General features: G+C 37.0%; 1 protein-coding gene across 1 annotated transcript; it reads left to right on the top strand.

The window, feature by feature from the left end:
• Nucleotides 1-27,933: 27,933 nt before the first annotated feature.
• On the top strand, nucleotides 27,934-71,559 carry CLPTM1L (CLPTM1 like). The gene is made up of 17 exons (XM_069076454.1): nucleotides 27,934-28,485; nucleotides 29,448-29,548; nucleotides 31,680-31,869; nucleotides 34,864-35,009; nucleotides 35,921-35,999; nucleotides 39,813-39,930; nucleotides 40,631-40,725; nucleotides 43,283-43,367; nucleotides 46,020-46,123; nucleotides 47,947-48,012; nucleotides 49,409-49,459; nucleotides 50,418-50,500; nucleotides 53,265-53,299; nucleotides 54,773-54,828; nucleotides 62,531-62,575; nucleotides 65,605-65,720; nucleotides 68,453-71,559. Exons 1-17 carry the CDS (start codon nucleotides 28,324-28,326, stop codon nucleotides 68,535-68,537), a joined length of 1,617 nt encoding a protein of 538 aa, XP_068932555.1. The 5' UTR covers nucleotides 27,934-28,323; the 3' UTR covers nucleotides 68,538-71,559.
• The last annotated feature ends 530 nt before the right edge of the window (nucleotides 71,560-72,089 follow it).

Genomic DNA, 72,089 nt, shown 5'->3' with positions numbered 1-72,089 from the left:
CTGTGTGAACATGAGGAAGTTAATTAACCTCCCCTGAGTCCCAGTTTCCTCATCTCTAAAATGGGGGTGATAGTGGTACAGTGAATAGAGCTCCAGCCCTGGAGTCAGGAGGACTTGAGTTCAAATGCAACCTCAGACACTTGACACACTTACTAACTGTGTGACCTTGGGAAAGTCACTTAACCCCAATTGCCTTGCCTTTCCCCCTCCAAAAAATAAATAAAATGGGGATGATGAGATTCACAGTCTTTTTCACAAAGGTCCTTATAAAGAAAAGTATTTAAATAATTATGAATATATCCATTATGAATATTATATTATGATATATAATAATATATTATTATAATAAATTAATAATATAGAAATTATATAAGTTAATATAATAATACATATTATATTAATATTATCCATTATGAAAATATCCATAAATAATAGCTTTTGTTTTTATTAGAAGAATGCCTCTGCACACATCACCAATAAAATATAGCTCTATCCGCTGAGAATAAGGGAACTGAAATGAGGAGAGAGAGATGGGGTTTGCCATAGTGAAGGCAGCAGTTGCTTTGTGGTTTATGATTTTCATGCTAACGAAAAGTCTGTGGTTCAGTTTCCTCATAGAGACTTCGTGCCTTCACTTTAATAGGCCCAGAGAAAAAAGCAATTTTTGCTCACTATCTCACAGGCTTTTTCTAATAGCCCGAAAATATTTCTCTCCTTTGACCAGGCTGAATAGCAGGAGCAGTCAGCAGAGGAAGGACTTTTTTCATTTGTGCACAGGATAGAAGAGCAAGCCAGAACACCCAGAAATCATTCCGTATAGTTGTACACCTCAATCTGTTCTCACACACAATACCGCATCTCCCATCTTTGCAGATCTTAAAGTTCTATATTAAAATAGATAGCTAGGTGGTTTAGTGGATAGATGTTGGACTGGGAATTAGGGAGACCTCAGTTCAAATACTCCCTCAGACAATGACTAACTGTGTGACCTTAGGCAAGTCACTTAAATCTTTCTCAGCTTCAGTTTCCTCAAATGTAAAATGAGTACAATAACATCACCTGCTTCACAGGGTTCTTCTGAGGAATGAATGATATAATATGTAAAAGAGCTTTGTGAAACTTAAAGCAATAGGGGGCAACTAGGTGGCATAGTGAATGGAGCACTGGCCCTGGAGTCAGGACAACCTGAGTTCAAATCCAGCCTCAGACACCTAACACAAAAACTAGCCATGTAACCTTGGGCAAGTCACTTAACCCCAATTGCCCCTCCAAAAAGCAAAAAAAAAAAAAAAACTTAAAGCAATATATAAACGTTACCATCTCTGTGCCTCTTCCCTGGCCATCCCTCATACCTAAGATGCCTTCCTCCTTACCTCAACCTCATAGAGTCCCTCTCTTTCTTTAAGCTGCAGCTCAGATGCTATCTACAGCATGAAGATTTTCTTGACCCCTGCCCCCAATATTTGCATTCTCCTTCCCAAACTACCTGGTTTTTAACTGCTTTGTATATAGTTGCATCCATTTTATATTTATGATGCATAAGCACATACACATATTTGTATGTGTAGTTATGTTTGTTGTTGTTGAGTCATTTTCGGTTTATATTCAACTCTTTGTGACCTCCTTTGTGGTTGTCTTGTCATAGATGCTGAAATGGTTTGCCATTTCCTTCTCCAGTTCATTTTATAGATGAGGAAACTGAAGGGAACAGGGTTAAGGGACTTGCCCAGGGTCATACAATTAGTGTCTAAGGCCAGATTTGACATTAGGAAGATGAATCTTCCTCATTCCAGGTCTGGCATTCTAGCCACTATGCCACCTACCTGCCCACATATACTTATATATACTTGTTTTCTACCTCATGAGAATATATATTTTGTACAAATAGGGATTGTTTCATTATTTGCACTTGTATTGCCAGTGTCTGGCACCATAACTTGAACATAGCAGGTTTTTAATAAATGATTGCTTGTTTGACTGATTAAGGTTTTATCTCTCTTTCACTTCTGCCAGCTTCCAACTTAAGGAAGTAAAGCCAGTAGCCAGGAACATCCTCCCCCTAATATGCCAAGCAGAACTTCATGCTTAATATTAGTTTGGTTCCGAGGAATTTTCATAGTCTGGTGTCTTCTCTCCCCCAGCACCTGGACAATGTACCTCCTTGATCAGGACAACACTCTTTGAAAGTCTAGATACTTAACAGTGCTGCCCAATTTTCCCTTCCAATAACCTTCAAGCCTGTGAGTTTTTCTGGTCCCTAGTGGGTGGAATTATACTAATTACTCAGAGCTACTTCCTGTGCCATCCAGGTGAGTGGAAGAGCCAAGCACCCTCCTGCCGCTGCTAAGCACCAGGGAGGAGAAAACTGTACTATTAATGCTCTATTTGTTGCTAGCTTTCAGTTTTTTAGAAGTATCTGCACATTCATAACCTCCTTTTATCCTCACAGCAACCCTCTCAACCACCAGATGGTGGTGGCGGCGGCTGTGATGTTACACGTTTTATAGATGAGAAAACTAGAACCCAGAAAGTTGAAGTAACCTCCCTAATTTGGTGCAGTTGGTGAATAGTGTCAGAACTAGAAACCAGCTTTCCTGACTCAGTTTCAGTACAACCCAAAACACATGAAACAAAGCAGAAAAATTATAATTTGAAGGTAAAAACTGTCCAAAATTGCACATAATATTTCAACTTGAGGTCAAAAATAAGTTTTGGAAGCTATTCTATTTAAGTGTGACAGGGGCTGCATCCCACTGAGCATACACTTAGCTGCCCTGCCTGTATGTGTTGTTAAGTGCTGAAAAGACATGACACTTCTATATGATAAAGAAGACCTTAGGTGGTCCCTTGATCTTCCTCCATTCTTTTGATAGGAACAGGTGGGAAGGAGGTTGCTGCATCAGTTAAAAAGGAGAACTATCCTCTCCTCTCTCTCTCTCTCTCTCTCTCTCTCTCTCTCTCTCTCTCTCTCTCTCTCTCTCTCTCTCGCTCTCTCTCTCTCTCTCTCTCTCTCTCTCTCTCTCTCTCTCTCTCTCTCTTCCCTCCTCTCCCTTTACCTCTTCTCCCTATTTCCTCTCTTCCCCAGTTCTCTAGTATGCCTAATATTACAGTTCCTCAATAGACTTTCCATGAGAAGATGGGGCAGGGTCAGCATCCTTTCTCATACTCTAACAATATAGTAACTGTGGGAATATGGCAGCTAAAACTAGGACTGAATTAAATGAGGGGGACCCCTGATTGCCTCTTTGACTTTTTGGTTCTTTCTTTGATGGTAGGTGGCTGAATGACTAAACACCAACGATTTTGAAATACGTCCAGCCTTTGAAGCAACTTTGTGAATTTTACAGGTCCAGAGATTCTAGATCAGACCCATACAACTTATAAAGTTCTTTGGGCTGCAGATAGGTTAAGCTAGAAACAGACTGACCATTGTTGGTTGCTACTGGTCACATGACAAACAGGAGACTGCACAATGGCAACCCTACATTTTTCACTGGCCTCCTGAAATCCTTTGGAGGACTACAAGCAGCACCGGGTCATATATTCTACAGGCCTGTTCTAGATCATTTGGTAAGTGCTCCTAAGTAGTAGTTTCTGCATTAAAAAGGATGATCATTGAAAAGCAAAGAAATTCAGATCATGGCCAGGCTTCTAGAAGACATGGATCTGGAGGATGGTTTGGACAAGGCAGAGCCAAGGCAAAATGTATAGTCTCATAACCTGCTGTATGTTGGGAAGTTTAAGAGCTTCCTTCTAAAGTACAAGAGTAGCTGTGAGTTACTGTTTTCTGTTTTACGTCTTTAGTCATAGAGTGCTTATAAAGTTGTGTTAAGCATTTTTTTCCATTTGGAGGAAATAAATAGCAGTGTCATATCTGATTTATATCATACATTGAATACAATATTTCTATATCTTTATATTCCCTTCATTGGGGAGATCTTAGGTATCAGCCAAATCTAAGTTTTAAGTAATTTTCCTTGAGGCTATGGGAAGAGAGAGGGGGAGAAAGGGGCAGGGAGAGAGAGAGACAGAGACAGAGAGAGAGAGACAGAGAGAGAGAGAGTCTCTTTAGGTTGTCATGATTCCAGATTCCCCATAGGTGCTGGGATCTTTTCCTCTTTCCTCTTTCCAAGAAGGAATGCAGTTTGCCCAAGAGGAAAGGGGAAAACATATTAGTAATGCTGATAACTAGCAGAGTGGGTTGGCCTCTTCATATGATTTGAACAATCCCATCTAGTTGCTAGTTATAGAGGATTAGTTCCAAAATGAGTGGGAACCACCACTCTTCTCAGGCTGGAGGTATCAGAGGAAAAAGATATCAAAGTTGGTAGTCAAAACATTTGAGCCTCAAACTAGTGATGAAGTATGAAGTTGATGAATGTGAAGGGTACTGCTTTTGGAACTTGGTTTTAGGAGACCAGAATTATGGGCAAAGGATAATAACCTCAGTCAGTCAATCAATAGTCAATGGGTCAGTCAACAAGCATTTATTAGACACTTACTATGTACCCAGCATTGTACTAAGTGCTAGGAATATCATTTCAAGCAAAAAGATATTCAATCGAATATAAGCTAATGGGAAAGACAACACATAAAAGGAAACTTAAAGGTGAATGGTAAGGGAAGAATAAAAGGATGGGGATAATGGAGAAGTCCAAGAGTGTAGCCTGGTAAGAAATGAAGAGATGGCTAGCCTGGGCACCCTCCTGAAATGCAGGTTCTGGGAGGAGCTGTGCAAACAGAGAAAGGAGCCCTAAGGGCAGAAGGTACTTCCAAAGGGTGAGTTCCGGGCTGAAATGATCTTCTGAAACATGATGGAAAAGTCCAGAGGGAAATGAAGCCTGGTGGAAAAAGAAGATGAAACAGAGGAAACTCTTAGTCTTGAGACGAATTCTTTGAAGACTTTCTGTCCCATTAAATGTCAGTAGTTCCTTGGGTGATTGTCTCTATTCTCTGGTCTCTTTGAGATATTCCCAGTGGTAGATTACAACTCCTCTCCATGACCCTCACCGAGTTATCTGACACACTATATCATGAGGACTCTGAGAGGGACACTCCAAACAAAGGATTTTCTATCAGGGATCTGGGTTTGAATCTATGCTCTGTCATCTGCCAAACACGGAAAACTCTTAAAATTTATCTCTGTGATGATTCAGGTTTCCCCAAATGCCATAGAAAGTTCTGATTCAATGGAGAGTTTGAGGTTTCTACTAGCTAAAAACCTCTGTGAAAAGATCCCTGTCTGGGTCTCCCTTCTGAGAGCAAAAGGAACTGGAAAGTGTTGAGATTCCTCCTGACACCTGCTGGGGGCCACTGGAACTGCATACGAATTCTTCCAAAAGGTTTTCCCTGATCTCTGTCTCAAAATCTGAGGTATCAGAGGATCATGGAACTAGTGTTATAACGGACTGTGACACGAACTAGTTCAATGCCCTCATATTACAAACAAAGAAACTAAAGCCCTGTGGTGTGATGTGACTTGCCTAAGGTCACAAAGCTTGTAAGTTGCAGAGGTCAGATTCAAACCTACTTCCTCCAAATCCAAGATCTGAAAAGTTTTTCTGAGTTTTTCTCTTATGGAATATATCAGACAACTAGGTGAGGATCATTTCAAAAGGTTATGGCAGGGGCGGCCAGGTGGCTCAGAGAGTAAGAGCACCGGCTCCAGTGTCAGGATGATCTGGGGATCAAATCCGGGCTCGGTTTCAGGTACTTAACACCACACCCAGAAATAACTGGCCGTGTAACCTTGAGCAAGTTACTTAACCCCGATTGCTTTAAAAAAAAAAAAAAAAGGTTATGGGATGGGGGCGGCTAGGTGGCACAGTGAATAGAGGAGTCAGGAGGATCTGAGTTCAAATTCGACCTCAGACACTTCACACTTACTAGCTATGTGACCTTGGGCAAGTCACTTAACACCAATTGCCCTCCAAAAAGCAAAAAAAAAAGGGGGGGGGTATGGGAGACTATGTTTGGCTTTCTGCTGTGGAATATAACATACAAACTCAATTTCATTTATTAATGGACATTTATAGTTTATGCTCAAGATATTACCTACTTCAATAAAGTCTTATTTATTTGATGTGCAAATAGAGAATTATTAATTAATTTGCCAACTATTCTTCCCCATAATCACAAGAAATAAATATTTTTTGTCTTGTCATAATATATTTATTTTTTTAACAAAATAAATAAAAGTACAACAAAACACAGACAACATTACATTTTAAAACTAAGTCAATATGCTGCCTGCAAGGATCTTTATGTATGGATTAGAAGTCCCATTTCTATTTAATTTTGGCACCACTGCAATAAAAATGTCAATTGAAAAAGAGTAAAAAGATTCTTCTGCTGTAGTGTGGGCTAGTGGAGATAATATAAATTTGTTGTGAATCCATTCAACATGGTTGTCTGAATTCTTCCTATTATGACTTCTATACCCTGCCCCATGTCAGAATTCACTAATCTGTCCTCCTTTGAGGTTCACTCTATCTGAAGACATCATTAATTCAGATCTCAGTGAATAATTATCTACTGGTCCTCAAGTCATTCTTCCTATTTTCTCAAAGGAGATTAACACCCAACTTACAATCTTGCTCTCCACCTCAAAACCTTAACTTATAAAAAGGGGGTTTTCACATATATGTAGATGCTCCTTTAAGCACCCTGGTCCCTTAGCTTCTCAATCTCCTCAGCTCCCATGACTTATTTTTTCAGACTCCTCAGTCACACATACAATTACTTTCACCATCATCCATGAGTGTTCGTTCCACTTGTATGATTCAGGATTCTGGAATTCCTCAACTACCTGCCCATTTCATCTATATCTATATATAATTTACCCTTACTTTGAACTCCAATACCCCACCTCTCAATGCTTCGTCAAGCCATGCTCTCCTTTTTTAAAAAAAATTTTATTATAGACTCAAGCATCAAAACACAAATACAGAATAGAGAAGAGATACAAAAATATATAATAAACTTAAATATTGGAACTTAAATACAAAGTTAGAAAGGAAAAAAAAGCATGTCATGTGCATAGCAGAACATAAGAGAGGATTCAAAATATGTAACAATAAATTTTCATTTCAAGAAAGCCTCTATGGGGGTGGCTAGGTGGCTCAGTGAATAGAGAATTCAAATAAAAAAAATAGAATTCCCTGGAATCAGGAAGACCTGAGTTCAAATCCAGCCTCAGACCCTTGACATACTTACTAGCTGTATGACCTCGGGCAAGTTACTTAACCCCAATTGCCCTACCTTCCTCCCTCCAAAAAGCAAAAAATAGAATAAAATATATTTTAAAGAAAAGGAAAGTAGGTTACCAGAACTACCAGCCCTCCTTACCCATCTAATTCCTGAGTATCAATTCTTCCTCTTGCACCTCATTTGTATAAAATAATTATTCTTTTTAGCTGTTCCTAAATGGCTTTACTTTTTTAATCCATATCATACTCAGGTGTACCCCAATCTTTATTATGCACTACCCAATTATTAGTTAGAATCTTAGACATACATAAGAGATATCTCTTATAACTATAGTTCCAGGAAGGGGCATATGTTAAGAGTATATGAAATTACCTGTGATTCTGGTGGGATACTAAAGCTATATTCCCTAAGTACACAATATTGTAAAACTCTTTCATAAACCATAGAGAAAAAAATCAGTTTGGAACCAAGCATGGAGGAATCATGAAGCAGGAGGAATTAATTGCCCCTTCACACCTAGGGAATGTGTGCTTCCTGAAATTAAGAGAAAAAGAAAATCAAATTTATTTTTATTATTAAAATTATAAAAAGAAAAAGTAGATTGAAGTTCTAACTAGTGGGTACAATTATTGCTTTGAAACTGACAATCCTTAGCTCTTAAAAGCTAGCATTTACAACAAATCTAAGATAATGACAGCAGAAAAGACTGAATTCTGTTCAATGTCAATTCTATAAAATATTGGAGTATATTGAATTGACTAATACAACTGCTCATACTTAGAGAATGATTGATTTTCCATCTTCCAAACTAATGCCACGATTTTGAATATATTAATTTTATTTATAGCCTTTGTGTTTGTATACATTTTCTCATTTGCTATTGATTCTAGAGCAAAGTAGAGAAAAAAGATCACTGAAATAACTGAAATAATAAAAGAGCATTCTGCAACTCAAACGAGTGAAAAGAAAAAGCATAACAATATGGAACCAAGGAAATGCATCTATTTGACCTTTTAAAAAGCTACTATGGGAAAATAAATAAATAAATAATAAAAATAAAAAGTAAAAAAAATAACTGTATGAATAGAGCACCAGCCCTGGAGTCAGGAGGACCTGAGTTCAAATCTGGGCTCAGACGCTTAACACAAAAACTAGCCATGTGACTTTGGCAGAGTCACTTAACCCCAATTGCCCTCCAAAAAAGCAAAAAAAAAAAAAAGCTACTATGGGGTAATGATGGTCTCTTTGGACTCTCCTGCTACCTTGGAGCTTCCCAGAATGCTATGGATTTTATTGAAGGAAGTGGCAGCTGGGAAGAATACCCTCTGAAAGGAAGCCTGGGGAGGCTGTCCACTCATGGCCTGGGCTAAAAACTCCTGGCACCTTCGGGCCCAGAGACTGAGACAGTCAGAGATTACTCTGTTTAGTTCTGGTCCTTTGGCTGGCTGGTGCCAAACTCACTAAACTTGGAACCTAAGCCTTGAACTTCACTTCTCATTATCTACCTCTTGGATCTTGTTGATATTCATGGCTTTGGTCCTGTTTCCTCTGAAAGGTTCCTTATGCCTGGTTTTTATCCTGACCTGCTTGAACTATGTTCCTCATGCCCTGTCAACACAAGAATGTCTAGGCTATTTAATCCTCCTGTTCATCAAATAAGATTCAACATCATAGACCTGACTCAATCGGAGCTCCTGCAACCATGTTCCTGGCCTTGCTCTGGGGCAGCATTTGGGGAACCGTGCCTTTTTTGTCAGATTCTAGGCAAATTTCTGGATACGGGGGAATAGGTAAGCATGTAATTGTCCTTCACAATTACTGAAAATTTTGTGTGTTGTAAAAGTCTCATAGGAAGGGCAAAATTTCTGGGGGTGGGGAGACAGCCCCAACTTTGGCAAAACATTGGAATTTTGAAAGACTGTATAATGTCCCTGTGGGGAGGTGGTACTCACTGGATCTGGAGTCATCTTAATTAATTTGTAGTGCATTTCCCTTTGGGGCAAGCCTAAACCACAGGGTGGCAGCAGGGGCCTACAGGAAGGTAGAATTCACCAGACTGTGGACTTCTGTGAGTCCACTGAGTTTCCACATTCCTCTAAGTGAAATAAATGTTATTCTGTATTTACTATCTATCTGTTAGCCTGGGTGCTTTCATAGAGAGATGAGGTCCATCTTATCTTTCCTATGGAGGCCTAGATAAAAATCATGTTCTGCTGTCCATAGGAAAAATTCTGGTTTGGCAAAAAATAAGTCAAATGTTGAGGTTCTTAAAGAAAACCCAGGTGGGATCATGAGGCAAAGAGTGATTGGTGTGGAATTCATGAGGATTGAATCCAATCTATGTGAACTCAGAGACACAGGGTACACATGTATTTTCCCTATACCTATGTGTCTGCTACTACGCAAGTCAAGGAAACTGACAAGATTATTTAAGAATATTTTTTTAATGCTTTGGTGGTAAATGATTTCTTGCACTTGACTTTGAACAGAGAGGTGGTATGGAATAGTGGTCTGCCTTCTTACCACCTTTGAGGAATTTGTTACCAGTCTGGGAAGGCTGGTTGAGCCCTGCCTCTCCCAAGAGGCTACAGTGACCTTAGCACTGTGGTCTGGGCAATATAAAAAATTAAGAGCAGTGATTACCACTCTCTATCAAAAGAGGCAATTATGCTAACGGTTATAGACCTCAGGCTGAAATTGGGGCTAAAAGCATAAACACCGAAAAGAAGATGTTTAATAATTTGCGGCAGCAACAGAGAATCGATTTTCTCCTGCCAAGTAAAGAGCAGTTTCCATTAGTTTGTTGACTTTTGCATGTTGTTTAGCTTTCCAATTGCTTCAAAATAGGTTTCCTGAGGTAACTACAAAACGCTTAATATCGACATTAAGTCATATTTAAATGTTAGTACTGCCCACTAACAACCTGGATGGTTTGGGGTTTTTTTTGCAAAGCAATGAAATGATTAGGGTTCTGAGTTGCCTGAAACCTTCATTTGTTCTGATTTCTCCTCCAGTTGGAAATTTAAATATCAGTGAAGAAATGGAACTAATACACTGTCAACTTCTGACAGACTTGACATGTGGAATTTTTTTAGCACTAAGAACTGAACAGATCTAAACTTGAAATACTTTGGAGAAAATTCAGCACATACTGGCACTTCCTGACCCCATCAACATCCCCTCCCTCTCCCTCCAATTGTATGTAAATATACCATATACACATATACATAAATTTATACATATGTACACACACACCATGTACAAACACAGTCACTAGAGCTAATATACTATGATATTCATCACCTATAAAATTTTCATGTTTTTCAGTTCTTACTTTGAGGATATTCCAAACCTCACCTATTCAAATAGGTCAAATTCAGATATTTAGTCCTTATTTATGGTTGAACTGTTTCAGGGGTGGGGAACCTGCAGCCTCATGTGGCCACATGTGGCCCTCTCGATCCTCAAGTGTGGCTCTTTGACTAAATCCAAACTTCATAAAACAAATCCCCTTAAATAAAAGGATTTGTTCTGTGAAGTTTGGATTTAGTCAAATGGATGCCCTTGAGGACCTAAAGGGCCACATGTGGCCTCAAGGCTTCGGGTTCCCCTCCCCTGAACTATTTCTTTCCTTTGTGACCATCTCTGGTTGTTAAAATAATTCAAAATCAGAAATATAGGCCCTGAAAATGAGGGAAGATATAAAAAATGTTACTATTTCCTTTCACAGATATATTCCCAAAGTCTTGGGAATTTAACATCTTGGTAGTACTGTATTTTTTGACAGCATATACAGTAAGTCACTCAAACAAGTTTCTCCTTCAATACTAGGGTGTAGCTATCAAAAAAAAAAGAGAATATACATTGAGCATTTTGGAGAAATTATAGCTCAGAAGCAACCATGCAAATATTTGTTCATCAAAAAATGCAAAGTTATATCAGTCAGATAACAACTTGAGACAGAAAACACTTAAATAATCCTAACTAACCACACTGCAGAGTCTTTGAGAGGGGGAGAGGTACAGGGCTAGAGCAAAGGGGAGGGAGAAAACACACACACATAGAAGAGTGGATAAAAGAGGAGTGCTGCTATTTTTAGAAAAATGGTGATAGGATAGAACAATAATGATACCTTGCTCAGTTACCAATGGACTTTTCTTGGAGGAAAATGGGTTGAAGCACATTGCAATTCCTGGTAGGTTAAAGGAACAAATAGGGGAAAGGTACCAAAAAGAAAAGGGACAAATATCAATCCCTACTTCCACTTGTTTTTATAATGACTTTACTTCTTCCAGGAGTCATGATCTCTCTTTCTTAGAAAAAGAAAGGAATTTGGGAGGCAGATCATTAGATCTGGCTTCCAGGGCAAGAAATCCTAACTTCTTCCCTTTAAGAAGTGCAAGTTAGGGGGCAGCTAGGTGGCGCAGTGAGTAAAGGGCTGGCCCCATAGTCAGGAGAACCCCAGTTTCGTTCTGGCCTCAGACACTTAACACCCCCCCCACACACACACACACACAAACTAGCCATGTAACCTTGGGCAAGTTACTTAACCCCAATTGCCCTCCAAAAAAAAAAAAAGAAAGAAATGCAAGTTAGAATAGGAATGACCTAAGAGGAAATGCCTTCAACCTTTTCTGGTTTTGGGTGAAGTCTGAGTTCTTTCTGAAATCTTTCATTGTAGTAGATCTTTATTTCTCCTTTTCCCCTTATTTATATGCATTTTAAGGTTCTTCAGAACCAACTAGGGGCATTGAGAGAGAAGAGAAGGAATGAGAAGAGAGCTAATCTTCATTTAGTTAATGGGTAGTTGGATAGATAAATAAAATCAAGTACTGGTAAGCCGTGCAGGTACAATTACAAGGAAGAAGATAGTCCCTGTCTTCAAGGGGCTTACATTCTAATGGGAGAAAACATTTGGTGAATTAGAAAGGAAGTGGGGCATGGATTGAAGATAATGGCCAGAAAGTAGTGAGGAAGAAGTCTGCTTGGAGGAAAGGTAAGGTGAAAACTCACATATTTCAGAGATCAGAATGGATTCAGGGGCAGGGGAGTACAAAGTCACTGATGGAAATGGAGATTGTGGCCAAAGTGGAAGTTTCATGTTTGGAAGTAACACAAAGGACTTAATAGCCAGATCCAACAGCATCCTTATGTAATGCTGATCCCCCTGAGGGAGATCAGTGGAATCTCAGAAATGTCCTTCCCCTAAAAGTAACCACCTCTTCAGATTCTCACCCTACTCCTAAATATCCTTTTTTTTTTCTTTTTTGAGGGTAGTTGTGCTTAAGTGACTTGCCCAAGTTCACACGGCTAGTTTTTGTGCTAAGTGTCTGAGGCCACATTTGAACTCAGGTCTTCTTAACTCCAGGGCTGGTGCTCTACTCACTGCGCCACCTAGCCACCTGCTCCTAAATATCCTGATGGGATCAATCTGGTGGTCTGTTGAACACCTCAGGACTTTTATTATGTCTTCTATCGGTGACATTTTTATATATTTTTTTCATAAATACCATATTTTAATTTTTTCTTTCTAAAATATTTATTTATTTTTAGTTTTCAACATTCATTCCACAAGATTTTGAGCCCAGAATTTTCTCCCCACCTCTCTCCTGGAATGTATTCTGATTACCCCTTCCTCCAGTTTGCCCTCCCTTCTATCATGCCCCCTCTCTTATCCCTTTTCCTCTTATTTTCTTGTAGGGCAAGATAGATTTCTCTACCCCATTGCCTGTATATCTTGTTTCCCAGTTGCATGTAAAAACAATTTTTTACATTTTTTTTTAAACTTTGAGTTACAAATTCTCTCCCTTCTTCCCACCCCCCCACCTTCATTGAGAAGGCAAGCAATTTAATATAGGTTATACATGTGTAGCTATTCAAAATATTTCCATAATAATCATGCTGTGAAAGACTAACTGTATTTCCCTCTATCCTATCCCACCCCCATTTATTCTATTTTCTACTTTCACCCTGTCCCTTTTCAAAAGTGCTTGCTTCTAACTACCCCCACCCCCAATCTGTCATCCCTTCTATCATCCCTCCCAAGTATTTCCCCCCTTACTTTCCTGTAGAGTAAGATACCCAATTGAGTGTGTATGTTATTCCTTCCTTAAGCTAAATCCAATGAGAGTAAAGTTCACTCATTCCTTTTCACCTCTCCCCTCTTTCACTCCATTGTGAAACCTTTTTATTGCCTCTTTTGTGAGATAATTTACCCCATTCTATCTCTCCCTTTCTCCTTCTCCCAATATATTCTTTTCTCACCCCTAATTTTATTTTTTAGGTATCATCCCTTCATATTCAACTCACCCTGTACCTGCCATCTGTCTGTCTATCTATCTATCTATCTATCTATCTATCTATCTATCTATCTATCTATCTATCATCTATCAATCTATTTCTTGAAACTACCTTAATACTGGGAAATCTCTCGTGAATTACAAATATTATCTTTCCATGTAGGAATGTAAACAGTTCAACTTTAATAAGCCTCTTCTGATTTCTCTTTCCTGTTTACCTTTTCATGCTTCTCTTGAGTCTTGTATTTGAAAGTCAAATTTTCTATTCAGCTCTGGTCTTCAGCAAGAATGCTTGAAAGTTCTTTATTTCACTGAATATACATTTTTTCCCCTGAAGTATTACCCTCAGTTTTTCTGGGTAGATAATTCTTGGTTTTAATCCTAGCTCCTCTGACCTCCAGAGGAGGTCATATTCCAAGTCCTTCAATCCCTTAATGCATAAACTGGTAGGTCTTGTGTTATTCTGATTGTATTTCCAAAATACTCTAATTGCTTCTTTCTGACTGCTTGCAATGTTTTCTCCTTGACCTGGTAATTTTGGAATTTGGCTACAATATTCCTAGTTTTCCTTTTGGGATCTCTTTCAAGAGGCAATTGGTAGATTCTTAAGATTTCTATTTTTCCCTCTGGTTCTAGAATATCAGGGCAGTTTTCCTTGAGAATTTCTTGACAGATGATGTCTAGGTTCTTTTTTCAATCATGGTTTTCAAGTAGTCCAATAATTTTAAAATTATCTCTTCTAGATCTATTTTCCAGATCAATGGTTTTTTCAATGAGATATTTCACATTGTCTTCTATTTTTTCATTCTTTTGGTTCTGTTCTATAATTTCTTGATTTCTCATAGTCATTAGCTTCCATTTCCTCCACTCTAATTTTGAAGGAATTATTTTCTTCAGTGAGCTTTTGGACCTCCTTTTCTATTTGTCCAATTCTGATTTTTGAGGCATTCTTCTCTTCATTGGCTTTTTGGACCTGTTTTTCCATTTGGGTTAGTCTATTTTTTAAAGTATTTGGGGGGGGGTCTTCTTGAACAGACTGTTGACTCATTTTTTATGATTTTCTTGCATCACTCTCATTTCTCTTCCCAATTTTTCCTTTATATCTCTTACTTGATTTTCAAAATCCTTTTTGAGCTCTTCCATGACCTATGACCAATTCATATTTTTCCTGGAGGATTCAGATGTAGGAGCTTTGACTGGGTTAAATGCTTTTTTGTCTTCTTTTGGCTGTATGTTTTGATCTTCTTTGTCACCAAAGTAAGATTCTGTAGTCTGACTTTTTTTACACTGTCTATTCATCTTCCCAGCTAAATACTTGACTTTCTAACTCCCTGTCAAGGCAGGACTCTGCTTCCAGTGGAGGTGGGGGTGGAGGTGGGTATACTGTCCCAGGCTTCAGGAGTTTTATATCAGCTGCTTGATCCCCCACTGTCTGTGGGCCCAGAGCTCTGGAAATAGCTGCTGCTACTGCTGCTGCTGCTGTCTCCGCCGGACTGCACATTTCTCTTTCACCCAGCTCCTGCAGAGTTCCGCCACTGATCGTCCATGCTGTTCTCAGTGTTTGTGTATTGAGAAGTCTGGAAATCACCACTATTGCCAGTGATTTAGTCCCCTGAGGCCTGCTCTGACCTTGTCTGTGCCAGCACAGCCCACGTCGGACTGTCAATCTTCCAGGCTATTGGGCTAGAGATGTGTTTCACTGTCGTTTTGTGGGTCCTGAAGTTCTATAATTTGTTTAAAGTCATTTTTTTACGGGTAATTAGAGGGGTTTGGGAGCAAGCTCAAGCAAGTCCCTGCTTTTACTCTGCCATCTTGGCTCTACCCCTATAAGCCTCTATTAGCAATCTAGAAAGCAGCTAGAGCACACTGGAGGACATGATAGCGTAATGGAAAGAGTGCAGACCCGGGAGTCAGGCAACAAGTATCCTAGAATTCCTACCATACTTGGAATTTATGATGTGATATTGGGCAAGTCATTTACTCTATCTGAGAGTCAGTTTCTTTACTGGTACAAAGAAAGGTTAGGACTAAATGACCTGAAAGGTCCCTACCAGTTCTGATATTCTAGAATGGCAACAGGCTCACCCCTTGGTGAGCTTGGACTAGTCCAAGGTTTAATATCCTGGAGTGGATCTTAGAAGTGGAAAGGATCTCAGTCATTCATTAGCCAGGCCAATGCCTCCATTTTATAAAAGAGGAGACTAAGGCCTGCAATGGTTAAGTGACTTAGCCAAGGTCACAGAGGGAGCTAGTAAAAAGGCTGGAGTTCAAACGCAAGTCCTCTGTTTTCAAGTCCACTGTTATTTCTAATATACTAAGTAATTTTGGAATTGGATATATCTTGGGACCTTCTGCTAGTCAAAAACACATTCAGTTTACATACTTAATTAAACTCATTGGCTCTCCTGGTTATACTGCTTATAGGAAACTAGGTGGCACCAAAACTGCATCTTTGTCACTGGTTTCAGACTATCAAATTCCCTTTTCAGCCTAATCTTTTTTTTTCCTATGTGACATCCTTTATATAGTATAGCTCCCACTTCTGGCACAATGGGATTAATTAATTGTCACAGTAGTAATAATAAGGACCCTAAGTGCTAAAAAATAACTAAAGGTTAGTGAATTTCAGAGAAATGATGGTCTTAAAAAGGCAAAGAAAACATTAAATCCATTCAGAAAGATTTCTTGGCAATAATTTGTAGTGATGTGTGTGTGTCTGTATACATATATATGTATATACATACACACTCATATATGTGTAAATATACACATATATGTATATATGCATAAACATACACATTCATACATATGTAAATATACACATATGTATATTTAAATATAATTTTTAGTCATGTGTGACTCTTTGTGATCCCATTTGGGGTTTCCTTGGCTAATGTTTTGCCATTTCCTTCTTCGGTTCATTTTACAAGTGAGGAAACTGAGGCAAACTGTGTTAAATGATTTGCCCAGGGTCACATAGCTAGTAAGTATCTGAGGTAGGATTTGAACTCAGGAAGATTGGTCTTTCTGACTCCAGGCCTGGGGCTCAATCTACTGTTCCACCTAACTGTCCTTATACATATTTACATGTGTGTAAACATTTTGGGATTATACACAAATACATGTATACACCTACATACATATATACTTAGGATCACAACAGGTTAATACAACCTCCTCATTTTACTGAGAAGGAAACAAGCTGGGAGAGAATTGCTTGGGGAATTGCTTCCCCAAGGTCACTCAGGTAGGCCAAGAAAGGTTAAAGAAGGTCAAGGAAGGTAGCACAAAGTATGAATCCAGGTCCTCTGAATCCAAACCCGGTGTTCCATGACAATAAAACTGTGTTACTTTAAATATATCCTATAATTCTGATTTTTCTATAATTCATACCAACCTTTCCCTAATGTGTACAAGTTAATGATATTTTACTTTACATTTAAATATAAAAATACCATAGGCCAGTAATAACCTATTTGAAATTCTTGACATTTGATTCACCTCCACTTTCCAGATTAGGTCAGCCTCTAAAAGCTTGGAGGGTATATATATATAAACAGATTAGTACTTAAAAATGATATATGCCTCACTAATACTTCTGAGGATTCTTTATTTCCATTTTTCTCTACACTGCCTCTCACAAACACACAATATGCCCTGTTTGCTCCCCTATTGCTGAATGCCTCTGACTCAGGGAAACCTGCATCCATGACATTTGCTTAGAGCTATCCACAGTCTATCCATAGGTTGTGCAAATAAAAGACAAGGATAACCCTTTGCCTCGGGGGCTGAAGAATTCATAGTGAGGGGATTTGTGAAAGTCAAGGAGGGAGACAGGAGACAGAGCAAGACTTGGGGCAGGTTTCATTTCCCCTTCTGTGGTGCTTTGTGAGTATGAAAGGGGAGGGCACCTAGGGGTTTGGTGATTTGAATTTTTATTTTTCAATTCTAAGTGAAAGAAAACCACTTCAGGGTACCCACCTGACCCTGTTCATCACTCACCATCACATTCTTTTATACGAGAAACAGCATGGCACAATAGGCAAGTACCCCAGACTGACATGGGTTCGTATCCCAGCTCGTGCCACCCTCCTTAACTCCTCTACTCCTTCACAAGAATCAGAATGGCATAGTGGGCAAGCACCCCAATGCAGAGCCAAAAGATCTGTGTTCAAATCTCAGTTCTGATGCTTCCTGGTTACATGACTGTGACCCAGTTACCCAACCTATCCAAGCTCAGCTTCCTGATCAGTGAAATTTATACTACCTATGTCCTTGGGGTTGCTGTAAAAAAAAGGACTTTACCACTAAATGGTAGTTGTTATTCCTGTTCCTTCTTACTCCTATTCACTTTCCCAACCAAGGGTGAATGGACAAGAGGGGCAATGGTCAAGTAGAAATAATTCTAACTTGAGGAGTATCATTCCCCCTCTTTAATTCCCTCTCCTTCAAATCCTCAGATGCTCCAACTAACCTAATCTCTTAGCAGTACAATTTTCCCATTTGTACTTGATTAGCTCATTTAATTACCAATGCACTCTTTAGAAAATATTAAGAATTCCTTTGAGGTGTCTAGTCCTTCATTCATTCACTCAATATTTATTAAGCACAAACTAATTATATTTTCACTGTAAAAATATAAATAAGACATAGTCATCAGGGGACTTAGAATACTAGTTGCAGATTTGAGTTTTCATTAATTAAAGCTTCTTTCCTGATTTACTTGCTAGTCTATTATGCTGCACTGTCCTGTCTAGTATATGTGGTACCCTACTCATGTAATAATAGCAACTGAGATTTCTGTAGTTCTCTGCAGTTTACAAAGCACTTTCCTCACAACAGTCCCCTGAGGTAGGTAGCAAGCATTAGTCTACCTATAATACAGATGAAGAAAGTGAGTTTCAGTAAGTGCCAGGATCTCACACAACTAGAAAGAGGCAAAGCCTGGACTTACACCTTTATCTTCAGATTCCAAGTCATAATCTACTAAACTATTTACTTTTCCCCTCATTGTTCTTATCAACCAGACACTAAAATTTCTTTCTGCCCTCCACCCCACAAATAAAATCCTCTCCTACTTAACATATATTCTATTCAATATTGGACTCTTACCATTACTTAGGTTCCACATTGATGCCCTTATCCAACGAGAAGGCATGTAACCTTGGTCCCCAAGCCTGTGCCTCCCAAGATTCTAAGCTGACACATACTGGGTTCAGTCCTGGGAGCTGACTCCAAACTGATCCCTCCCTCCCTCCCCAGAGGGTTGGATTTTCTCATTGGCTCATTTTCCCCATCTGGAATTAATCCTGGAAAATCTCCAAAATAAAGCCTACTTATAGCTTGTGTATGTAACAGAGTCTTCAATTCCTCAATAGGCACTAAGGGTAATGGGCACAGAAAGGCCTTTATTTCACACCACAGAAAACCCATAAGATGAAAAGGACTCCCAGGAACCTATGATCTAATGCAAAAACTTAAAGCATTCAGCCCATCATCAATGGCTGTCAGGACATAACCTTCTGTCCCTTTGCCTCATAAACCAAAGCATTCTCTTCAGGACTGGTTATACAACCTTGTAAGACAATAAGCTGTCATTACTGCTTCTGTGAGATACCAAGAAAGGAGAAGCCCTCTCCTGCCACTTTGCAGCCCTTTGGAAGAAGGTATAAGGGAAACGGCAAAGACAGAGTTATAGGCATCTGGAGTCCAAGAGAATGCAAACAATTTGCTTTTAAAAAAAATTGGTCACACAGAGAGGAGGCTGATCCTTCTTCAGCTATTCATTATGGGACATTTAAAAAGTTCGAGACACATAATTTGTGGGCAATTTAATTATTTTATTAATAATGCCAGCAATTTAATAAAAGGACTCTTGAATGGCAAAGGCCCTTGTGGTGGCAGGCTCATGGCTTATATATCCTTGGGAAGGGGGGGGGTGTTCCCAAAATCAGCTCTAATTGGTTAACAATTAATGAGAGAATGAATATTACAATGAGGGACTGAGAGTCTATCCCTATACCCAGACCACCCCTAGGCTTGGGCAATCTATTCAAAGAATTTATTCCCACTCAAACCTAAGTAAAGCACAATGGCTTCCCCACCTGGGTGGGGTCTGAACCAGATTGGTAAGAAAGTTAATCCAGTCTCATTATCAGTAATGTCTTTTAAAATTTTTTAATTTTTATTTTTTGCTTTTTTTTGGAGGGAGGAAAGTTGGGCATCATTGCATCCAAACAATGGTCTTGTAATCACATCAGGATAATTTGTTGTTGTTGTCAGTTGTTTTCAATTATGTCTGACTTCACTACCCCAATTGGGGCTTTCCTGGCAAAGATACTAGACTGGTTTGCCACTTCCTTCTCTAGCTCATTTTACAGATGAGGAAACTGAAGCAACCAGGGTTAAGTGACTTATCCAGGGTCACACAGCTAGTAAATGTCTGGGGACAAATTCAAACTCAGGTCTTCCTAACCCCAGACCAGGTGCTCCACTGTGTCACATAACTGCCTCCCTGTATGTGATGTCCTATTCTAAGTTAAGGAAAATGAATTCCATTCATTTATCTCTTCCCTGCCCCAGTGTGTTGGCATCTCCTGTTCTTTTCCCTCATGCTATACATCTCCTGCTGAGTCTCTCTGAGGTTGGAGATAAACAACTGTCCACCTTTTCATTTGCCCTCTCAACTCTCATCCTCTGATGTCATCATTCTCTGTAAGTAGTATCCCACAATGTAAATGACTCCAAAGCATTGACCAGCCTATAGAAAATGCTATAGCCTCTTCCCAACAGGTCTTTGTCCTTCTACCCCTAACACTTAACACAAAGACAACCAATTATCTAATTATCCCTAATGGACATGGACAAGTACAGAGGCAAGGTAAAAATTCCCCAAGCCTGAAAGTAAAGAGTTTTATTCTTTATAATTCTATAAATATAAATATTTTTATAAATTCTATAAAGAATTTATCTTCCATATAATTTGATATAGAAAAAATGCTCAGTAAGGATTAAAAATGGACAGAGGTCACAGTTTTTAACAAGATGATCAGGTTGTCACAACTAATGGTAGATTGATTTCACTTGTCCCAGAGGGTGGAGCTGAGGAACACCAAGGATGCTATCCTTTTGTGGCAGGAACATGTGGATGGCTTGGAAATATTATTTTCAAGAGAATAAACCCAGGGCTATTTATAGCTATGTGAAAAAAATTCTCTGAATCACTACTAATTAGAGAAATGCAAATTAAGTGTTTCTGAGCCTCCACCTCATTCCTATCACAGTGGCAAAGATGGCAAAAAAGGAAGATGATCAATGTTGCAAGGGTTGCCAGTGGGTACAGGCACTCTGGAAGGCAGTTTGGAGTTATATACAAAAAGCTACTAAACAGTTTATACCCTTTGGCCCAGTTATACTACTGATTCAACTAAGCCTATACCCAAAATTTAGGAAAAGGTCCTTTATTTACAAGAATATTTATTGTAGTTCTCTTCATGGTGCCTCCCCCCCAAAAAGAAAAGAAACTAAAAGGATGCCCATCAGCTGAAGAATGGCTGAATAAAATTGTGATAGATAACTATGAGGGAACACTGTTGTAAAAAATGAGGCAATCATTTCAGAAAGATATGGAAAGGGGGCGGCTAGGTGTCGCAGTGAATAGAGCACCGGCCCTGGAGTCAGGAGGACCTGAGTTCAAATGTGGCCTCAGACACTTAACACAAAAACTAGCCATGTGATCTTGGGCAAGTCACTTAACCCCAATTGCCCTACCTTCCCCCCTCCAAAAAAAAAGCAAAAGATATGGAAAGGCTTTTATAAACTGATGCAGAGTGAAGTAAGCAGAGGACAGAAGAACAATTTATATAATAACACTGCAACTTTTAAAACTGTACTGAGATTAATATAATGATTTTTTTTTAAGCGATTGGGGTTAAATAACTTGCTCAAGGTTACATGGCCAGTTATTTCTGGGTGTGGTGCTATCTGAGCCCAGATTTGATCCCCAGGTCATCCCGACACTGGAGCCGGTGCTCTTACTTGCTGAGCCACCTGGCCACCCCTAATATAATGATTATTAATTAAATTTAATTAATTAGATTAATTAATTAAAATATGATTTCTGCAAGTACAAAGATAAAAAACATTCTATCCGTTACAAAATTATAATTTCATATACATCCATGTGTGTATAGATAATATGTATGTGTGTTTATATTGTCAAGATATTATTAGAAGACAACCTGTTTTCCAGAGCTAAGGCCCAGTAAATAGGCTGTGCCCCGAACTTAGCATAACAACAATCCTTTTCCATTCCCTTTAGATAATCTGTTGTATTGCTTTGACCAGCACCAGGTGTTCTCTGAGCTCAGACAAGCAAAGGACAAGCTCAGACAAGTCATAGACAAGCCCTGAATGGCTCAGACAAGTTCATGTCATGAAGCCCTGCTAGGAATTAAGCTTTTTCTCATTGTCTCTCTTACCTCTCTTCGTCAGGGCTACAGCTCACTGTACAGTCATTGGCATAAGTATTGAGATCTCCCCACACTGCCTCGAGTTTCCCCACTAGGGGCAGGGCCCTGACATGTATCTAGTTTGCCTCTTCACTTGCAAGCCATGTCCCTCACTTTGAAATTAAACTTCTGTTTGATTTCAGACTGCTGTCTCTAGCCTGTTCTTTATGACTCTGGCCATCCACAGGTTGGAGGCTGGTTCAGTTTGGTTGACAATATATGTATGTATGCATACAACATCAAGGAAATTTGTTTTGCTTGTCTATTTATATTTGTTACAAGAAATTTATTTTTCTTTCCTTCAATAGAGTAGAGGGTGGGAGGGAGAAAAATACATTTTTTTAATGGAGAGGTAGGAGAAGGATACTACAAATACAAAATGCTACATGCACTTTCAGATGAAAAGTATTATTAGTTTTACTTTACTGTTTTATTTTGTATAAAGGACCTCTCACAAAGTGAGAGTAATCTGTGTTTATAATGTGAAAGTGAAACATATCAATAAAACTTTAAAAAATATGAATAAAGAAAAAAGTGGCCCTTAAAACTGGAGAGGTAAATCTAGAGCTAGATTTTGGGAACAGTTCTGAATACAAGGAGAGCTCAATTTCCAAATTGAATATGTGACAATTTTTAACTTGAGTAATCATTTTGTTATCCCATGCTTTTTATTTTTAAATTAAATCAACAAATCAAGGGAAATGATTATGTAAGAAGTCTTTGTGTTTCTTCTTTACAGATATCTGATATAAACACAAGCACATATCTGCCAAAATAATGTTAATACTAATAATTTGATTTATTGACAAAACAAAACAAAACAACTCTTGGTTTTCCTCCTGGTCAAAGGATTGCTTTATCTATCTCTTATTTTAAGAAAACCATTGCTGTTTATTTCTCTCTTTGTGGACTTCTTGGGAGAAACAAACAGTGAACTTCTGACGTCAAGATATATTCTCTATCCAGCTGCCCAGTTGCTATTTACATTTTCAGCTCCTGGCAAGATAAGGTGGTTCATGTTTCATCTTCTCCACATAGGGAATGTGTAATGGAATTGATTCACCTCTGATATTTGCAGTTCAAGCCTGTCAGCTATACCCACTTCATTCATCCTTTAAACAGATTTTTGCTTCCAGTATCACTAGAAAGGCCAAAGAGTAAGTGATGCAATAATGGTGACTGATGTTGAGGTTAGCCAGGGTCTGTGAGCTGCTTTCCAAGTAAAACCAATCACTGCTATGAGGTAAATCAACCTTTCTAGGGCACTAACACCACACTAATAAATAATGTATTTCTCTAGCTCCTTAATATTTAATAAGTATTATCCCCATTTTATAGATGAAGATACTGAAGCTCAGAAAGGTTAAGTGGGGTTTAGTCTCCTTCCTGCCTAGTCAAAGTTTGGGTAGGAGAGATAATAATGTATGTGAAGAAGTCTTGCCCTAACCCCCTCCCCGCCCAGGTCAACAGTGTGGCCTGAGAATATGGGTTCCTGTTCTTTGTCTCTGTTTGTTCTTCCCAGCTTTAAGTGAAGGAGAGCGGGAGTGCATATGACTTTGAACTTAAAAAGACCAGGAGAGCATCTCACCAGAACATCTGGGAGTAGAATCAGTATCTATTTTTGCAGCTAGCCAGTTTAGCATTGAAACCCTGAGGAATCTCTGGAATCAGCTCAATGGTAGCTAAGACATGAACTCCTTCGGTGGCTATGCTGAATTTTGAAGTGCACTTGGTGATATCAATACCAGTGCAATGCAGAATCTTTGTTACCTCTGAGTTCACTCTCCCCAGGGATGGATCTGGTATTAGGAAGATGTGTCCCCAGGGGTTGGGGAAAATGTTTGGGCTATTCTTATTATATTTCCAAAGTAAATATCCCTATATAGAAATTACTGTTAGCTGATTAAAAAAAAAAGTTAAGTGACTTGCCTAATATCACAAAATAAAAAATAAAGGCAGGATTTGAACCCAAGTCTCCACTAGTCTCAAAGTTAATGCTTCCCCCCCCCCCTCCATTATATTACACTATCTTTGTAGCAAAGTAAAACATAAGGGGCTTACAAACTTAGTCCAGTTTCTTGCATTTAAAGTTCTTCACAACCTTTGTCCCTTCCAACTTCTTACTTCCTACTCCTTTCCATAAACTCTATTTTTTTTTTTTTTTTGCTTTTTGGAAGGGCAATTGGGGTTAAGTGACTTGCCCAAGGTCACACAGGTAGTAAGTGTGTCAAGTGTCTGAGGCCATATTTGAACTCAGGTCCTCCTGACTCCAGGGGCAGTGCTCTATTCCCTGTTCCACCTAGCCACCCTTTCCCATAAACTCTATAATCCAGGCATACAGACATGCTCATTATTCCTCAAACATGGTACTCCATTTCCCATTTCAGTGCCTTGCACTGTTCCTATGCCTGGAATGCTTTTCCTCCCAACTTCTAACTCTCAGTCCTTGGCTTCCTTTATCAGTCATTTTAATCACAACTTAGTACACACTGGCATTTCTAAGTCTTTGGAGTAAATAGTACCATCACCTCCAAGGTTACCTTCCATCTCCTTTGTATTTATTTTGTATGTACTGATTTGTTTGTGTTGTCTTCTCCATTCTAATATAAGCTCCTGGAGGGGTAGGGCTGTTTTTGCTTTCTCTTTGTATTTCTAGCATTTAACACAGTGTCTGGCACAGAGTAAGTACTTGATAAAATGTTGATTGAATGATTTTGATTGTACACAGTAAATGATGAATAAATATTTGTTGAATTTCATTGAGGGCAGAGAATGTTTCATTTTTGCCTTTGTATCAGTACTACCTACCACAGTGCCTTGCATTTAAAGGCACTTTGTACATGTTGAATTCATTGAATTAAATTAAATGATGCCCTGATGTCTTCTCCTGTGAGAGAAAATACAGACTCGTCTGTGAATATTATATAATTATATAAAAATACTTTATACTAAATGTGACTTCGTGAGAGATGAGGAAGACATCTTTTCTATCATTTGTATAGTAAAATGATCCAGATAAACAAAGTTCATAGATTTTAGAGCTGGAAGTTAAACTTAGGGGCAGGGTTTTGCTGGAAACAGCTTGTAATAACCAACAGTTAGGGGCAGCCAGGTAGCACAGCGAGTAAAAGCACCGGCTCCAGTGTCAGGACGACCTGGAGATCGAATCCTGGGCTCAGACACTTAGCACCCACCCAGAAACACCTGGCTGTGTAATCTTGAGCAAGTTACTTAACCCCGATTGCTTTAAAAAAAAATAACCAACAGATAAATTTTCAGCATAAGCATTAATAGCTTAGAAATCTGAAAACACTTAAATCAGGACTTAATTTTTTTCTTTATTTGCTAATTATCTAGACATAAGAAAGTAATGGAGAAAATGTTAATATTGCAAATTAAACTAAATTGGGGCTGCTTCAAGTCTGCACCATATTCAATAACCCTCACAGCTGCCAGTGATTTTCCTTAACTGAAGATCTCTCCTCTCATCAATTAACTTCAGTGACCTTATAAATTCCTCTCCTCAGTGCTTAAAACCCTTCAAAACCTAGCCCCAATCTATTTTTCTGGCCTTGTTGTACATTACTCCCCTGCATGCACAATGCAACCCAGCCAGAGTGGCAGTCTCTCTACTCCTCATACAAGAATGCTCCATGTCTCATCTTTGTACCTTTGTACTGACTTCCCCCATGCCTGGAATAAACTCCCTGACCTCCACCTCAAAGAGTCTCTCCCTTCCTGCAAGACTCAGGTCAAACACCACTTTCTACTGGAAGTTTTTCCTGATACCCCTAACTGCTGGTGCTCTCTCACCAACTACTTTGTATTCATTTGAATTTATTTGCTTTATATTTATTCTGTATATGCTTACATACATGTGTATATGGATATATACTCATATATGTATATACAATGTACATACACAGTGCCTTGAGGGGAGATTGCCTAGCAGCAGTGAGGACCAGTTATACATATTTATGGAACATATATCTGTAGTAGACCCAATCAGAACTGTTGCCATGATTTTCTCCACCTTCGTTCAGCAGCTCTTCATAACCTTCCCGGCCCCTTCTTAGCTTCCCAGTCTTCTTTGACCTTACTCCCTGCTATGTAGTCTTTGATTCAGTGACACTGGCCTCCTGGCTATTCCTGAAAGAAGACATTTTATCTCTCAGTTCCCAGCATTTTTCCTGCTGTCCACTTTACCTGGAATGCTCTCCCTCCCCATCTCTGCTACTGGTTTCCTTTAAGTCCCAACTGAAATCCCATCTTTGACAGGTAACCCTTCCCAACCTCTCTTAATACTAGTGCTTTCTCTCTTTTAATTATTTCCCATTTATCCTGTGTGTAGATTGTTTGTTCATATTTGTCTCCCCCATTAGACTGTGAGCTCCTTTAGTATCCGCTTTATGTTTCAGCACAGCATTAATAAGAGTTTTTTGTTCTGATTGAATTCCAGTGCCAAACACAGTATCATGTGGAGAGTAGATATTAAATAAATGTGTGTTGACTTTGAACTTGAAATTTGCCTGTGTGATTTATCCTGGCAGCATATTTTTTTCCGGCACCAGAGACTGAATTATATACATGCTCACAGAATGTCAGAACTGGAAGAAGACCTTAGAGACCATTTTATCCATCTTTCTTTCCAAGAGAGACAAAGTGTGATTTGCCCAGTAGCAGTTAAATAAACAACAGAGCTGGGCTTTGAACCAAGTTCTTACGCAAAATCTAACACTTTTTTCCCCTATATCCTTGCACCTTCTACATGTAAAGTCCCTCCTTTAGGTTAAAATTTTGGCTGCTGTTAGCCAAAGCCATTCTTTGCAATTCTGAGTTTTAGAATGACAATCATTTTGTGTTCTTTACTTAAACATTCAGTATTACTTTCTGAACCTGACATATCCAGGTTGGCTTTCCTGGCGTTGTGGCTGCCCAGCAGGTTTCTTTCAGCCTGTCAGACACAGGTAGTCATCTTGTAGCATTCATCAGGATGTTCTACTGTCCTCTATTCTCTGAAAGGGCTTAGAGTTATGGTGTGGCAAACATTTTAATTCTGGTTGTTTGGAACTGATTTTACTGGTTGTTGTCCAATGACGGAGTCGGTCATCCGAGATGACCTGTAAATCTTCTTAAGGACTCACGATAAAAAACAAAACAAAATCGTAATCCACTACTAGAGAGAGAATGGATTCTGAATGCAGATTGAGGCATACTTTTTTCTTGGGTTTCTTTTTCTTTTTTTTGGTCTATGTTTTCTTTTGCAACATGGCAAACATGGAAATGTTTTGCATGACTTAACATATATGGGGTGGGGGGAGCAGCTAGGTGGTGCAGTGCAAAGAGCTCTAGGCCTGGAGGTTCATTTATTAGCTGTGTGACCCTAGGCAAACCGCTTAGCTCTGTTTGCCTCAGTTTCCTCATCTGCAATATGAGATAGAAAAGGAGATGGCAAACCATTCCAGTATTTTCCTCCCGAAAACCACAAATGGAGTCTGGAAAAGTCAGACATGAATGAAAACTAAACAATAACAACAACATGTATCGATATCTGTCGGATGCCTCCTCGGGGGTAGGAGAAAAGGAGAGAATCCGGAATTCAAAGTTTTCAAAAATTAGTTGTTGGGAAATAAGAAACAAACTACATTTTTTTTCCTAAGTGGGGGGAAAAACTGACAAAGACCTTAGATTGGTCTGCATGCCTGTGATTCTACAGAGAGGGTCAGAGAACTTTTATTTTTCCTTTCTGAGTGCTGAGGAAAAGGGCGGGGAAAGAGACCTAGAAACTGAAAGGGAGAGGACGTCCTCAGGGGCTCAAGGACAAAGGCGGAAGGTACGTGGAGAGGACTACACTTCCCAGGGGGTAGCGGGGCAGCACCAAGGGGCGGAAGGAGGGGTGGGGCAACTTCCGGAAGAGCGATTCCTCCCTCCCCGGAAGCGCTCTGGAGTGTCCGCTCGGCAAATCCCGCAGTGACAGGTTAGAGATGCCGCCGTTGGCCCTGGACGAACTGGGAACATGAGAGGTGCTACGGAGCCTCTTCGGGCACGGCCCCCTTACGTGTCCCAGCGGCGGGGCCCGGAGCCCTCTCAGTGATTGGTTGCAGGCAGCGGCAGCGACCCCAAAGGCAGCCAGGCTCCCGGACGCTCCCTCAGCCTCCTCGGAACAGGGGGAGGGGACGACCCCCCACCCCGTGCGCGTGCACGTTAGGGACTGGTGAGGGCGCGCGCCCCCGCCCCGCGCACCCCCGGGTTCGCCCCTCGGCCCACGTGCTGGGTGTCATCTCCCCCTGAGGCAGCCCGGCGCCATGTGGAGCAGCCGGAGCTCCTTTACCAGCCTCATCGTCGGGGTGTTCGTGGTGTATGTGGTGCACACCTGCTGGGTGATGTACGGGATCGTCTACACCAGGCCGTGCAGCGGGGACAGCAACTGCATCCAACCGTACCTGGCGCGGAGGCCCAAATTGCAGGTGAGTGCCCCTCCCCCTCCCCTGGCCCGCCCCTCACCTGTGCGCGCCCCTCCGAGTCAGTGTCATCGCTAAAATTAGACCTTAAGAGAGTGTGTGCATTATATGTGTATGTGAATCACCTATAGCATGCATAGTCACATGTAGCCGATTTAACATGTGTATTCACACATAGAGAAAACATGCATAAAGAGCACATGCGCATAACATCTAGCAAATGTCGCATATTACATGTGTATACACATAATCACATGTAACGTAAGGTGTGTATGCACACAGCAGAAAGAACGTGTTGGGTGCATTGTGAGAATGTGTGGATAACATATCCATGTGGGCAAGTGTATATGTACACAGATGACAGGTGTACCATTCATGTATGTGTTGTATCGCACTGTGCACTATAATATGTGCTGTATACATGTACAACAGCTCTAACATGTTATATGTGTGTATGTGCACATGGGTGCACACAAACTGGCATCCCAATTAGAGAATATCTGCCTACTAACCCATCTCTCTGGTTCTCTGTGTAATGGGGCCAAGCTGGGAGACTGACTGCTGTTCATATACCTACTTTTTTGAATGAGAAGACAAATTGCTGCTTTGGGAATTTGTTCTTAGTTTCTTCAAATAAATTAGATTTACTGTGTCTATTTACAATAGGGCAAAGATCTTTGGTTCCCTTTCCTCCATTCTCTAGGGCTTTTTATTAGTAGCTTTTATTAATATGTTATCAAATTATCCCCTAGATATGACATGTGTCTTCTCTCTTTTTGTGTTTATAATGTAGTTTAGGATGTCTTAACTTCCAAAGATAAAACTGTTTTGCCAACTTCTTTAGCTGGTCATATTGTAAAAGTATCAGTAGTGTATGTGTGGAATGGGGAAACTTTGTTGGATTTGTGTACATTTTCTAACAAGGGTCCCTTGTGCACTAATTTTCCTTTATCATCATTGCTTGCCAGCTAAGTGTGTACACCACTACAAGGTCCAATCTTGGTGCTGAGAATAATATAGATCTGGTTTTGAATGTGGAAGATTTTGATGTTGAGTCTAAATTCGAAAGGTATGATATTAAGTGTTGTAAATTTTTAAATGAAACGTGGTTGTTTTTCATGTTGAAAGCACATTGTTTAAAAGCTAAGATCATAAGTGTAGCATTCTACTCTTTCTTATAATCAAAGCCTTAATTTTATCAGGTTTAAGAAACAAAATATTCTTAAATTCTAAAGTCAGCAGCATACCAGAGTACATTATGTATAGTTAAGAATCACACTTTAGAATCACTATACTCCAACCCGAGTACAGTAATCACAATGTGAACAACATACAAAAGATAGTTTCTAGAACTAAAAATAACAAATGTATTTGGCAGAAATTAATGTCAATGTTTACATTGAGTATGTTTATGTTTTTCATATTGCGTATGAGTAGTATATTGTATACAATATGAAGAACTTGAATTTTCTTTGCTTTGTTTTGTTGACATCTATATAAAAGTAAAGGTTCTTGAGATAAGAAAATAGATTGAATATAAAGGCCAAATAAGAGAAAAATATAAATATATGAAGTTAATTTTTTTAAATGGGAAACAAAAATTAATTGTATCTCAAGTCATTAAATCTTAAAGATAGGAAGGCATTTGTTTTTAGGATTCTCATTTATTTTGTTTTATCAATTATTCACAGCTTTTAAATGGAAATCATCATTGGCAACTAGGGCCAGCAAACGCTCCATTTGTGCACTAAACACACACACACATTTATTTTGGTCTGGAGTTGTGATTTCTTTGGTGTAAAGAATCCCCAGTGAGGAAACAGCCCCTACCAATGCAAATCAATAACTGACATTCTTACAGCGTTAAGAGGAATACTGTGAAGTTGTGACTCAACAACCACATATTTTCAGTCAGGAATGCTCGCTATTATCACAAGAACTAAAAATGTGACAAGAGAACACTAGATTTTTAAGAATGTGCTGTCAGTGGATGCATTTTTGAAAAAATTTCTGGTTGAATAATCCTATCAAGAAAGTTCTAGATTAGCATTTGAGGAATTTATGAGACAGATACTTCTAATTCACTGTTTGTTTGAAACTTGTATGTGTGGAGATTTAATTTTTTGTAATAGTACTGTGGTATTTTTCATTGTATTTGTCACTACAGGAGGAATTCTTTGGAGATAAAAAATGCTTACTGTTTAAAGTCATTAGAATGTTTGGATATTTTAATGCCTTAAAAATTCAGTGCATGTAGAAATTTAACAATTTACTACATTGGAATCATAAAATTATGTCATTCTTAAAAAACTTTTATAGAACAACGACTTAAACTGCTATATAATTTAAACCTGTAATAGTTACATAGGCAAAATCTAGCCAATTCAGAGATAAAACTAGCTTGCTGTTGGCCCACATTTTTTTTGTTTCTAATAAAATACTGTCCTTGATCTATGAAGAGGAAGCTACAGATGCACAATATTAGGTACATAAAGTTTTCAGTTTCCATTGAAGAGAAAGTAGATCTAGATCTAAGATCTACAAAAAGTAGATCTTTAAAAATAAGAATGGTTTTAAAACTAGACTTTGTGTTTTGGGAGACTCTGATTGCTTTAAAGTTCTGACCTCTATGAAACACTTTAGTATTTGGATTACTTAAATTACTTGATTTGAGAGTTTGGATACCTAGCTTCAAATCCCTCCTCAAACACATTAATTAGCTCTTTGATTATGCCCTCATTACTTAACCTCCCAGTAAGTGGAAAGAACTATGAACTTGGAGGCAGGGTCAAAATTTGAATCCAGGCTCTGCCACTTAATCACTTAACTGATTTGAACCTGAATTTTCTCATCTGTACAGTGAGATGGTTGGACTAGATGGCCCTCTAAGGTTCCTTCCAGTTCTGTTATTCTGTGATCTATGATTTATAATTTATAAAATGGTGGTTATAATTTTTGCACCAAGTACATCACAAAATTTTAGTTAGGAAATGAATATTTTAAGTAAGATGAAATTATAAGTTGATTTTGTTGTTAAAATGCTAATTATTACAAAAATAGTTATGAAATGTACTGCTTTCAGTGAAGTCATGTGCAGGTGTCTTTTTGGTCAATTCTAGATTATAATTAGTTGTTTTGAAACTGCTGTTATTATTCATACTACGCAGGTGATTGTTATCTTTATTTTATTTTTGCTTCAGGACAGTCAATGTATCTGTGCCAAAGAAAACAAGAAATAATGGCACATTATATGCTTACATATTTCTTCACCATGCTGGGATCTTGCCTTGGCATGATGGTAAGCAGGTGCATATTGTCAGTCCTCTCACTACATACATGGTTCCCAAACCAGAAGAAATAAATCTTCTGACAGGAGAATCCGCTACCCAGGTAAGCTTAGTGTTTACTAATCAAAATGGAGGCTGTTCTGTTTTGCTGTTCTTGGTTTTTTAGAAATGAGGCATGTCTTGCAAGATAGCTTAGAAATTTTAATTATAAAATCACACTATAATTTTGAAAGTAAGATAAATATTTGAATTTAATCATTTGTAATGGAATTTTAGCATAACATAGCAGATAAGTCATCAGACTTGGAGTTTGAAAGATCTAGACTAATCCTGTATCAGTCACTTACTAGCTATGTGATATGTACGAGTCTCTTAACCTCTTTGAGTCTCAGTTTTCTCAGCTGTAAAATGAGTACATAATAAGAGCACTTCTTTCACTCCATCGTTGTGGGGTTCAATGAGGTAATGTATATAAAGCACTTTATAGTCTTTGAACTGCTATGTAACAAAAGTTATTATTTTTTGTTATTTATTAGCAAGATACATGACATATTTAATGCTAGGAAATACAAAAACAAATTGGGAAATAACCTAGTTTGCCCAGACTACTTCCCAAATCCATGGCATGTCCAGATTTCATGAAATTATTTTTGAGGAAACTTCTGTAGTCTCTTTTTCATTTGTTAGAAATCATTTTGAGGAGTTAGTTGCATATTTCCCAAACTAGGTTCATACTCCCAAAGCTAGTAACTTCACAATTTAATAGAATAATAGGGCTAAAAATATGTGAATCCTTGTTTACCTTTACTGTCATATTTATTTATTAAGATTATTATAGACTTGAAAAAGAATAAGTAAATAAAAAATGAGATGATCTTTAGAGCAAGATCACTTGCTTTGGAGAAAACGCTTTAGATGAATGACATGTACAAAATGTTCTACTGAATGAAGTCAGTCAGATGATGGGCTGATCGATTAAGAAAAATTAGAAATCGACCAGTTACTTATACTTCACTTGCTCCGTGATCCTCATCAGTTTGGGAATTTCCTGCCTATACTTTTTAATCATTTATAATTTTTGTCCTTTTTCTTACATAAAGGATCTATTCAGTGACCTAGAAGCCTTTTTCTTGGTCTTTTAATTTTTCATGGATGCAACACTTGAACTCTTGCTCACCTTGCTCAACTCAACTCTTGTTATCTTGATCAGCTCACCTTCTTTCTAGTCATACATGTCCCACCCTCAGTGATGTAGTAGGGTCATAAAGTTGGAGCTGGAGAGAACCTTGGAGGACATGCTCCAGTCCCTTTATTTCACAGTTCAGGAGACTGAGTTCCAAGGTCACACAAGTAGGAAGTAGCAAAGGACAGGATTTGGTCTTTTTGATTCCAAGACAGGTCTCTTAATTTCTCATGTGTAAAGCATTGAAGTTCCTTTAGAAGGTAAATAAAATAATGCAAAAAAATATTCTTTCCAAATCTTATGTAAATCACTGTAAACAATTGAGTTTTTTTAAACTTTCCTTATTAATTAGTCCTCAAACCATCTATAGTATTTCCATTCTAATTCTTTTTCTGAATTGTATTTTATAAAGATTTATTGTCAATTACCTCCTTTTCTTTCTAAACAATTTCCGACACTTGGTTTTGGAAGGATCTTCTTTTTAGTTCAGTTGCTGATTTCTTAAAGCAGCAAACTACCAGTGTATGCACTGTCTTTTATGCATCTCGGAGGTTCCGAGAATAACAATTGGGAGGCCTTTCTGAGAGCAGTCAAGAGCTCATCTTAGTAACTCAGAACTAGAAAGGTTGAGTTGAACAAAGCATGACAGCCTCATGACTTCCTCTTTCATCTGGAAAGATGGAAATTAAAAAAAATAAATTAGGGTCCAAGGCAAGTTAGGTGGTGATGGACTAGAATGGAGTGTTCAGACTGAGCCATTAACAGGTAGTGTGAATTCTTAATTTATCTGCTTTACTACCAAAATGTAAAGGTCCCATATGCTGTTGTTTATTTTTGACAAAGTATAAGAACATACACATTATACATTTATGTTTTGACAGTGTATAAGAACATAGGTGTTAATATATTAATTTTCCATTCATTCAGGAACTATTTATTAAGTGCCTCCCAACCACTTGTTGGGGGAGAGGTTCCTGTACTCAGGGAACATGGAGGCAGCCCAGTGGCAGAGCACAGTCCCAGAGTACTGGGAGCCAGTTTGTGTCCTCCCTCATCACTGAATAATAAACTGTGACCCTGGGCAAATCAAATAACCTCTCCATTTTTCCACTTCTTCATCTGCAAGGGATGATAATAATATCATCTACCTTATAAGGTTGTTGTGAAGATTAAATTAGGTAACGTATGTAAAGCATTTTATAAGTGTCAGTTATTAATAATACTAAGGGTAACCTTGAGCAAGTTACTTAACCCCAATTGCTTAGGGGCGGCCAGGTGGCGCAGTGAGTAAGAGCACCGGCCTCAGTGTCAGGAGACCTGGGATTGGTTCCGGCCTCTGATACTCGGCACCCACACAAAAATAATAACTGGCCGTGTAACCTTGAGCAAGTTATTTAACTCTGATTGCTTTAAAAAATAATAATAATACTAGGGGTGAGAGCACAAGTTAGTCAGTAGCTACACAGTACAAATGGGATGGAGGAACCTTTGCCCTCGAGGCCACATGTGGCCCTCTAGGTCCTCAAGTGCAGCCCTTTGACTGAGTCCAAACTTCACAGAACAAATCCGCTTAATAAAAGGATTTGTTCTATAAAATTTGGATTCAGGCAAAAGGCTGCACCAAAGGATCTAGAAGGCCCCAAGTCGTCCCCCCTCCCCCGAATTAAGAGTATTTAAAAACATATAAGAAAGGAATAATGCTCTCTGAACTTGGATAAAGAAGACATTACTACTGACTAGGAGGATGACTGTGAAAAGATCACTAAGGGGGAATTTAAACTGAAATGAGAAGAATAGGAAAAATTTCAATAAAGGACAGTATAGGGGACAACATGAGTGAAGGCAAGGAGGCAGAAAAGTTCAGGTTGTATGTTATTGATGTTGATTAATACATGGTTCTTTTTTATTTACAAGCAAATCGAAGCAGAAAAGAAACCAACAAATGCCCTAGATGAGCCAGTTTCTCACTGGAGATCAAGGTTAACACTCAATGTGATGGTGGATGATTTTGTCTTTGATGGGTCCTCTCTCCCTGCTGATGTTCACAGATACATGAAGATGTAAGTGACGATTCAGTTAGTAAATACATATTAACAGTGCAGTCAGCTCTGGATTCTCCATGATAATGGAGACACCACTGACATGGGGATAATTCAAAATTCTGGGTGATCAAAAAATTACTTGGAATTCATGGCTTCATTTAATTAAAGTAAATTTTCATTCTTTGAGCTGGTACAGACTGGTGGTAGAGGGTATAAATAAGGCAGAACTTTTTTGGATGACTAGTTAGAATTCAAATTTGAATATAGAAAATTAAAAATGTATTGCCAATTCACTAATGGTTGAGCTTATTAAGCAGATTCTGAAGGGTACCACCTTTTATCAGGCTTATTCCCACTGTCTTCTTTTTGACTATTTCAAGTCATTAGCATAATTAGGATGGGGCAAGTAAAACAAACTCCAGTTATTAGTTTTGCTATATGACACTGAAGTTATTGTGGAGAACGTTTACATTATTTGTTAGATTATGAGTTTCATTCTATGCTTTCTCAAGTCCTCACTGTAGTAAGATTACTATTTCTACTTAAGTTAATACCTTGTAAATTATTATCTCTTCTTTCTCTATTAAGATTGCACACTTTTATCCTTTTCATAGGTAAGTGGTTACAGAAACACTAGGTGTCTTTTATATTTAGTTATAACAAAGTCGAATGTTTAAAAAAAATCGTCTTGAGAAGTTTTATTATGATGTATCAGAATTGATCTTTATTTAGACATAAATTTCAAGTTAGACCAGTAAGAGTTATCCAAGCTTATGGCTCATCTTCTAAAGACAGAAATAATCATGGACTAGGATAATATAATTTAATAGTTAGTTATTGTGTAGATGCAGACTATCATACTAAACTTTTTTTCTTAGATGGCTTACTATTCCAGAATTCATATTAAAATCTTTATTTTAATATCACAGGGTTCAGTTGGGAAAAACAGTACATTACTTGCCCATACTATTTATTGATCAACTTAGCAACCGAGTTAAAGATCTAATGGTGAGTGCTTGTCTATTCATTGCTTTAATGAACTATTAGATAATTATAGTGATGATCATTCTTTTGCTAGTTTTTGCTATTGAGTAACTTAAAAAGATTTTCTTTCTAAGAAAAGGAACATTTTAATTTATGTCTTAGAAACTAACCCTTTCAGAATATGTAGTATGTTCTCAATATAGATAGTATATAGATGTATACAGATATAGTATATTCAGTGTGTAGAGATACTGTTTAGAGCATTAGAAGAGGCAGCTTATCAACTGGTGCTTAGAGAACATATGTGACATACATACTCTAATATATAGATGTGTATATATGTTAACAGAATCTCTTGTGGCTATATCAGAAGTTGGATAATCCAAAGTGATGTTTTGGGACACTCTTCCCTCATGTGAGCCCAGCCAACTTAAGTAGTAATGCGCACACAGGCATTATATGAATAAAAACCATAACATGTAATGACTATGATTTCCTTCTAGACTTTATAAGAATAATAGCAAATTCAATAATAATGAAAAAGTTGATCTTATTTACCTGTGCAACAATTCATAGAATATTAAATATAAAGGAATAATAAATAGCAGAATGACAGCTTTTCCAGTGATTACTACTGTTTGAACCCCATAAAAAAAAAAGATGAGAATGGGATGATAAATATAATGAAAAAACTCAGAAACCTGAAAAACTGGCCAGTTGGGTTTTAGCAGTGCCACTGATTGGGTTAATACCCCAGCCAGTATGAAATACGCTGGACAGCACAGGGTTGCACACAGGCTCTCCTGGAACTATTGTGATGAACACCTCGACCCAGAGAATAGCAGAAAGTGATGTTCTTTGGTGTTCTGGCAGAAGAAAAACTTCCAACGTATCGAGAACTGTAATGGATAGCCGAGAGAGCAAGACCGCGAAACCAATAGTGATTTGATAGGAGTGTTTATGACCCGGCCGGCGACGGCCTCTCCGAGGGTCGTTTTATAGACACTGTGGTCGCGAGCAGCAGAGTATGTTTCTGGGGGGGGGCAGTGTCTTTAGCATTGTTTCTATTGAAGCGAAGCTTTCTCGGTATTATTCCTATTGAAGCAAAACAGACCTGAATCCGTGGGAATCTGTGACATGTTTCTAGCAACACAAGTGAAACATTTCTTTACTACTGGGGCTTATTAGGTGGTTTCCAAGGAACCTAGTAGGGGTCCCCTCTAGCAGGTTTAAGGGGGCTTTGGTGTATAATTTCTGGTGGGCACTTTAGAACAAATTAGAATTACTGATACTCTGCATGTTGAAAATGCTTTGATACATGTGGTCAAAGACACTAACATAAGTAAACCATGAGCACCTAGGAAATAAAGTTGAAAATACAATTGTTTTTATTATATGCCAGTTTAACATAATGACAAAATTAGAAACTGATGTTATCCCATAAGCATGAACCTCCTCCCTGTTTCCCTCCCTTTGCCATGTCCAAGGGCACATTTACATTTTGTAAAAATTGGTTTATGTAGAGGTCTGCAAAACGGTTCACTTATGTAAAGTAAGAACTTTCTGTACTAGCAAAGTACTTTTATTAGCTTCATTTCTAATGCAAACTTGATCCCATCCTTCTTAACAGAAAACATCACTTATTAATAAAAGAACACATTAATAAAAGTGACCCCTTCCAAATATAGACCAGCTGCATGTTTAGGTACTTTGTACAAAGCAAGCACATCTTATCCTCTTAAAAAAAGTCTATACTTAAAAGATGATTGGTAGAGAAGCAAAGAGTGTGTCAAAAAATCCCAACATGTTTTAATTTGGTGTTTGAACAAGCCTTCCAAAAATGCTGTCACATTTTACTTTGCATTATCACAAAGCCTTTGACTTAAGTTCCTCATTCTTAGTGATATGATGTACAGTAAACATATAAAAGAGATCTAAGCATAGTGAGTATGCTAGAGTATTTGATGTTCGAATAAAAAACTTTTCTCCTTAAAGGCTCAATATAAAACATACTGCCAACAAAGTAATGTGAAGAACTATTGATGCATACACTTGCTATGATTCTGCCTAGCCTTAGCCCCATTATCAATAGTAGTCCTGACTAGAACTGATTATGACTTTTAAGGAAAAGGAAGAGTCATTCCAAAACATTGTATTAATCACTTGATGTACATGGCTAACATCAAGTTATATGGTTCCAATGAAAAATCACATTAAAAATCTACTTTGTTTCGTGGAAACTTTTTCCAGTGATCCCAAAATGCCATTTTTACCCAAAAAGTAAAATTCTTAGTATATACCAAGAAAGAACATAAACTAAAGACTTTGAACTTGAATCTGGAGGTCAAGACAAACCAATTGATAATGGTAATCACCTATTGATTGATTTTCTTCATGATGTAACAAACAAGCATAAGGCAATCTGAGAGAAGCCTTGGCCAGTATATGTTGAGAAACTGGCATCTCAGAAGGCAAAGCTTAATGAATGTGCATTTAAATTAGTTAAGGCCTTTGCAATACCAGTCTTAGCACATAGGCTGGGCATGGTAAGATAGGATAAGAACATATTTAGAAGGAGTCTGAACAAAGATGTATAATAACATTTCAAAAAAAAGAAACAACAAAACCTGGATTTGTCACCCCAAGAGAGCTATAGAAAGATTAATACTTCTTTTCAAAAAGAAGATAGAGCATTAATAGGTATTCATGATAAACATACTTTTGGAAAAAACAGAAAAGACTTCTTTTGATATATGCCCCTGTATTTGTTGAGTGTAAATTAAAAGTAGTTTATATCTAGACAGCCAGTGATATTACTAAAATCCAAGAGAAGAAACAAGAAGACTGACACCCATATGAACTCAGCCAAAGATATGTGGACAAATGGCTAATAAATTGTACAGAGAATAAATTTCTTTGGATAATCAGAAGGGTTTATGGTAGTGATTCAGGATCAGGTGATTCCCATCAGAAATTAGAGAAGGATCAATCTTAAGGACCCTAGATCAATGTAGATTATGTATTGAAATGATTGAATTTGCAAATTGCAAAAATTTAGTGTCTCCCAGGTACCTAGAAAAACAGGTCCTTTAAAAACAGAATTCATATCCCCATCCTACAAATGCAAATCCCTAACTATCCTTGAGGATTAAATAAATAGTGTGGAATTAGAACATCATTATAAACAATTCTTTCACCTGGGCTTAATCTATAAAAATTTAAAGTATATTTTTAATAGAAGTTGCTGTACCAAATACTCATAATATCCAGACTACATGAATGAAAAACTTTCAAGATGAAGACAGTTGTTCATTTATCATATTATTCCCATTTCTGTATTTAATCAAAATATTTACTAAGTAACTACTTTGTACACTGTATTAGGTCCTTTAGAGGATATAAAGGCATTGTTTATACTGTTAAAGAACTTTTATTATATTCAGGAAGATCAAATATACATATGTAATTTAACAGGACGATAAATAAATTTATGGTATGGATAATGGGTGTTTTGAGAATTCAGAGGAAGGGCAAGGGAACCAGTTCATAGTAGAGTGATTGGGAAGCTTCATGAAGGAGGTAGGATTTAATCTGGGCTTTGGAAAGTGGATAAAATTTGGATAATGTGAGAGGAAAGAAAATTCCAGTTGGAAGGGGGGTTCAAGGAAAGAGAGAAAGGCAGGGAAGTAGTCCAGTCTTGAAATAAAGACCTGAACTGGCATATTGACAGAATGATTACCAGGTTTGCTTTGGTTTTGATTACTTGAAAAACTTCATCATTTTGTACAGTGTTTGGTTCAGATTTTAAAAATTTATTTCTTTTGGGGGGACATTCAGGTAATAAATCGTTCAACAACTGAACTACCTCTAACTGTGTCGTATGACAAGATATCATTAGGAAAACTCCGTTTTTGGATTCACATGCAAGATGCTGTGTACTCCCTACAACAGTTTGGTATGTTGTGATATATGTGATCGTTATTTAATGTTTTCAGATTTCTGTGTGTTTTAAGAAATTCCATGGAACACAATACTGCAATTAAAGGCCTATGTTTTATTTATTTATTTTCGTTTTTGGCAAGCAGTTCCTAATGTTTTACATTTTTTTTTCCAAAAATATTTGGCTAACAATTAAGCATTGTTATTTATTGACTTTGCTGAGCATATGGGTTTTTTTTTTGTGTGTGTCCAGATGCCTATGTTTGACTTTTTTAAGCAGAAATATATCAACTATATATTTTCCTTCTTTCAGGTACTTTTTAGAGATTATTTTACATTCCTATTTTAATCATTGCAATCAATTATTTGTTTCCCTTATAGTTCTTTGACAGTGTACTCTTTGTAATCTTCTTTTTCATTTTTGCTTTTTGGAGGGCAGTTGTGACTTGCCCAAAGTCACACGGCTAGGGAGTGTGTCAAGTGTTTGATTCTGGATTTGAACTCGGGTCCTCTTGACTCCAGGGCCAGTACTTTATTTACTGTGCCACCTAGCCGCCCCATTTTATTGAAATGCTTTTAGTTTTTTTCCAATTGAACCTCCTTTTTTTGATAGATTAATAAAATCAGTATGTTATCATAAACTAAAAACTGTAGCATGAGATAAATTTGGGGCTGCATATTTGACTTTATAATGCAAATTTTATTATTTTCTATAGGATTCTCAGAAAAGGATGCAGATGAAGTAAAAGGAATTTTTGTAGATACCAACTTGTATTTCTTAGCTTTGACTTTCTTTGTAGCAGCATTTCATGTAAGTGAATCCTTGGTACTTTACTGTTTATTCTCTGTCAATATATAGAATGGGAAAATTTTGCAGTAGTAGAGCTTAAATATGGAGGTTAAACTAAGAATTTTTCCTCTTTAACATTTGCTTAACATTGCTTTAGTTTTGTATGCCAGTGTCAATAAAAAGCTACAATTCTTTAATAAGAGCAAACTTTAATTATAATCTTTTGTATTGTATTCCTTGACTTGGAGCTGCTCATATTGCAACCAGTTACACCTCTTCTGTTACTTGTAGCATTTACAGCAGATCAGTGAACATTAATGAGTTCTACTCCCTGATGTTCTCTGTGTGAGGTTTCCCCTGGTTTCCAGCTTCAGCCTAGTCCCTTTTAGTTCCCAGCCAGCACAGGTAGATTTCTTTATCTATAAAGAAACAAGACTGATTTTGTTGTGTGACTTGCAGACTGATTCTGAAGTCATTTCCAAAAAAAAAAAAAAAAAGGAATAAATGTTTTGAGCAATAACAGGAAGATTAGATAATAAATCAGTCAAAAAGGATTTATTAAAGTACCTATGTGCCAAACACTATGCCATATCCCTGGGAATACAAAAATAAAATAATCCACACCCTCAAGCAGTTTACATCCTATGAAGTGCCTCCTAGAGAGTCATTGTCTTGATTCACTTTATTATTTCAAGTACATGACCATGCAGTTAAGCCAGTATCAAGTGCTATGTGAAAGGCACTGTACTGTGTCCTTGCATGTGATAGCAAAATAATGAATAGTGATTTGGACAGTCACCATTTCCCTGTATTTCATTCTTCTTACTCTGTATTTGCAGTTAGAAGACTTATGTATGCATCCTAGTAGACATTTCTTTTGTGGAATTGGCCAAATTATTTTGATTCTCTGAGCCTCAACTTCTTCTTTTATAAAATGTAGTGGTTGGAGTACATATATCTAAGGGCCCTCCCAACTCCAAAACCTATAAATGTTTAAAAAAGGAGCCATAAATAGGGATGAGATATAAGAGTTTGAGATTCTTTCCAGCTCTTTGACTTTGACTTCAAGCTAATCAGTCTATCAGCAAGTATTTTTTAAGCATACACTATTCTAGGCATTGGGGATACAAGTAAAAAGAACAAAGCAATTCCGTCTGTGAAGGAGCTTACTTTCTGATGAAGAAGACAAATATTTTTAAATATATGTACAACATAAGTATAAAATTTATATGTGTGTATACACACTCATATATAACAGTTAAATACAGTTTGGAAGGGAAGGCACAAGCAGTTGGGGAATCAGGAAAGGCTTCATGCAAAAGTGATACTTGAGCTATGTCTTAAAGGGAGAAAGGGACTCTGCTGTAGAGTGAAGAAGGGAGTACATTCCAGACTTAGGGGATGTCCTGTACAGTAAGGAGTTTGTAGGGACCAACTGAAGTTGTTTTGAATGGGGAAGTCACGTAGTCAGACTCATGTTTAAGGAAAATTACTTTATGGATAAAACTAAAGCACAAGAAAAATATCAAGTAATACAATTTACATATTCAATTTTAAACTATATTATTGGTGCCACTATTCATTCCCTAAATGTTTATCAAATGATTTAACTGCCATCCTTTTGGGATCACAAATCTAGAACTGGAAGTGAACTTAAAGAATATCTAGTTGAATCTCTGTGTAATAAAGATGAGGAAAATGAGGTCCAAGAAGGTTAAATGACTTTGCATGAAATCACACAAGGAGTAGTGACCATCAGAGGGGAGATGCCAGCCCGGGTCCTTTGACTCCAGAACCAGTGCTCATCCCACTTTATCATGCTGCTTTCATAGCTAATCATTCTACCATGTCAACATCCGTGCTTGAATTCTCCTTGTTTCTAGGCTCTCCTATTTCCAAATTGTCCTGTGTTTTGCCACCAGAGGAATATTTGTAAAAACCTCCTTTTAATCATGTCTTTTCCCACCTCTACCTCTAAAGTTAAAATTCAAACCTTTTATTTTAACATTCAAAAGCATCTACAGTTTGACTACAGTCTAACTAGTGTTTACATTTTCAGTTTCATTACTCTCCTATGCAGGTATATTTTCTTAGACATGCTATGCTTTTCACTGTTTTCTCTCATTATTTGAGTATTCTGATATTTTTGATATTTCATGCAATTTGCAATATGTGTGTGTGTATACACTTTGTAATATCTATATAACTTGTACGTATAATCTATTTTATAATTCATTTCAGATTCATAATCCTTCTCATTTCTGATGTCCTAATCTTTTCCATCCTTCAAAGCCCAGCTGAAATCCCATCTCCAAAACATCTCCCCTAGTTAATCCAACCCATATTGAACTCTTCTTGCTGTGAAATACCCAAGCACTTATGTCCACTGCTATATTTTACACTTAATCTTAAAATGGCTATTGTTACTTTATAAATTCTCCGTGTGCCAGAGCACAAGATATTCTTTTTCATCTTTAAATATGGTAGGAGTTTGAATCCATGTGTGATTTAAAATAGGGAATTCAACATGTATGTGTATTTTTAAATTTAAGCTTATGTCATGTTTTGCCATTTTCAGCTTCTTTTTGATTTTCTGGCCTTTAAAAATGATATCAGCTTCTGGAAGAAAAAGAAGAATATGATTGGAATGTCTACTAAAGCAGGTAATTATATATTATGTTGAAGGTAGATAGTAGATAGTGTGTGGGGTTTTTTTTTTAACATCCTTTCCCTACCATATCATTTAGAACAATGATAAATTATCTGTCGGCTTTGAATGATTGAACAGAATGACACCGTTTCTGGTATGTTCATGTCAGTGAGCATAATACTAGTTATGAAGTGTCTTATGAAAGACCTTACATGATGACAACCTTTTCAGGCAGTATAATTACTTCCCAATGTCATGAACACTAGGAATTAAAAACATTTCCATCTATCAGATCACTGCCCAACCAAACAGTTTCTTCTTTCATAAGAGCTACATAAATTCCCCTTTAAGAGAATTTCTGGAATATCTATTATAGCAAGGTGGTAGTGATGAGAACTTTTGATATTTAAAATTCCATTTTTATATCCTAAAGATTGTGTTTACAATATAGATTATAGATGAAAAAATTGGGGCAGATATCCCCAACCAATTTATTACCTTTAAATTATTATTATTGTTTTTTAATTACCTCTGAATTTTACTGTGTAAACTGTACATTTTTAAAACTAGTGAACCATATTAATACATAAAAATTGATTCATATAATTTCTGTAGACTATACTGGCAGGGGGATAATAGGGCTTGGGGGATGTGAAGAATGAAAATTTAACAAATTCAACAAACATATGCGATGAATATAAAATTCAGCATTCCTTCCAGACCACATTGTCATTCCAGCCTGTCCCTTCAAAAACAGCCTACTGTGATTTTGATATTTATGGAGAACTGGACCCAAGGGAATCCTGAATACTGAGTAGCCCTTTAGAATTAGGGAATCCTAGGTTGTGAGGGTTCTAGGTAGAATGTGAGAATTCATCCTATCAGAAGATGTTCTTGAATCTTTATGTCCCAGAGTTTCTTCTAATTGCGTGAAGGTTGGACTAGACATTGGGAAGGACTTCCTGTATCCTGGACTGGGAGATACTGCAGATGAGATGAACTGATGGGATGGCAGGTGGATTGTAAGGGCTACTTAAAGCCTAGAAAGTCTGGGTGGGATTAGTGTTTGGTGAATAGAGAGAGAGGAAGAAGTAGCCACCTGCCTAGGGACAAGGCCAGGCCCCACAGGAAGTTTACTAGAAGAACCTACATGGAAGTGTCAGATCTACAAGTCAACTCTATCCTCTGCTGTCTTATCTGGAGGAGGAAAAAAAAACACCAAATGGTGTCAGATCTAGCCTTCAGCCTTTCTAGTTTATTTTGTTCATGTCTGCTACTTTGTGGATGCAGAATACAGAGAACAGAGAATGAAGCAATATCTTTTAAGCAAAACTGGGGGCCCCTGAAACTGAGAAACTAGATATGCATTAGAGATAGTAGGAAATTTTTCAGCAGCTGCTTACTGCTGCAAAGGCCACCCTAGTTTTAAATTTGTGGATTTGCTTGTGCTCTGTCCTTTTGCTAATTTAGTAGTTTCATTTGGTATTCCCCAAGGAAAACTACTGTAAGTAGTACTGGTTTATGTACAATACAAAAACATAACTTTCTACTAGATTGTTAGCATTTCAGATCTTTACAGTCTCAATACCTACCATATAGTAGGCATCTAATAAATGTTGAGTTAATTATTATGTACAGTTAAGTAATCCAATCTGTTTTCTAGAAGACATTGGAAAAGAGAATATTTTTACAAAATTTTTTCCCTTTGAAACACTTAACAGATATTCTGATAAAGCTTTGAACCATTAAATTGTAAAATATTTGCCAGTATCTTTGGATTGACTGCAGTGCTCTACTATATGCTGTAGTGGAGAGAATGCTAGACTTTTAGTCAGGAAGACTTGGATTCAAATCTCACCCCAGAAAACCTGTGATATAGAGCAAGACTTTACTTTTTGGGGACTCAGTTTCTTCTTCTGTAAAATGAGAGTTTTGCACTTAGTGTAACCTTTAAAATTCCTTCAACTCTAAACCTATGATTCTGTAATTCAAAATCACTCTACATTTTGATTATTAGGTTCACAACTTACTTGTGCTCAAAGTAATTACCTGTAAAAGACTGGAAAATTCTGTCTTAATTACATTGCTTTGTAAAGATCCTGTTATGCTTTCACTTTTAAATCTTATTTATGAAACTCATTTTGAAGTTTTAATTAAGGAATATTTGGGAGAAGGCTATAAATTTAGGATCATTGAATCTTTAGTGCAAAGTGTTCATGTACTTATTTAAGCCCAGAAATAAGAAATGAAAAGTCTTTCACTACATGGAACACTGGTAAGTTAAGCAACTTGCCTGCTCACGGTTGTACAGATTGTGTGTGTATATGTGATGTGTCTCAGAGTTTGGCAAAAAAAAAAACCATGTTATCGTGATTTTTGTCCCTCTGTCCTTTAACTTCTACAACAATATTGTGGAGAGTGCTGTGGACTCTGAGAAATTAAATTGCTTTTAAGTTGTTTCATAGTTTTCCCTTCCTAAAGTCATCAGTGTGTAAATAGAAAGGTTTGGATTTCCCTAAAAATCAGTTGTGGTTTGACTTCAAGAATAGTATAAACACTCCAAGGCTCTGGAAATAAAAGTGCAGAATATGAGGACTCAGAAATGAAATTACTCTAATCTTCTTCACCATTCTTACTGGAAATTAATGTGTGGTTGTTTCTGCAGTGCTCTGGCGATGCTTCAGTACAGTGGTGATATTTCTTTTCCTTTTGGATGAGCAGACAAGTTTATTGGTGCTGATTCCAGCAGGCATTGGAGCAGTAATAGAAGTGAGTTTCTCTCAGCAGCTACGAGAGGATGATGTCTATATAATTTTAATTATAAAATAAAATTTTACTAATTTAATTTTTACTTTGTGCATTGGGGTATTCAATAAATGTTTTGGGGAACTCTAAATATAAAACCTTTAACATGTGTTTTGGTAATATTATTTTTCAATCATGAATGATGCTACCAACTAAAAAAAATCTTAGAAATTAAGTATGTACTAACAATTTTTGCAATACCTTGAAGAAGGGAGAAAATAATCTGGGAGTTTTTACTGTTGAATTAACCAACAGTAGGAAATATCTGTCTGAAGGACCTCTCTCTTTTATAGTCGCTGGGCATATAAGTATAATTACCATTCAGTCAATAGATAATTGATTGTCTGCTATTAACCAAGTACTGTATTTAGACATTGTACAAAAAAAATATTTTGATCTGAATATAGAGCTCCTTACAAAATAAAATTTCTGAAAGGAGAAAAACATAGGAATTTTATACTAGAAAATTAGAGATCACATCAAGGATTTTATATATTCTGGATCTAGAAATATAACCATTGCAAATACTCAGTTTCAAAATCTGTTGAGACTTTTTCTTACCTTCTAGGAGCTTATGGTCTTAATAGGGACATAGGACTATTAAGTACAAAACAATTAGAGATCATGTTCAACAGCATATAATTACATATTATAGTACCAACTTTAAATATAATCATTCATAAACAGCGAACAGAAGCAGAACTCAAGTTGTCATGTCTGGACGATGAACTGGGCAACCTAACTTGTAGTGTAGTTGGGAAACATGGAATTAGAAGTAAGGAAGAGAAAATAGTGTAGGACTTTAAGAGTCTGGCTAAAGAGTTTAGAATGTTGATGCCATAGGCACACAAGCAATCATCATAAATTCTTTAGCAGGAAAATGGTATTACAAAAGGAATGTTTTGAGAAGATTAGTCCAGTGGTAGTATAGGTGGAGTTATAAGGGACAGACTAGAGTTAGGCCATTTTGAAGACAGTTGTAATAATAGCAGGTGATCAGGGTCTACCTAGTGTAGTGGCAGTGGGGATGCGACAGCAAGAAACTAAGTGAGAGTTGTATTAAAAAAAAAAATCTTGCCTAATTAGTTATGGAAAAGATGAAGAAGAGAGAATGAAACATGACTCCAGAGTCTGTAACATAGAAGTGTAGGAAAAAATGGCGCGTCTCCTGAGAATCACAAGTTAGGATATATATCAGTGCTTAGTGAACATTAAAGCTCTACATAAATCCGAATTATTGTTAATATTAAGTAAAGGGATAAATTAATATTAGTGAGAACTTTGGGTCTACATGGATTTAGGAAGTATGTGATCCAAACTTGGGGGCATATTGAATTTGAACTGGTAATGGAAAGAGATATTGAACTGTTGATATTGAGTCCAGTTGGAAATAGGGAATAGGAGTGTAAGTAAGAGATCACATCTGGAGATTTGGGAATTATCAGCTTAGAAGAAACTGTTGAAGTAATGTGAAAGAATTGAGTTATTAAGAGAGTGACTGTAGAAAGGAAAAAGAAAGGGGCCTAAGAACAGGTAGCCAAAGTTAGGAGGTGAGAGGAGAAGGAGGAACCATCTAAGGAGAGAGACCTAGAAATCCAGAGGGTATGAAATAAAAAAAGTGTAATGCTGTGGAGATCAAGAGATGACAGCTTCTAGGGGAGGGGATTTTATCAATGTCAGATGCCATAAGGACTATATATATTGATATCTTTGTTTAAATTTTTGCATTGTTTTGGTAGTATTTTTGTTCTTGGCATAAAAAATTAAATTTGGCATTTTCCCCTCAGCTATGGAAGGTGAAAAAGGCATTGAAAATGACCATTCAGTGGAAAGGCCTAAGACCCACATTCCAGGTAAAGCTGAAGATTTTGATGAAATACATGCGACAGGAACATTTTATATGATATGTGTGTGTGTGTGTATACACACACACACATAGATTTACAGCTTTGAAATTAATCATTTACTGGTCTAGAGCAAGTAGCAATTTTTTATTCAGTAAAAATATATATAAATATAACTATAAAAATAAATTTAAAAATTTTTTCAGTAAAAAATATTGATTTAATTTACTTTTTCCATGACTTAGATCAAGGAGGAGAGCAGCAATAGGTTTTATTTGTTTACGTCTTAAATTGGTCAGTTTATCATAAGAAAATATATTGAAAACCTTTTCTTGGGGTAGGGGGCACCATAGTACTGTGGGGGATATATTTAGAAAAATATTGGTTTCCATCCTCAAGGAGCTTACTTTGTGAAGGATGGGGGGAGAAAATCATATTCACAATAGCTTAAATCTAAAACATTGATGGGTGCTCTAAGCGTGGTTCAAACAAAGTCAGTAATAGTTGAAAGAAGAGAAAGATAATGTCTATAATGGAAGAGGGGGGAAGGCTTCATGGAGAGGTATAGCTCATTCTCAATTCATGCAAATAATGAATTCTGCAAAATGGCCTCATGTATTTGAACTCACACTATTGAAAGATGTAATTGTGTAAAATTTGGTGATTGGTTCCATCCCAGTGGAAATACATAGTGCAGATTTGAATAATGAGGCGACTTCATGGGATTCATTATTTGTGGTAAGAACTGTATATATAAACTATACTAAATATAATGGAACTTAAAGGATAAGTGGATTTGAATAGGTGGCAAGAGAAGGTGGAGACCCCCCAGCTGCAGCAGTTTATACTATGATTTGTGCATACCAGTCTATTTTAAATCATATTTATTTATTTATTTATTGAAGCAGTTGGGATTAAGTAACTTGCCCAAGGTTACGTGGCCAGTTTTTTTGTGTAGTGTTAAGTATGTGAGGCTGGAACTGATCCCGGGTCCTCCCAACTCTGGGGCTGGCGCTCTTACTCATTGTGCCACCTAGCCACCCCTTAAATCATATTTATGTAAATCTTTTTTTCTGTTATCTTTAACTCTCAACTTAGAAAAGCCACATCTAGTTTGTGCTTATGTTCTAATAGATTGTGCTTGAATTTTAAAACAGTGAATAGAGTATAATATCCTATAAACTATAAATATAGATTATTCAGAATTATTCTCTAGTTGTCTTTTGATTATCTTTCAGAGTTATTTGAATATATACAGTATGAAATTTAATATATAATAGTTTTGTGAAAATTGTGGGGTTTCCCTACCATTAAACATCATTGGGTTATAAGATATGTAACTAAATAGACTTTATAATCATTCCATAAATGAACTAATTATAACTTTTTTTAAAATTTGAAACAGTTTGGAGCTTACAATGAATCTGAAAGAAAAACTGAGGAATATGATACTCAGGTAAGATAATGTCTTAAAATGAGACTGTATTAGTGCACATTCAATCAAGGCATTTTATCTGCAGTATCACACTGATCTTAAAGGCTTTTTTTAGGGAGGGTTAAGGAGAGGAATAATTTAGTAAATAATAGTAACAATTTAAAAATATAATTTTAATATCCATGTTTAAAATGCTGACTAATAAAATGCACTTTGGTAACTTTTTCTGCTTAAATGGTTCACACATAATAAAAAAAAGTGTGACACTGTCATTCTTAGTAACAGTTTATTTGAATTTTAGGGTTGAGTGGAATGTTGGCAAGTCATCTAGACTTTCCCAGTGCCTTAAAGGCAAGGCCATCTGCCTATATGTTATCCTTGACAGATGAGAGGTTCTGTCATTTTAAAAGTCTCTGAGGGAGATTCCATAATCTCTCTTACCCATTCCAGTCTTTTTCATTGAAACTGTATTAGTATAAGTTATTCATAGTTTAGATTATATAGGTTTATATATTTTCTAATTCAGTGCTGAAATGGAAAAATAATTATCATAACATTGGCAGAGTAATCCATAGAAAAATGGTCCCAGTATTTGTAGAACTATGATATCTTTTGGTAATTGTTGTTTGGGTAGTTATGGTTGTATATTTTGAATAATAAATGGCATTTGAGCCAAATAGAAATAGTTTTGTTTTTTCCTTTGTATTTAGTTCTCATTCCAGGTTTACCAGGAATTATAATGAACAATTCAATCTGGAATATAAATAAATAGTTAGTGATTAAAATAAATTACATACCTTTTTTTTCTTTGGGAGAATGTAATTCCAGATGTCTGTTCATTCTTTTTTTTTTTAACTGTTCTGCCATGGATTGGGTTCTTTCCTCCTTAACCACATTTTCCATTAGCTATATGAAATGGGTTTCAAATAGTTTCATATTGTGAACTCTACACTGACCAGTGTTTTTCATTCCTTGCCAGGCTATGAAATACTTGTCTTATTTACTGTACCCTCTATGTATTGGAGGTGCAGCTTATTCACTCCTAAATGTCAAATATAAAAGGTAAGATTCCTTAAAGTATCCCATTTAATACTGGTAATAAGTTCAGCAGAAAAGTCATTTTGACCACCTGACTAGGTAGGATGATGACTGTTAACCTTTTTTTTTTTTGCAAGAGCAACAGTAAATTGACATATAAAGAAATAGTTGTGAATTTAAAACACCATTGTGCATTGATCAGTAATAGTATTTTTCCTTACTAGTTGACCTAGGGATACCAAAAGATTAAATGGACATAGTTAACTAGGAAATGTTCTTCATACATATATTCAGGTGGTTTCACTCACTTGACAGTGATGAATACTTTAGTGAGCTCTTGGTATTAACTACTCTTCTCTACAAATAATTCAGTGACTCATATAATTAAATTTAGGTTATTTTCTCTAAACCAGAGATGAGGAACCTGTGACCTCAAGGCCACAGCCCTTTGACTGAGTCCAAGTTTTACAGAACAAATGGGATTTGTTTGGTAAAGTTTGGATTCAGTCAAAAAGTCACACTTGAGGACCTAAAAGGCCACAGGTTCCCCACCCTTGGATTCTGAAATAATGGGTTGAATCAGAATTTTAGAGCTGGAGGAGCTTGTAGAGGTAATCTGGTCATTTTTGTTGTTCAGTTGTTCAGTCATATCCAACTCTGTGACCCCATGGAATATACTGTGGGGTTTTCTTGGCAAAGATACTGGTTTACCATTTCTTTCTCCCGTGGATTAAGGCAAACAAGGTTAAGTGACTTTCCCAGAGTCACACAGCTACTTAAGTATCTGAGGCCAGATTTTAACTAAGGTCTTTCTGACTCCAGGCCTAGCTCTCTATCCACTGAATCACCTACTTTCCCCAATCTGGTCTTACCCCTTCATTTTACAGATGAGGAAAAATCTTTCATCTTAACAAAACCAGTTTTTCTTCATAATAAGGAAGGAGTTTTAAGAGAGTCATCTTATCTGTCCCTGTTTCTTTTTCTTTTTGGAAGGGGGAAGGCAGGGCAACTGGAGTTAAGTGACTTGCCCGAGGTCACAGGGCTAGTAAGTGTTAAATGTCTGAGGCCGGATTTGAACTCAGGCCCTCCTGACTCCAGGGCCAGTGCTCTATTCACTGCACCACCTAGCTGCCCTTCTGTCCATGTTTCTAAAGAACTAAGTGAAGGATGTTACATATGTAACACGAAAGAATTGCTCTGTGATTATAGTGAGCTTAATTTTAAGAGTTTCAAACTAATTTAAAGTATAGTTCTTTAACCTCTGAAGTCTAGAAGTTACAAGTCTGGACTGTTGGTAATCATTGTGAATGATTAGGGATAAAGTGTGACTATGTTAAAATCCTATTCTCAGATATGTTATGACATTATTGTGGTAAATAAAATCAAATATGTGAAATTAATTAGGCACAAGAAAGCATGAAGAATAGGATTGCTAGAACATTTCAAACATTTCTTTTTAGCCAATTTAGCGTGTTTCCTCCTCCAAACTTTTTACTACTGCTACTTAATAAGTGGTAAAATTGCCTGGTTTTGTTCATCACTTACACATTCTCTGATTAGCATGTGTGTAACAAGCAAGAACAGAGGGAGCCGGGATCGTTAATTCCATGTGAATAATCTGGATAATCAACCAAGTAGAGAGTTGTCTTGAGAAGGACTTTATTAAGTAATCCTGAAAACTAGTAGTTAAGAGGTAGGGTTTGTATTCTGAAGATCTTGGACCTATTATTATAACATTATAACATGCCCTAAGCCAAGGTTGAAAAGACCTATCTAGTCTTCAAGAGAGTGAATTAATTTGGAGGGCGGTGAAATTATGCTCAAGTAATAAACAAAGCATCATTATGCCTTCTTTCATGATGAAGAACACTCTAAGATCCAAACCAATTCCAAGAATAAGTAAGAGGAATTCACTGACAAAAAAATAATAAAGGCATTGGAATTTAGGCAATATTACCTAGAAAGGAAACATTTTTGGTCCAATTTCAGGTTCCTGTTCTCTCGTATGTAGTATAGATAGACTTAAGTAGCAACAGCTAACGTTTATATAGCACTCTGCGGTTTGCAAAGAACTTTACAGATATCTCATTTACATAAGGGAAACTAGGTGCTGGGAAATAGGTGCAGTTATTTGTCTCTTATTTTACAGAGCAGAAAATTGAGGCACAAAGAGATTAAATGATTTGTCTTGGGTCATGCATCTAATAAGTGTCTAAAGCTGGATTTGAACTCATCTTCCTGACTCTGTATCCTATACTTTCTACTGTGCTACCTCACTACCTCAGTAGTATGAAAGAGCAACCAGGGACGGCCAGGTGGCGCAGTGAGTAAGAGCACTGGCCTCAGAGTCGGGAGACCCAGGATCAGTTCCAGCCTCACATACTTAATACCTACACAAGAAAACTGGCCGTGGAACCTTGAGCAAGTTACTTAACCCCAATTGCTTAAAAAAAAAGAAAGAAAGAAAGGGCAACCATTGGGGAAAGATGAGTTCAGTGAAACCAGAAGTTTGAATAAGCATTGAAAGAAAAGCCAATTGTTGCTTGAACTTTTTACAGAATAATTTTTTTTCCCATTAAGTTCAATTTTTGTCATACTTCCTGAGTTTTTATTACATATTGAGTATATCCCAGTAGTCATCTTTATTCGCCATAGCCTCTACCAACAAGGGTACTTCTGCTACATTACTTATGGCCATTTTCTCTGAATCTAAAAAGAATATTATATAATAAGTACAGAATGAAGTAATGCTGATAATAAACTAATTTTTCTGTTTATTTTTTTTAAGCTGGTATTCTTGGTTAATCAACAGCTTTGTCAATGGTAAGTCTTTAAACATTTTTATTGTATATTCTTTACTGAGTGATCTTATTTTTCTTGGCTAGATTTTTGGTGATCAAGTATACAAAATATGTCATTTCTTGAAGTTTATTTTGTGATTCAATTCCCAGAAGGGCCCAACTCTTTCAGAACTACCCCTACAGCCACTAGATTAGTATACAGCCAAATATAGGTGTGCAGTCACCAGAGGATAGTGTTTCATGAGTAAGCATTCTAATTCCAAGGGCATATGCTTTTCTTGTGACTGACCATAATGAACCATTGTTCAAAGCCCCATACATTTGTAACATAATTTATATTTATATCAAAAGTTTATATAACTTATAAAAACAAGCTTTGAACATTTAAAAAAAAATTTTTTTGCTTTTTGGAGGGCAATTGGGGTTAAGTGACTTGCCCAAGGTCACACAGATAGTAAGTGTTAAGTGTCTGAGGACGGATTTGAACCCATGTCCTCCTGACTCCCAGGCCAGTGTGAACATCTTTTTTAAAGAAAATGTTTTATCACAAAATTGAAGACAAGAAATCTCTGAAGTGTACAATTAAGTATCTTTCTTCATTATCACTTAACATTTATTCCTAATCCTTTTCATCTGATGTATTAATTTCAGATAGACTAAGACACCTATTAATTTTGAATCTGGGCTCAGATACCACCACACCCAGAAATAACTGGCAGTGTAACCCTGAGCAAGTTACTTAACCCCAATTGCTTTAAAAAAAAAAAAATTATATTCCCTTTGGGCAGAGCACTCTCAGGTAAGGATATGATATGTGGAGTGAAGAAAGAAAGAAAAAGAAAGAGAATCATGTTGGGTATTACTAGAATAGTAATTTTGCAAAATAACCAGATGTATAATTGTAGCTAAGGTGTAAGTATTTGATCTTATCTTTTTTTTTCCTAGAAAAATTTAGAAGAAAAATCCATAAAATTTCAGTTACATAAAATTGTAGCTCATGTTGAATAATCATAGCTAACCTATATGAGTCACTTTGATTAGCAAAAAATTTTAGTTTTACACCAGGTACTTTTTACCTTTAAAAATCTGCTAGTCAATACACTTTAAGACAGAAGTATATATTTTAGACCTTCCATAGGACTACATTCGTATTAAATGATGATCTGGTAGATATCAAAGATGAATAGACTACCTTTTATTTAAAAAAACAAATATTTTTTGTAATTTGTTTTCCATGGAATCTTTGATTTCATTGGTGAAAGAAACTTCCTCCTCTCAGTTAAAATCAGAAACTGCTTTGCAGTTCAGCTTTAGGAAGTTGACACTAAAAGTCTTAGGGTCTTGCCCTGTCACATGGTTAGTATGACTCATAGGCAGGAGCGAAACCTATGTCTGCTTGACACCAAGTTCGGTTTTCTACACTCTGCTACTGTGCATCTTGTGGAATGTTGACTACTTCACAGACTTCATCAAGTGTCTGTATTTTCTCCTTTAGGAGTATATGCCTTCGGTTTTCTCTTTATGTTGCCCCAGCTATTTGTGAATTATAAGGTAAGATACCAGCATGTTTTTATTCAGGTAGTCTCCAGGTTGTTTTCTGGAATTTTATGTTTTTTTATTTTTTAAAGTTTATTTAAACAAAATTTTAATTATATTGTTCCAACAAACATACATGTCTTTTCCCTCCCTTTCACATGCTCCCCTTTGAAAAACAAAACCCTTGTAATGAATATATGTAGTCATGAAAAATAATTCCCACATTTATATATCCATTCTATATACCTCATTTGTTCATCACCTCTCTATCAGGAGGTAGATAACAAAGATCATCAGTCCTCTGAAACTTTGATTGGTCATTGGTTTGATAGACTTCTTATGTCTTTCAAAAGTTGCTTGGCTTTACAGTGTTGATTGTATTTTCTTCTGCTTCTACTCACTTCGTTCTCATCAGTTCTTACAAGTCTACCCAGGTTTCTCTGAAAATACCTCTTTATTTCTTATAGCTCAAAAGTATTTCATTGTATTTATATAAAGTCATTTGTTCAGTCATACTCTTAGACACCCCCTTCGTGTCCAGTTCTTTGCCACCACGACAAAAATCAACTTTTTAACAGAACTAGAGAGTGAAACTTGACACCAGGAAAGAGATAGGGAGTACAGGGCTATGGGCTTCTCTAGACCTGTCTCTGTCCCAGAGGCTTTGCTATTGGGCAAGAGGCTTCTGTTCAATTCAACAAACATTTATTAAGCAGTGTGTACTTTGTGCAGAGCCCTGGGCTAGAGATTAAGACTAAGGTTAAAAGTTTTTCCCTTTTGATTCTTTTGCCAATTGCTCCTGGCCTTTACTTGCTTCATCTGCAGAATAGAAATATACCTTCTTGACAGATATCAAGGATAATAACTGGGCTCTTTAAATGAAAATTTCTTATCCAAAAGCTTCCTTAAGAAATTTTAAAAATGACCTCCACCTCCTCAAGTAATCATGTAAGGCTTAGTACCAATCAAATATTTATCAAGTATCCATAGTATGCTTGGTGAAGGAAGAGCACGAAGGGTCTAGGGCATAATCCCAGCCCTTGAAGAATTTGCAGATGAGACAGGATATTGATAACCCAAGGGCAAGTCTAGGGGCCAAATACTAATTTGAATTAAGTTTTTATGCCCTACACATGATTAATTTTTGTGTAGGTGCAATATGCCACTGAGAAAAAGGTATATTTCTTTCTGTCCCCATTCAGTTTTCTCCAGAGGTCAGCCATATCTAACTTTTCTAAAATTCTGTTCATCTCCTTAACTTCTTTCTTGTTTATTTTGTGGTTAGATTTATTTAGTTCTGAGAGGGGGAGGTTGAGGTCCCCCATTAGTATAGTTTTGTTATCTCTTTCTTCCTGTAACTCACTTAACTTCTCTAAGAATTTGGATGCTATACCACTTGGTACATATATGTTCAGTAATGATATTATTTCATTGTCTGTGGTACCTTTTTGCAGGATCTAGTTTCCTTTCTTATCTCTTTTAATTAGATCTATTTTTGCTTTTGCTCTGTCTGAGATCAGGATTGCTCGCCCTGCTTTTTTTATTTCAGCTAAAGCATAATATATTCTTCTCCAGCCTTTTACCTTTACTCTGTGTGTATCCCTCTGCTTCAGATGTGTTTCTTGTAAACAGCATATTGTAGGATTATGGTTCATAATACACTCTGCTATCTGTTTCTGTTTTATGGGAGAGTTCATCCCATTCACATTCACAGTTATGATTACTACCTGTGTCTTTTCTCTTCATCCTATCCTCCCCTCCCCCCCAATTTATGTTTATGCTTTTTTCTGTCCTCTCTCCCTTTCCCTCCTCACTAGAATTTTGCTTTTGACCACCACCCCTCCCTCATTCTACCCTCCTACCAGCCCCCTCCCTTTTCTTCCCCTTTACCTTTAATACTTCTTCCCTCCTTTCTATCCATTCCTTCCCTTTTCTTCCCCTTTCCTCTCCTACAGGGGTAAGTTAGATTTCTATACCTAACTGATTATGTTATTCCCTCTGAGCTGAATTTGATGAGAATAAGCTTCAAATAATGCTCATCTCCCCCCCTTTTTCCCTCTACTGTAATAGGTTTTTGTGCTTTTTCATGTGAAATAATTTACCATTTTCTACTTCCTCCTTTCCTCTTCTTCCAGTATAATCCCTTTTCCCTACTTAGATTTTACATTATCACATCAAAGTCAACTTATACCCACACCCTCTGTCTGTATATTTCACCTTTAAATGTCATAATTACAATACAGTTCTTAGGAGTTATAAGTGTCATCTTTCCTTGTAGGGATGTAAACAGTTTGCCCTTAATAAGAACATGTTATTTTTTTCTTTCATGTTGACCTTTATATGCCTCTCTTGAGTCTTATATTTGAAGATGAGATTTTCTGTTGGGCTCTGATCTTTTCATTGGGAAGGTTTGGAAGTCCCCTATTTCACTGAATGTCTATCTCCTCTGAAAGATTATACTCAGTTTTGTGGGGTGGTTGATTCTTAGTTGTAAATCCAAGTTCCTTTGCCTTATGGAATATTGTATTCCATGCCCTCTGACCTTTTAATGTAGAAGCTACCAGGTCCTGCATAATCCTGACTGTGGTTACATAATATTTAAATTGTTTCTTTATGACTGCTTGCAATATTTTCTCTTTGACCTAGTAATTTTGGAACTTGGCTGGAATATTCCTTGGCGTTTTCAATTTGAGACCTCTTTCAGGAGGTGATCAGTGGATTCTTTCAATGACTTTTACATTCTGATTCTAGGACCTCAGGGCAATTTCCTTGATGATTTCCTGAAAGATGCTATCCATGCCCTTTTTTGCATCAGTTATCTAGATTATTCTAGATAATGTTTAAATTGTCTCTCCTGGATCTATTTTCCAGGTCAGTTGTTTTACCAATGAGGTATTTTACATTTTCTTCTATTTTTTCATTCTTTTCTTTCTATTTGACGTTCTTACTATGTTACAGAGTCATTAGCTTCCACTTGCCCAACTCTATTTTTTTAACAGTGAATATTATTTAATTTATTTACATTTTTTTGATTGAAATACAGAAACAGAAAAATAGTCCCAGTCTAAATTAGACCAAATAAGTTGACTACCCAGTTTAACCCACCGAGTAGATTTTTAGTTCTTTGTAGACATTCCTATAGTCTCTTTTCATCATGTTTCTTCTGTTATTCTGCCATTTTCTCATTTGGAGATCCTCTTCCCTATCTTATGTTTATTTTTAGTTTACGTCATTCATTTCCACAAGATTTTGAGTTGCAAATTTTCTCCCCATCTTTCCCCTACCCACCACCCCAAAACAATGATCCCATGGTATACCCCCTCCCCCAATCTGCTCTCTCCCGTATCTTCTCCCATACCCCCTTCGACTTTCTTGGTAGGGCAAGATGGATCTCCATATCCCAGTGCCTGTATATCTTAATTCCCAGTTGCATGTAAAAAATAATAAAAATAATATATTTTTTTAAACATTTGATTTTAAAACTTTGAATTCCAGATTCTTTCCCTTCCTCACTTGTCACCCACCCTTGCTGGGAAGATAAGCAATTCAATATAGTTTGTAAATGTGTAGTTACACAAAATATTTTCATAGTGGATATGTTGTGAAAGACTAACTATATTTTCCTCCATCCTATCCCACCCCCCACTTGTTCTATTCTTTACTTTGACCCTGTCCCTTTTCAAAAGTGTGTGCTTCTAACTACCCTTCCCCCCAACCTGCCCTCCCCTCATTCATCCCCCTTCTCATCCTCTTCCCCCCTACTTTCCTATGGGACAAGATACCCAATTTAGTGTGTATGTCATTCCCTCTCTAAGCTAAATTCAGTAAGAGTTAAGATTGATCCATTCCCTTTTGCCTTCCTATTCTTCCCTCAATTGTAACAATTATCCCTTGCCTCTTCTAATTGAGATAATTTACCCCATTCTGTCTCTCCTAATCTCCTCTCAATATATTCCTCTCTCACCTCTTAATTTCACCTTTTAAATATCATCCCTTCCTATTCAATTGATCCTGTGCCTTCTGTCTATGTATACCTGTACACACATATATACACACTCACATATGTATTCATATGCACATATACTCTCCTATATATATATACATTTATATTCTCTTCAACTATCCTCATACTGAGAAAAGTTTCATAAGTTACAATTATTGTTTTTCCATGTAGGAATGTAAATAGTTCAACTTTGATAAGTTCCTTATGATTTCTTTTCCCTGTTTACCTTCTCATGCTTCTTTTGCTTCTTGTATTTGAATGTCAAATTTTCTATTCAACTCTGGTTTTTTCATCAAGAATACTTGAAAATCTTCTCTTTCAATGAATGACCATATTTTCCCCTGAAACATGATACTCAGTTTTGCTGGGTAGGTGACTCTTGGTTTTAATCCTAGCTCCTTTGATCTCTGGAAGATCATGTTCTAAGCCCTTTGATCCCTTAATGTAGAACTGCTAGATCCTGTGTTATCCTGATTGTGTTTCCACAATATTCGAATTGTTTCTTCTTGGCTGCTTGTAATATTTTCTCCTTGACCTGGGAACTCTGGAACCTGGCTATAATATTCCTAGGAATTTTCTTTTTTGGAATCTTTTTCAAGAGGTGATCGGTGGATTCTTTCAAGCTCTGTTTTTCCCTCTGGTTCTAAAACATCAGGGCAATTTTTTTTTTGAGAATTTCTTGAAGGATGATTTCTAGGTTCTTTTTTTAATCATGGATTTCAGGTAATCCAATAATTTTTTAATTATCTCTCCTGGATCTATTTTCCAGGTCAGTGGCTTTTCCCATGAGATATTTCACATTGCCTTTTATTTTTTCATTTGTTTGGATCTGTTTAATAGTATCTTGATTTCTCATAAAGTCATTAGCTTCCATTTGCTCCAATCTAATTTTGAAGGAGTTATTCTCTTCAGTGAGCTTTTGAAATTCTTTTTCCATCTGGCAAATTTGGCTTTTTAAGGCATTCTTCTTCTCATTGTCTTTTTTGGGCCTCTTTTGCCATTTGAGTTAATCTATTTTTTAAGGTATTATTTTCTTCAGTCAGATTGTTGACTCTCCTTTCATGATTTTCTTGCATCATTCTCATTTCTTTTCCCTCATTTTTCCTCCATTTCTCTTACTTGATTTTCAGAATCCTTCTTGAGCTCCTCCATGGCCTGTAACCAATTCACATTTTTCTTGGAAGCTTCTGGTGCAGGAGTTCTGACTTCACTGTCTTCCTCTTGTTCCATGCTTTGATCCTTTTGTCCCCAAAAAAGGAATCTTAAGGTTTGACTGCTGTGCTTGCTTTTTCTTCCTTTGCTTGCTCATGTTGCCACTCAGTTACTTGACTTTTGAGCTCTTTGCCACAGTAGAACTCTGCTTCCAGAGGGGAGAGCTTTTTCCCAAATCTGTGGGATTTTCGCATCTGCCAGAGCTACTACTAGGAGGGTGTTGTCTCTAGAGCCCCCAAATGCTCTGGTCACTGGTCACTCTCCTCAGGACCACCACCCAAGCCTGCGATCCAGATCCAGGCAGGTTAAAGCAAGAGCAGTTACCCTCTGAATGGTCACTTGGTCCCCCTGCGATCTGCAGGCCAGAAGCTCTGAAGCAGCCATGTGAAGGCTGACGTACCTCCGCCACTTCTCGCTCCAGGGGCAGAGGCCAGACTGCACCTCCTCCCCCTCCCCCCCCGTTTCCAACAGAGTTCTGCACTGTCCTCTCACTTTTTCTTTGGCATTTAAGGGTTGATAATTCTGGAAACTGCCACTGCTGCTGGTGATCCACTCTCCTGAAGTCAGCTGCAGCTGCTGGTTGGGCTGTCCTGGGGCTAAAACCTCGGGGCTGGGCTTGGCTCCCAGCATGCTGTGATGAACCCTTTCTGTCCACCTGTCAGGCTGCCTTTAGCAAGAGATTTGTTTCTATCTGTCACTTTGTGGGCTCTGTAGCTCCAAAATTTGTTTAGAATCATATTTTATAGGTATTTGAGGTTGCTATGTGGGGAGCTCAGGGAGTTTTCCTGCTTCTGCGCTGCCATCTTAGCACTGCCTTCCAATTCTAATTTTTAACAAATTGTTTTCTTCTGTTAGATTTTGTATCTCATTTTCTATTTGGCCCATTTTACTTTTAAGGAGTTCTTCAGTGAGTTTTTGTGTGTCCTTTTCAATTTGGCCAAATCTACTTTTTAAGAAGTTGTTTCCTTCAGTGTACTTTTTTCCTGTGTGGTCAATTGTATTTTTTTTTTTTTAAGCAATTGGGGTTAAGCAACTTGCTCAAGGTTACACGGCCAATTATTTCTGGGTGTGGTGCTGAGTGTCTGAGCCCAGATTTGATCCCCAGGTCATCCCAACACTGGAGCCAGTGCTTTTACTCTCTGAGCCACCTGGCTGCCCCTAAGCAATTGGGGTTAAGTAACTTGCTCAAGGTTACACGGCCAGATGTTTCTGGGTGGGTGCTAAGTGTCTGAGCCCGGGATTCGATCTCCAGGTCATCCTGACACTGGAGCCGGTGCTCTTACTCACTGTGCTACCTGGCCACCCCCAATTGTATTTTTTAATGACTTGTTTTCTTCAGTGTACTTTTTCTCCCATTTGGCCAGATGTATTTTTTAAAGACTCTTGTCTTTGTCGAGTTTTGTCCTTCCTTTTCCAAGCTCTTGCATACTTCTCATTTCTTTTCCCAGTTTTTCTTCTATCTCTCTTACTTGATTTTTAAAATCCTTCTTGAGCTCTTTTATGAAGGCTTTCTTGGGCTTGAGACCATTTCATATTCCCCTATGAGGTTTTGGATGTGGGTATGTTGACAATGTTGCCCTCTCCTGAATTTGTGCCTTGATCTTCCCAGTTCCCATAATAAGAGTCTGTGGTCATTGTCTGTTTCTGCTTTTTGCTCATGGTGTTTGCTTTTTTCCTGACTTTTAAAGATGAGCCCTCTTGCTGGAGCACTTGGGGCACTGAACCAAGCTTCTTGGGCTGACTTGGTCACTGGCTTTGTGTGCTGGGGCCTTAGGTGCTGGCAGCTGAAGGCTCTAGGGGTCTGGCAGCTCACCTAGAGCTAATCTGGGGTCAGCAGTGCTGGAGTTCTCAGGGTGGGGAGTCTGGCCCATGGGGGATGCCTGCTCACCCAGCCTTTGCACTCTAATGTTTGGCTGCCGAAGGATATCTGCCAGCCTGGAGCTGTGCTGCTTGGAGCTGTGCTTCCTGGAATTGTGCTGAAGCACTGGGACAGTTGGCTACTGGAGAATGCTGGCACATGTGGTCGTTTTCCAAGCTGGTGTCTACAGATTCCCCTGCCTGTGCTGAGACACTCAGGTCCTGGTGTTGGTGCTTGCCTGCTCCCTCACCCTGCGGCTCAAGATCTCCTTCTGGTTTACTGAGGTGGGGCTTACTGCTGGCTTACCGGGATGCCTCCTGTCCTGTACTGCTCCTCCTCCCCCAGAGCAGGAGGGGCTTTTCCTGTTAATCCCCCACACTTCCTGGCCTACAAGACTACTGCACCCTGTGTTTCTGCTGGCTTAGCTATTCCAGAATTTTTCCTAGGGCAGTATTTTTTGGGCTTTCAGAGGTCAATAAGGGAGGGTGAGAGCGACTGGCTTCTTATTCCGCCATCTTGGCTCCTGGAAGGAGAACCTCCTAAATGCTGTGTTTTCTGGGTTTTTTTGTTGTTTTTTTCCCCCGTTTTATAATTCTTTACCTATATGCTGATCCAACTGTAACTTTTGTGACTTTTTATTCTAGATGAAATCTGTTGCACATTTACCTTGGAAGGCATTTACATACAAAGTAAGTAAAGGTGTTATTTCTTTTTTTTTTTAATGTAGTATAGTCAGCTGTTTCTACTTCCCCTTCATTTCCAAACTTATCCCTCTTCTTTCCCCTCCTTAGAGAGTCTTAAACAAATTTAAAAAAAAGGAAAACAGCTCATCAAAACTAAATGAAAACATAATAGAGTCTACGGCAGAGTTTCATACCTACAGTCACCCACATTTGAAAAGAAGGGAGAAAAAGAGAGTGTAAGCTGTTTATTTCTAAAAGACTTTATGCTGGTATATCAGCCATGATTATCCTTTGGTGTTAAGCAAGAAAGATAGAATTCTCAAAGATGTTCTAAGACCAGTGAATCTTGATATATAACTTCAAATTTTATGTTGCCAATTTATTATATAGTTTTAAATTTTTTAAGACAATTGTTATTTTTTTAAAAGAAATTCCCTACAGTAACTTATAAATCATCCTTTAATTTTAGTGGTTGTAGAGCATTACCTTGATTTATAACCATATATATATATATATATATATATATGTATGTATGTATATACCAAATATACATGAAAAGCTTTCAAACAGAAAATAATTATACAATATTGACATCTTACAAATTCTTCTGAATTTTAAATATATGCCCAATCTCTTTTAGGAAAGTTTTTTTTTTTTAATGTATTTATTCCCCCACCCTAATTTACTTATTTATTTATCTTTAATTTTCAACATTCACTTCCGTAAGTTTAAATTTTCTCCCTCCCTCCCTCCCCAAGACATCATGCAATATGATATAGGCTCTACATATACATTCCTATTAAACATATTTTCATGTTAGTCATGTTGCATAGAAGAATTATAATGAATAGGAGAAACTCTGAGATAGAAAAAAAGACTAAACAAAGAATAAAATAGTCTATTTTGCTCAGCATTCCAATTCTATTGTTCTTTCTCTGGATGTAGATAGCATTTTCCATCATGAGTCCTCTGGAATTGTTTTAGGGCCTTGCATTGCTGAGAAGGGCTAAGTCTATCAAAATCAGTCATCTCACACTGTGGCTATGACTGTGTACAATGTTCTCCTCACTTCACTAAGCATCAGTTCATATAAGTCTTTCCAAGTTTTACTGTAGTCCTCCATCATTTCTAATAGCACAATAGTATTCCATTACGTTAATATACACAACTTGTTCACCAGTTGATGGGCATCCCCTCAATTTCCAATTCTTGGCCACCATGAAAAGAGCTGCTATAAATATTTTTGAATAAGTGGGTCCTTTTTCCATTGTTATGATCCCTTTGGGATACAGCCCTAGAAATGGTATTACTGGGTCAAAGGGTATGCAGAATTTTATAGCCCTTTAGGCATAGTTCCAAATTACTCTCTAGATTGATTGGATAAACTTGTGAGCTCTGCCAGCATTGAATTAGTGTTCCAACTTTCCCACATCTTCTCCAACATTTATCATTTTAGGAAAGTACTTTGGGAATCTTTTTTTTTTCCTTTAAAACACACAAATCAGAAATCAAGTATAAGTGTCAAGCATAATTCTGAAAGTTTACTACCATAATTAATCATAGGAAATCCCATAATGGAAAGGATATAGTAAGACTTTGAGTTACTATTGAAAGTACAACACTGTCCCGTTTTAGAACAAGAAGTACTTTTAAGTTTTTTGTTATGGAGGGAAATAGTTGTTTATTTGACTGTACCAGAGCATCATTCTTTGGGTTTTTAAAAGTCCTATAATGACCTGCTTTTATAAGAATGCACAGTATTACCTAGATCTGTTTCAATTCATTCTGTTCAGTGGTGAGCATAGTAGTTCCTTGTGTTCTAGAGATTGATTTCTTCTCTTCTTAGAAAAGATAGTGAAAGAACTCTGCAGTGTATCCTGATGATAAGTTAATTTATTTCATTAAGGTGGGGTGTTTTTTTCTGTACTTTGACAGTAACTTGTCAGCATAAAGTTAAATTATACATTTATTACATATTACATTATATATTTTATATATTACATTATCTGTTATAATATTACATGTTGTAATATATAACATAGTCAATTTATTGTCTGAGAGGAACAATGAGGCAACTTAATATCTGTTGCTTTTGGATTTCCAGATGTGTTTTTTCAGTGGCAGCCCAGTGACTTTTTCTGTGAGCTCATTAAATAGATTACAATTTTTTTTATATCTCTGGTGAAAACCTTACAAATGATCACCTGTGACCTACTGTTTTCATTAAACTACCTTTTGAACTTTACTCTGCAAGCTGCTGAGTGATTCAGATTGCTCCACTCATCTCTTGGGTTAAGTAGGACTGGTTATAGAAAACAAGGGCATCTCATATCCATTTGCTAGTTGGTCACTTTGAAATGTAATCTAACAGACTAGGGAAGCATCCATTACGGTTAGGTTTAGTCTTTCTGTACAGTATAAGAACTAAAATTAACTAGGAAATTGCTGCTGATAGGCTAAAGATAGAGGTATCTTTTAGAATTTAGTTGGATAAAACTTAAGGTACGCTTTATTAATGTTTTAGACTGTAGAGCACATTTTTCCTTTTTATTTAACTTTTAGTCAATGACAAGAAGATTTTTATATTCTTGCATTCATTTAAGTCTTTAGTGTGTTGAAATAATTTCTACTCTCAATAAGTGAGGATATTATATGCTCGAAGAATAATAGGGGCTGGCTAGATGGCACAGTGAATAGAGGATCGGCCCTGGAGTCAGGAGGACCTGAGTTCAAATCCAGCCTCAGACACTTAATACTTCCTAGCTGTGTAACCTTGGGCAAATTACTTAACCCCAATTGCCCAGCCTTCCCCCCTCCAAAAAGCAAAAAACAAAAGAATAACAAAAGTATACGAGGAAGTGTTAAAGGGTAAAATATAATTATCAGTGCTCATTTTCCGCTGTTTTGTTTCTATTTCTGCTCAGCCAAGCCACAGAATATTCACCTGAATTATTACTCAGTCTTATTCATTCAGGTCATAGAAATGGATATGATAACAAATATTTAATAACCTAAATTTCCTTCTACTTTTGCAGGCATTTAATACATTCATTGATGATATCTTTGCTTTTATCATCACTATGCCAACATCACATAGGCTGGCATGTTTTAGGGATGATGTGGTATTTCTTGTTTACCTTTACCAAAGATGGTGAGTTTTTCCCCATTTACTTTTGTGTTCCCATCCTTTGCTTTTAATGTGCTGTTACATGTTTGTTTATGGGACCTGGGGCCATAAACTGGGACTGTTCACTTGAAAAATGAGCATTTGCAAGCACTAGTCCTATATGTAGTTTCATTAGTTTATTTGCTAGGTCACTAGCAGTTTGAATCAAAATAATTATGCCAAATTTAGAAATGTCACTCCTAGCTATATTTTATTTAGTAGAATGTTTCCTTAAAAATTGTGGTATAGACTCTGTGCGTGCCAGGACTCATGATATTTTTGTACCTTTGTGAAAGTACCATAGGTCCAAATGCTTGTCTTCAGTTTTTACGAGTTTAGAAATTGGATGTTATTAGTTCGCTTGAGATTGTCCCACTCTAGGAAACCATTTATATACTAAGCAAGCTAATAAAAAAACAATAAACTATTAGAATCCCAAATTATCAACTTTTAATGAGAGTTATCAGAGTAACTACTACTTGTAAATTTGAATAGGACACTACCTCCTGGAGGGTTAGTCCACTCAAGAGACCAAACCACAAATTAGAAAGTTGCTTCAGGAGCACAGAATTAGAGAAAAGGTAGTTGGACATTCTGAAATGAAACTGTGGTAATAAAAATGACACTCATTTTTATAGCATGATTGCCCTTCATTCTAGAGTTTTCTGTTTAAGTAATAGTATTGATTATAAAAATCACAGCACTCTGATATACCATAAGTGAGATAATCTTCATATGTTCTACAAGGAAAGACTTATACCAGCTACTCCTTCAGCATAATTTCAGTGGCTCAGTCCAAGAGAATCTTTTCCAGCTGGCTGCCCACTATATTCCAAAGACTATAATCAGTTAGCAGGCACTTATTGAGTACTTGTTATGTGCCAGTCACTGAGCATACAGAGATAAAAATGAAAGTCTCTGCCCTCAAGGAGCTTACATTCTTTCAGGAGAGAAAATGTACACACACACACACACACACACACACACACATATATATATATATATATATATATATATATATATATATAAACATTTCCATAAAAAGAGGAAGGTAATTTAGGGTGGGGCACTAGCACACTGTAGGAATCAGAAAAGGCTTCTTGGCAAAGGTGATTCTTGAACTAAAGATTCTAAGAGGCAGAAATGAGAGAAGGTGATGCAGGCCTGGGGGACACAATCTCAAAAGTCCAGTAGTCAGTTAGAGATCTTCATTTGGAACAAAGATTGCATATGCAGGTCTCAGAATCATATAACCTATGGAAGGGAGTTGATGAGGTTACCAACCAAGTGTGAGAGTGCAGAGACAGAAGTGGGTTCAGGACTGGACGCTGGTGGTGTATAGGGGTGATAAAAAAATTTTTAAAGGAGCCTGAGAAGGTTCCTACAGATAGGAGAATCAGGAGCAATCACACAAAATCTGGAGAAGAAAGTATCTAAGAGGAGAAAACAAAATTGAATACAGCAGAGAGGTCAAAGTATGATGAAGACTGAGAAAAGATCATCAGATCCAGCGATTACTTGATTGTTGGACACTTTGGTTGGGTGATAAAGTCAGAAGCAGCTTGCAAAGCGTTGAGAAGAGAGAACTTGAAGTGAAAGCAACAAATGTAATGCTTTTTCAGGAGTTTGGATGAAGAAGGGAGGAAAGAGAAAGGGCAGTAACTTGACAGGGAAGGGGGAATGATAGGGTCTAGTGAAGGTTGGTTGGGAGAGACTTAGACATATTGGTAGGCAACAAGGAAGAAATTAGTAAATAAGAGATTGACGATGGGAGGTGGGGGTAGAAGATAATTATGGGAGCAATCTTCAGGAAAAGACAGGGGGGAATCCAAAGGTATTTTATAAAGAAGTTGAATTTAGCAAGGAGAAATATCACCTCTTCCTTAGACATTGGATTAAAGGAGAAAGCAACCTGGGGCGGGGGGGGAGGGGAAGGGAGGAGCTGTTATGTCTAAGAGTTTTGAGATGTAGAGAAGAGGGGAGCTCCTAGTGAATAGTCTCTTAGTAGAAAAGTATGAGTTAAGGATGGGGGTGGGGGAGGATGATGTAGAAAGGGGGCTGAGCTTTCTCTGTAATATTAATGGAGGACAAAAAGGGGACATAATCTTTAGTTTGATTCTCCTACCTACTGTCACAGTTGAATCTTTTGTTTGCATTCTGAAAGAGAACTCATCAGTTTATGACTTGTTAATTTCTAGTAACTGATAAGTCTCCATAAAAAAAGGTTATGAACTTTAAAGAACTTTTCTTTTTTCCTCAACTGCTGAAAAGTGAATGCAAGGTTTCCTCTCTCCTGACGGAGGTGAACTTATTCTACCTCCTTTCTCCCTTTTCCTGTCTTTCCTCCTCTCCTTCCCTTGAATAGCTGTCTTTCAGAGTGTTTTATTTGTTTGCATTTTTTTTTAATAGAAGAATAACAAACTTAAACTTTGATTGTTAAAAAAGTAGACTTAAACAAAAACAACTGTATTGTTATCACTTCAGGTTCCTGGATTCATTGGCAGTCAAGTCTGAAATTTCACTTTTTTAATGTGTTCACACTGTTTAGCTTGTACTGATTAACAATATATGGATTACATAGTCTATTACAAGATATTGGGAAATTAATCAAGTGTAATCTTCTGCCGTTCTTCCCTCTCCCCCTCCTTGAAGATAATAATTACAACTTAAAATGCCATATGGAAAAGAATAATTCTGTTAAAACTGTCTTATTTCAGGCTTTATCCTGTGGATAAGAGCAGAGTTAATGAGTATGGAGAGTCTTATGAAGAAAAACCCAAAAGAAAACCGCACAGAGATTAATCGTTGAGATAAGAAGCCACTCTTGGGACTGCCACTGGCTATGTTTGTTGAATTTTTATTTTTCTTCTTTAAGCAAAGAGTAAAGTTTGGATTGTCAAGCAACTGAGTATTTTTGGAAGCGTCTCATGGATTTTTCGTGGACATTTACATCTTCTGCATTGCCAAAATATTTGAATGTTTCTCATAGATCTATCTCTTGATTTACTTATCATTGGAAAGGAGGCTGCCAATATTTATACCAGCTAACAGTCACTGCTAAGCACTTAAAACTTTATTTTCCATGAAAAATTTAAACATCGGTTTCAAACAGACAAAATTTTTTGGTGTTTCTCTTGTCACACTTGATGGTGCATGACAGATTTTGGCTATGGAATACCAACTGCTGAATCAGCACCCCGTGCCAGTGACTTAACAAATATTAACATCAAATAGGCCAGATACTGTGAAACTCTAGCAGGGATAAGTAGCATTTCTGTAGGTTAAATTATGTCAGAAATTCCATTATGATCGGGGCTTTTAAAATTATTTTTATTTTAGGATTTAAATCTTCACCTTACATAAATTCCAGATATCTATATGAAATCATTCCATATTGACACTTTGGGATCAAATAGCTTCCCCCCCCCTTTTGGATTTATTTTAGTTGTATTAAAGCTGAATGTGTGTGTGCATTTTAAAATAAATTTTACTGTCTATTTTATTTTTCTTGATCTGTTATAAGAAGAGTATCATTCAGATACTTAAAGTTTCACTTTTCCCAAGAAATCAACAAATAATATGAATTTACTACTCTTTCATTATTTTTTTTTTAGAGATTGGTGTTTCAAAAAATTGAAACTAGTAATCCATATATATGTAGCACACAGTTCTCATTCAGTTTTCTAATCATCTGTGTTCTCAAGCTATTTATATAAAGTTTTCTGCCCCAAAACATGTTTGTTTAAAGTCGTAAAGTGTCATATGCATGCATAACTTTTTATTTGCCTAAGATTTGTCAGGAGATCCTGGGTTCTAGCCTGCCTTTGCCACAAACTAGCTGTGTGACTTAAGGCAAGTCACTTAACCTTTGAGCCTCAGTTTCCACATCCATAAAGTAGAGGTGTTGAACAAGATGAATCTCTAAGGTCCCTCCCAGCTGTAATATTATACACTTATTGCCTAGTATTTTCATCACTTTCCTAAAACATTATGAAAAACCCACTTCTTCAACTCAATGTTTTTAAAAGGGAGGTAGAAATCAGTAAAAGAAGTTCACTCTGATCAGTGAAATGATGTCCTTGAAGAGCTCTCTTCAAAATGTGCCTTTATCAATATCTGTATATGTATGAATAATTGAGGTTCCTGGCACATGCTTTGAGTAATCTCAAATGCAAAGAGCACAGGAAGGTCAGCATTAAATTCCCTTTTCATTCAATCTGGTGTCTTAATGCTGGGTTAAAGTGAACAGTTTTAAAAATGACTTGTACAGGAGTGCATCATTAAAAAGCACTGACTGTACTTCTGATTTCATTAATTTTGATGGAAAAAGAGCATCATTTATAAGTCATTCTTTTGAAGCAAATCACACAATCTTGTCACTATGCAAAATCCACTTGTAACATGCTTACTTTCCCCACACCAAAACTTTATAGACTGGAAATGCTGAGTGGATGTTTAATTTAAAACTTGAAAGAAAATTCAACTAATAGTCCATGGTACTAATAGATTTCCAGTAAGTGTGAATTTCACCTGGATTATTTAAAAAGGAAGATCACTTTAGTTAATAAGTTGACATTTTCAAATTCTCTATTTAAAAATAAATGCTAAAACAGATTGTTGGTTTGTAAATGATTATTTCAGATAACTTACATTTATATAGTGCCTTCCTACTTGATGCGCTCAAGGCGCTTTATAAGCTTCAGAATACCCAATGGGTATATTTACCTTCGCACAGCCCACAATTTCTGCAGTTTTCTTTTTGCTTGGATTTTTATTTGTTTTACTGTAATGAGATCTGTCCTATAGACAGAATTAATCTTACACTACCCTTTGATATGCCAGTAACTAAGATATTTTCAGTCAGGAGAAATAACATTTTAATGTTTACAAAAAGCCTTTTAAGTGGATGCATTACCTGGATACATTTGGCTTATTGAGATTTTTTTTTAATTGTGCCAACACTGGAAGTTTTCACTCTTAATTCTTTTAATTTACCTTTACATCCTTAAAGAGATGGGTGTTTTGATATTGTCTGGTAAAAGACATCCTTAAGAAAATTTGTGCACTTGTCCTGACAAATATAAAAAGGAAAGAAAATCACATTACTTTGTGGCATTGTCATTTAGGGTTAGAAACCAGCAGCGTGGTATTTTTAGAAAGTCTACTAAGAAATCCATATTCATGTTGCTGATATTACTGTTTCTTCACATACATGTGTATATATATATATGTGTGTGTGTGTGTGTCAGTTCATATTTTTAATATCTACTGGTTTTTTTTTAATCTGAGAGATTGATGTAATTGCTACTAACAGGTGCTGCATTGTTTCTGCCACCAAATCTACTGCTCAGTTTTTTTTTTTCAAAACTGACACATGATCTAGACAAATAATCATAAAGGTATTATTATGGTTAGACCATGACCTAACTTTACAACAGAGTATGGAATGAGCCTGTTTTTTTAAGTCCTTGTGGAAATTTCCTCAAAGTAACAATCCCCCAGTGAATTAGAATTGACTGGGGACAGATTCTCTCCCAGTTATTTCATTTCTGAGTTTAGAAGGTTTACAGCATTGATACTCAGTGATCAGTCAATGAATCTCCAGTACCCAGTTTTTTCTTTATCAGGTTGTAAATGAAATGTGATGATTCAGCATGTGGAACTTTTTTCTGTGACTGCTAAGATTACATTATATTTTTTAAAAGTGTGTAATCAGTAAGTTACAGGCTGTTTGTTAAAGTAATTAGCCATTGTAAGGCTTTGAATGCATTAGTTATTTATGCTTTCTGTGTTCCATGTGCTAATAAATTATTTATGTAAGGTAGCTTGTGCATCTGTCTTCTCTGTGGTAAGATGTTAAACAAGTTAAACTCGAATAAGGGATTTGGACTAGAAAATCTTTAAGATCCCTGCTGGTGCTAAGACTACTAGTATTCCATGTATGTTCATCAACGCAATGATTCTTCACTCTCCTTTTGACTTTTTTTTTATGCTAACAAACTTTATTTTATTAACATTAAATTACAGTAGCATTCTTGATATCATGTTTCTATGCCCTCACCAGTATGATATTGAACATTCACTTCCTGTTCAATTTAATATCTTTGGTATCTGCATCCTAATGTCCCATAACAGCAGGGACTACATTCTTTCTAAACTTCCTATTTCACTTAGTATCTTGCACAGTACTTTGCACATAGAAGAAACTTGGTAAGTGTTGAAACTTAAAACCTTAAATTACTCATATCCATTTACTTTGAAAGAATTTTGCATGTATAGGACTGGAAATTTAATTTCCTCTTCCAGCTTTAACATTTCTTGCTCAAGTCAGAAGCCTCTGTCTCCCAGTACTTT

This window comes from Petaurus breviceps, unplaced genomic scaffold (assembly GCF_028583685.1).
Source record: "Petaurus breviceps papuanus isolate PSGF00001 unplaced genomic scaffold, PetGlider_PUasm1.0 151, whole genome shotgun sequence".
NCBI lineage: Eukaryota > Metazoa > Chordata > Mammalia > Diprotodontia > Petauridae > Petaurus > Petaurus breviceps.
This window is presented reverse-complemented; position numbering and strand designations above follow the sequence as displayed.

What these genes read in the sequence shown, in the direction of transcription:
- CLPTM1L (XM_069076454.1), top strand. Translation starts at nt 28,324, where the DNA reads ATGTGGAGCAGCCGGAGCTCCTTTACCAGCCTCATCGTCGGGGTGTTC. An exon ending in GTTCACAGATACATGAAGAT is followed by an intron (nt 35,010 to 35,920) that starts GTAAGTGACGAT and finishes TTAATATCACAG; the next exon opens with GGTTCAGTTGGGAAAAACAG. An exon ending in TGGAATGTCTACTAAAGCAG is followed by an intron (nt 43,368 to 46,019) that starts GTAATTATATAT and finishes TTGTTTCTGCAG; the next exon opens with TGCTCTGGCGATGCTTCAGT.